The following is a 72089-nucleotide window of genomic DNA, read 5'->3' as shown; positions in this document are numbered from 1 at the left end:
CTTTCTTCTTTTTTCTTTTTTTATTCGTAAAAACTGAATTCCCTCGAGCACAACAGTCGCAAAATTAAGTCCCGAAAGGCCAAGAATCTTCGGCGTCGAACCCACAAACCCGCTAATCTACATCTTCCTTCCACAAATTAAGCATAATCATATCAGCGAACAATCATAGAAATTCCTAGGAATCATGACAACAGGAGAGATTCTTCATGAGAAAGCAGCCAAAGCTCAAAACTTGACAGCCCAGAAATCGACCAAAACTCAAAACTTGACAGCACAAATGGTTCATAAACTTCGGTTCAATGTGCAACGTCATCTTTTTATTTTTTTTTGGGTCAAAATAAGATTTCATTACTAACTTGCACTATGCAACAAAGAAATAGAAGATTCGAACACAATAAATTCCAAAGTGGAGCAGGGGGATTGGCAAGCCAATCTTGGGTAAAGAACTGATTGTGTTGGGCCTTTGCCAACCAGTCTGCGGCCCAATTTGCCTCTTGGCAGCAATGGGCCGAGGAAAGGTGCTATGTTTCCTTAAACTTTATTTGTGCAATATAATTTTCTCAATTTTGGCCAAATGTGTAATTTTGTCCCTAGATTTTTAATTTGTTTAATGTGTTTCCTGCATGTTTAATGTGGTCTCTAGATTCTATGAAAATGTTTTAAAAGTTCAAGGACCACGTCCAATTGTTCAATGTGGTTCCTGAATTACTAGTAAATGTTCAATGCTGTCCCTAGATTATATGAAAATTGTTTAAAAATTTTAAAAACCACATTGAACATTTGACAAAAACTTAGGGACCACGTGAAGCAAATTAATAATTTTAGGATGACATTGCATATTGAACTAAAGTTCAGAAATCATATTAAACAAATTAAAAGTTCATGAACGGCATTGCATATTTAATCAAAATTTAGAGACCTTTTGTGAGTTATTTTCCCTTTTTTCTTTCAAGAAAGCTATATTGGTTTTGGCCATCCGTTGCCCAAACTATGTTGGATCTTCTTGTATCGATACTTGTTTAATCCTTAATCTATGTTTCCGGCCAAAAGATAAACAAAAGAGAGAAAATTCTCTAAAAGGAAGATGTAACGCCACATATAGATGAGGCTCTAATTCAGTTTCCCATCTAGTGCTCCTCTTCTCATAAGTCAAGCTTCTATGCATGATCCCAAAGTCAGTTTCGATGCTAAGTTTAGTAGTGAGACGGTTGGTCATTCTTTTTTCCTATGTGAAGATTCAGAAGCCTAAAGTCCAGTGTAAGTAAATAGAAAACTTCTATCTTGTTGGAGTCTTTGAGAGTTTGGAAGCGAGAATTTGCAGAGTTTGCTTTTGCTCCTTCTCTTCGTATTCATTTGCTTACACCATGCTATCTACTGGAGCAAGCGAAGCCGGCATGTGCCTTGCTCATAGAGAGAGAGATAGAGAGATTTGCGAGCCGAATAATCTCGTGAATAAAGATTGGACATGGACATTTCTTCGAATGCCAATGCGAAATCGATCTAGCTCACGTTGATTCTGGTGTTCTTAACCCGAAAAAATTATTAACAACAATTTCTCTGTGACTCAATAAGCAAAAGTAAGTAACTAAAGAAGACCCGATTAGCCCATGCAAGAGAGAATTGGAATAAAATCAGAATAAATGATATGCTGAAAGGCAGGGTTAAGGGACATTCATCTGGTGAGACACTTACATCTTCACCCTTCCTATACATATAATTTCATTTGATCCAGTAATCAGGCATCTAATGCTTGTTCCTTAAAAGGGGACGAATAGAGTAATAGAAGACAAAAGTGCAGACAAGTATCACAGACCAATATGACCGATTGAGACTTCACCTGCATGATTGGTTTGTGTACGCTGTACAAAACATTCATCCAACAAATAGCCTCCCTTGCAGTCGCGAATGCTGCAAAAAACAGACAGAAACAACAGCACATGTAGAGTCCTTTTGTCACTGAGCTCCTGCGGGCATGATATGCTCAAAGCCAATGGATGACAATGAGTTGACAAAGAAAAGTTGGTTGCATACTGCTGTAATGCACACTTATGATGGTGCGGTCATCCTCTCGTTGAGAATTTGCCCAAGCTTTATGAACAGGGCTTGCTGCTCCTCGAGAGTAAGGTCCATTAGGATCTGCAAGATATCAACGACAAGCAGAGAAATTCTCAATGGGAAATTGACTTCCAACAGAATACATTAGATTCTAGATAGGTTCAAAATTTATGTATATATATTATGTCGCTGTCCCTGCTCCAAGATCGTTTCGACCATCAAGTTCTGGCCCACTACAAATGATTGATGGTAGATATATGCAAACACAGCCATCACCATCTAAAGTAGAGAAGCTTGACTTAGTAAAGCAGCGGAGGTATGTAACCGAAACCTATTTCTAAGATTATATGCAAACTAGCCAACTGAATTGGCAAATCTAAGACGGAAATGCAACAGATCACACGTAAAACACTGATCCTATGCAACTTCAAGTGATAGAAGAGAGTTCTGAGTTAATTGTTACGTCACCTGACAATCCATTCTATCTGTTATACCACCATGTCCTGGAATACTGTCACCAAAATCCTGAGGCACAAAGAGCAAAATGGAGTGTCAAGACCTAAGTATCACATGAGTCGGACCAATTAGGAATGTTCTAAATTACAAACCTTAATCTTAAAAGAACGTTTAAAACCACTTGCGAAGAATCCTCCAAAAGGTGCTATAATTGATGCAAATAGACCAAGACAGAGAGCATGCCATTGAACTGGCATTACTGCCATCTCTTTCCAAGGAAACTGCATCATTAACAAGCAACAGAGTCGCTGAATCTTAACATTTTTTAAATTTAGTGCCAAGTCTCTTAGATTCTGAATATTCTCACAAGTTTCTTTTTTGCAAACCAATTGCTCAAACCGCTTAAACATGCAAGAGAGGACTACTCAGGCCGGGTTTTTACAGGACGCCAAGGATACTCACAAACCGACTGAATGAATGGACTTTAGAATAGACCTCATTCATTCCAAAAATCAACTCACAAAGGACATCTCCACTTCAAGTATCAACATAGTACAGAAAGCAATAAAAGTATATAACCAAATCATTGGAAAGCCATGTAGTGCTATAATTGAGAGCAATTGACTCACCCATTCAGGAAACCATTTGGGTATAGTGTAATACTCTGGCCTGAATAATGGACCAGGATCACACTGAAGCCAACTGGTAGATAAATCCTGCATCAATCCAGAAACGAGATTAAAGGCCTGGGATCATTCTGAAGCAGAACAGGGTTCAAATAAAAGTGTATCGTAGTAATTACCTTCCTTGGACATGTCAGCCACTGGAAACGGCCCATAATATTTGCAAGCTATGTATACATGGGAACATACCATGATTATTACCACAAAACTGAATTTGGTCAAGGTCACCAGCATGAAAATTATATAGAAACCAAGATGTGACCAGTTACCCTCAAAGCATGAAAAAGTTAAAAGGAGAAGTCACAGGACCAGTCCAGACAGGATCAAATGCATAAAAATCTTAACAGAAAGCAATTTGCCTTAATAAAGCATGAATATGGCAAACAGTTCATTCCAGGAAGCAACATTTAACCCCTGTCGGACAGCTAAGTTATAAATTGCATAGATACCAACAAGGAACTGAAACCTCTCCATCCTTAGAAACTCACTGGAATGGAGTCAGCACAATCCAAATATATTATCATTACACAAGCCACAAGGACACGTGCATGTATTTTGGTGGGGAACTTGAGATTTGTTAGGCAATTAATGTCCTTTATTGATTTTATGATATATGTAAAACACAAAAACAACAGAAACGGATTTTTAGAGGCAGAAATACCGGTCTCACAACAAACCAATATAGACCTCAAATCCTATCATGACACAAACAGCATTGTGGAGAGCATGAGTCCAACAAAGGTTTCCATCACCCCAAAGCAAAAAACAGGTAAGCACTTAGGTTATTATGCACACGCATGCAGCCAAAATGCTGCAACACAAGACATCCCTCCCATTCTTTTGGTATGGTAAAATATCTTGACAACTCACCACAAACGCAGAGATCATAGTAGTAAAAGATGCTCCTATAAATCCCTCCCAAGTTTTCTTTGGAGACAACTTGATCAATGGGGTTCTTCCAAAAAAAAAGCCAAAGAAATATGCGGCAATATCATTGATTATAATAAGCGTTGCAGGAAGAAGAAACCTGCAGGACCAGTAACAAAATTATGTATGAGTGAGATATTACAACGAACATGCAGCACTCCTCGATGTAAAATAATTCATGTCATCAATTTCCAAATAGGCGACTAGGAACTGAAAGTTTTATTCACAAAAGCAACTGTTTAAAAGATACAATTGAATGCTCGTTATGACAGATGACTCCACATAGCAAGGGTACTTAACGAATATATCAAAACCTTGAGAAGACCACCAATCTTAACCACATAAAAAATGTGAATAAGACATCAAATTCTCAAACTTCGGATGTCACAGAAAAAAAAACTCTACAAGAATAGAATATAAAGTGTATCCTTATTTGGAAAACAAATCAAGGGTGAACCCAAGCTAGCGATTTTCAAAAGTGATTATTGCAGTTTCTTCAAGATACCTATCAAACCCCTTCATGATGCAGTGATAGGATAATCCATGCTTACTGAAAAAGTCCATGTCCAGTCTCTCCAAACTAAATGGAAGATGTTCTTGAAGAATTATTCATAGCTGTGATTAAATAGAAGGGATGCAAACAAGAGATGGGGACACAAACATAGAGACGGACATAGAGACACTCATAAGAAATCCTGAAGGGCAATATCTTAAATATTATCTTCAATCTCAAAAAACCATAACGCGAAATAGAGCTTGCTTTTGTTTTCATTGAAAATCAATGATGTAAAGTGAATTTCAACAAAGGAGGAGCTATCAAGAGGAGGATTTGCATCATTTCATTTTTATGATAATTCTTTTGACCATACGTAAGTTCCACACTGCAACGCAAGAACCCATGATGAAGAAACAAGGACATAATAATTCTCTTGACCATGCACCTTGCAGAACTTAGAGAAAAACCTTAAAGCAGGTACTTCAATCTTTTCTTTTGAATATAAACCGGACAGTTCAATCATGAAGGATTAATAATAAAACAAATTACATGAAGGTTCCAGGCCCACAAGAATATAATTATAATGTCAAACCTAGGACTGGAAGTGGACGTAACAAGTATAGATGGGTTACAAGACATGTAAATTTACAAATCGTAGTGCAGGGCTTAAAATTACATATCAGTCAGCATACACATTAGTTTGACATACATCTTTACATACTTTCAAATAGATGAAAGGATAGGAAAGAATTTTCTTTCCCTTTCCAGAGGTCACCAGAATATTCCCTCAAAGATGTTGGCAACAATTAAAGCTGACTGAGTAAACACCACAATGAGAATCATGTGTGTCCAAGCATACTGGCCAAATTGATACTTGTACATCCCCTTTTTTAAAGTAAGGATGAACCACACAAAGCCTGATTCAAGTTAACAAGGATTACCCATATCAGCAATTTTCCAAAGTCAAAAGCTGCAGATGAAAAACACCAGCCATTGTCCATCCATATTATCCATAGGCATGCTAGCAAGTCCAATGCGTGTGCACAATATGAAATACCATCTTGGGGCAACACTGGTAAATGAAGTATTCTATTCACGTCTCATTAATTGAAGTCCATGTAAGAGGATTTATTAGGATTTCTTCATAAATTAAAAAATCGAGTAAGCCTGATTAGTATGCTTGTTATGTTTGCACATGCCTAACTTTTGTTGATCAGAGGGTGGCATTGACAGAATCATCATGGTTAAGGAAGTGTACTTGTCATGAAAATTGCCCTCATACTAATAATCAGTACTTTTAATTGCCTTCTGTTCTTCCCTAGCAAAGTACTTTCTATGGACAAATTATCGCATTTTAAGAAAGAACTAAGTCCGACAAAAAAAAAAGAAAAAGAAAAAAAGAAGAAGAAGAAAGAACTAAGTCCACAATGACCGCTCTCAATTTCCTTAATTAACAGTAAAGTATACACTGACATCATACAGAACACGAGAGTCAGACAGGTTACTCCAGATCATCCACACATACTAATAGAAAGAAAAGTAGAGCCATCACAATTGCTCAAGTTATATCTGAACATTTGATACGCACCTGCAATGTACAAGGAATAACAGGCAATCATATGATACTTGATAAGTTTGCTGACAAGCTGATATAAAACCTTATCCGATGTCACAGTGTTGACAAGTCGTTGACTGAGAATGCGTCCATACACAAATAGCATCGCCGTGAAGAAAAAGTGCCTGACCAAAGACATCTAAATAAGAAATGGTTATCATAATCAACCTCACTAATGCTGGTCAGTTGCTGCACATTAACCCTAAACATGAATCAGTACTTGTAGATATAAAGCTACGCAGTACCAGTTCAACATCCTAAATCCTGGGAGAAGTCTGTCTTCATGGGCTCTCCTCAGTAGATTGAAGAGTTCTCTTGCCATAAAAATTTGTATAACAACAATCATGGCAGTGATGTAAAGGTGATCCATGTCAATAATTGACACAAATCCCCCAATCATCCAAACAGATGAGTAAGCCCGGACCAACATCGACTGGTACTTACTTTGATCATTAACAAGCAAATGGGTTTCATTTGCTTTACTAGCTTCTTGAACAACCTGACAACACAAAATATAATGATCAACCTATTAGACAGTGGCAACATTCAAATGCAGCAAAAGTTGATCTAGAAAACTTCTATTCATAAACCTCATTGGAACGCCGACGATGCCAAACCCGAGGTGTTTGAGAACTGCCGTTCTGCATAGCTCTACTTTCCAATTATCACTCAACAGCAACAGCTTATACTCTTGAAGCAGTCGTGACTAATTGCGAATAATGAGCTGCTACACGATAATACAAGTTACCGAATGCAAATTACTTGAGACAATTTATTACACTAGCACAATCAGATAGTATAGTCGGCAATGGGAATGATATGTCAACAAGAACAATGGAAAAGAACAAATGCACAAACTGAAGTATAAACCAAGAAAATTATATTCCAAGTCAGATTAACTTGTCTCCAACATCTAAAATCTACCTTGCTCTTCTTGAAAGCAACACAGCTAAGCAATGGGAACAACATGCCAACAGGAAGAATGGAAAAAAAATACCTCTAGTATAAACCAACAAAAACATATTCCAAGTCAGATTAACTCGTCTCCGACAACTAAAATCTACCTTACTCCTCCTGAAAGCAACATAGCTAAGCAATTTAGTACTAGCGTCCTGAAGGCCTAATTTCCCAAAAAAGCACAAAGTTTTGGGTTTTGCCCAATTCTGGCATGAATTTTCATTTGTTTAAGAAAAAGTGCAAACTTCTTATCAGAGTCCAGACCTAGCACAGGCTCCTGTCTGAATCCAACATTAAAAATTTGACGTGCTGTTGGATTTGCATTGTGTGCCCCATGCTGTTATTGATGTGGTGTCCACATCGAAGAAACGACGCCATTTCTTCAAGCCTTCATTTATAACGGCTTCTTTTCTCTCTATGGCCGAAATTGGGGGAAAAAATTAAGGTTCAAGAACACTCTCCCTACAAAATTTCCCACAATTGATAGAGCTTGCACCTTGAATTATTTGGAAGAATTGACACCATGAACAACGATAAAACCTCCTAGCCAGTTTTGTTTCAGTCCATGACGTGTAGAGTCATGAGCAATGCTCTGGTGAAGCTGTTCAATGCCCTGCCATGTCTGTTGCTACTTCCAATCAATGACATTATTGCTGATGTCCTCTTCAAAGAGCCAAACCCTTAGTTTTTGTCCCCCGAAACCCAATTATGCCCCCAAAATCAACAACCCTTGCCGCAAGTGATGAACGAGAGAGAGAGAGAGAGAGAGAGAGAGAGAGAGAGAGAGAGAGAGAGAGAGAGAGAGAGAGAGAGAGAAGCCACTAGTTTTAATGAAGGCTTGAAGAAATGGTGTCGTTTCTTTGATTTGGACGTTTAATTAGCAACGACGGGATGCGCACGGTCCACGTCCATCGTCATGTCACTTTTTTGACGTTGGATCTGGACGGCAACTCAAAGGGTGCCGGATTTGGACCCCAATTAGAAGTGTGTGCTTTTCTTTTAGACAAATGAAAGTTCGTGCCAGAATTGCTCTAAAACCATAAGTTTGCGCTTTTTCATGGAATCGGGCTGGTGTCTTCAGTCACGGATAATAATTCATCTGCTTATGATTTCTCCCCATCTCCAGCAAGCACAAATTCTAACACAAAGCAACATTAGCTAAAAAACACATGAATATAACATCTAATATAAATTCCATCAAAACCATCCTCTAATGCAAGAGAATCTTAGAAAACGAAACATCATAGTTCACTAACAAACTGAACCGAACAAAAAGTATAAAGAAAAAGAAAAAGAAGAAAAAAGGCTCGGCTTGCATCTAAATCATAAGCTTTTACATATACCTAAGAACCAATATGGAAAAAAGGCCAAATTTCTGTGCGCGCATGATATAACATGTGATTGAAAGTAAAAAAGAGTGATTAATACCTAGTTTTGGGTCAGGCTAGGAATTAGAATCAGAGACGCTCCACTAGCAGACAGAGGAGTTGAGATAGTCGTAGGCATCGCTTTCCCATTTTCACTTTCAACTTTAGGGCCTCCGTAATTGGCGAGTGAAGACATCTAAACATAAAAAAAGGAGAAAACAAGCACGAAACACAAAATCCAGCATTATTCAATCAAACACAACACCAAAATCAGCAATGCAGCAACTAAAGTAAGCATCAACCCAACCCAACCTGGCCACAGCCACCATCTCATCCAATCCAACACCAAAATCAACAACGCAGCAAACAAAACAAGCATCAACCAACTCATCCGACTCCAAAACCGCTCTCCTTCAAAAGTCCATTCATCAAATTACCTTGAAATATAAGATTACGTGATCATTAACTCAATAAGATGTTCATCTCGAAAAAATTCCCCGCACAAACAATACCCACTACAATCCGACCTGTTACGACACAAGAAAACAATGCTTAACAAGGCTTTTGCCCAGGATTGGTCGAACAGGAATAAAGAAGAGGAATTCTTGTAAAGGCAAACACCAACCTCGGTCGTCGGTCGGGTAGCCTGGAGGCCGGAGCGTCGCTCGTGGTGGTCGGAGTGGCGGTCGTGCGTGGAGGTCTGAGTGGTGGTCGTGCGAGGAGGACGAGAGTTTCGAGAGTTGAGACAGGGGAGGTAGAAAGCCTGGACTGGAGATGAACTCGTAGAAGAGCGTGAAAATAAAGAGAAAATATTGGATTGGGGGAAAAGCCTCTGTTTATGTTTATGATTAGTGTGACACATTTTATCTTAATATTTTTATATAAAAAATCTTAAATTTATATTCATGTCAATATTCCGTTAATAATTATGATTAGATTTGAAATAAAAACGATATTATTTTTACTGAAAAATCATTTAATTGAATTTTGGAGGTTAAATATATCACGCAAATATAAATTTAAATAAATATGTCATGCAAATACAAATTTTAAAAAAAATATAAAGTGAATGTGTTACATTGTGTTATGTCACAAAAAAAAAAAAGAGAATAAATTTGTCGTGCGTAATTTGAAGTTTATAATGATTTTTTGCATAGGCCGGCCCAATTAATGAACTACTGGGTCCCTGCAAAAAAAAAAAAAAAAAATACTCGATCCCACTTCGGCACTTCCTGTCTCTCTTCGTTCAAACTTATGAGCAATGGAAGTTGTTGTTTTTTTTTTTTTTTTTGAGCAGATGGAAGTTCACTTCAGGCGATGTTTGATTTTTTATGTAGGAGTCACAGCTGATGAGCCAAGATTTTTATGTTCCGTCGAGTTTTGATTCGTGACGTGAATCCACAAAATCAGTTACTTGTTTCTGGGTTTCAGATGAGCAACTATTACGCTAACCGTAAAGATATACACAGGCTCCCTATTCAAACAAGATAAGAGGAAGAAAATTCTAGAATCCCATCTTCCCGGCTCTCGCTCTTGGCCGATTCAAGGGTCGCCGGCGTTCACGGCCGATTCGACCCGCCGCCGCCGCCGCCGCCGCCGCCGCATCGGCGTCGTATCTTCCTCTTGCTTTCAGACGCCGATCTCAGGCTTCTTCCACGGTCGTCTTTCTCTCTCTGCTGTAACATTCCGGTGACCGATCGGCTCGTGAATTCCAGTAGACGTCAGGCCACCGCGCTCCCTGATCTATCGCTACCGATTCTTTTCGCCGGAGAAGAATTCGAGCGAAGCATTAGAGGCTAGGCACCGGATCTTCGGTCGCGACGCTCTCGGGGCTTCCAATCCCTTGGCTTGACCATCATTCGCTGCCGATGATTGCGCCGTCGAGGTATTTTTGTCTTCGCGCTTTTGTGTCGGCGAAACTGAATCCGAGAATTCTAGTCGCGGTTCGTGAAGGAAAACCATCTCCAATGGAGGATCCGTTAGGAGTTTAAACATGCCCCTGACGATTTCGTGGCGGTATGGATCTGAAATCTTTGCATCGTCGTTGCATCTGGTTCTTGCGACTAAGACGCCTGCCATGTGTTTGATCATATGCCCGAGTGAAATTAGTGAAGAATCTGGGAAATGTTCTAACACATTGATGTCTGGTTGATCGTTGTGTGTTCAAACTGAGATCCATGTGTTCGATCTTCTCATCATGGCTTCGAATTGCGATGCTATAAGCCACGACCGAAACCTCCCCACGCCAATTACCTGATCAGGGTTATTGTACCTTGATGTAGGGTCGCCTGTTGAATGTTTAATCAAGATTCGTTTGTGCTAGAAGCTTATCTGTTGATCGATTGTGTTGATGTCAAGTTTCATATGTTTCGATTCCATCATGTACGCATCGAGTTATTTGTTAATGCTTCGAATCGGGATTACTATTTGCTTATAACCAGCTTGGTTTTGGTTGGTTGATCACGTTTGTCTCGGTGTATGTCCATTTCAAACGCATTCAATTGCTGATGTACTCAATATGTTGAGTTTGTACCATGTTGAGTTACAAATAATGTCTATTCTGGGCACGCTTGCTGTTCATATGTCCTGGTATGTGCCATCGTGTAATTGTGCAAGTGATGCACTGATGATTGTGGTTACTGGTTTATGGTCCGTGATTATGAATTCCTGAAAATTGCACCGTGATTGAACTTCTAGTATGCTGGAATTGAATTCATAGTTGCTGCACATGCTCATGTTTTCTGATTCGGTACAATTTTGAACTCTATAGCTTCAGGAAGTCCATTCGAGATGTTGTTTGTTTCGGTTTGTGTCTTGTCTTTTCTTTTAGACATGGATTGGTGATTCTAGAGATGAGACCTTACACTAGCGAGACTACGATAGTAACTGAGATTCAACATGCTTCATGGTAAATTAAAACTGAAACTTTTATATACGGAGGAACTAATATAGGGAAAAACAAAACTTGATGTGGCCGCTGTGTGAATGTTAATAGCTTAATGCACGAAGGCTATTGCTTGACAAATGCTATTTTGTATTGCCTTCCGGGCTTAGATTTTGCTGTCTATAAAGAGCATGGACGGCCTTCATACATAGCTCATCGTCTCGATTCAAATGTAAAGCACCCAAATCTAAAGCACCTCTTCCACATTCTTCCATTCTCTACCATGCAAATAATTGCCATTGTCCGGTTTAACGGTACTTGAGCCTACCTTATTTTCGTGGGCAATGTAGTTAAACACATTTAACTTGTTTTTGGAGACTTGGATATCCTTCTGTTCATGGTGTTTGACAAAAGTCATGTCCCAAACAGATTTGGTAAAAAATATGTTGAATCCATCAGAAACGAGAGCTGATGAGCAAATCTCAACGGAAATATTGTGATCCATTTTCCTTTCTTAAGCTGAATCCACTACTAGTAACAAGCAAGCACCTATGGCAAAATCTAGAGTCTTCCTCGCATTGTGCACGAAGGAGACAGTTCCGTCATTCGTTGAATCATTTCTATGGCAAGTAGAGCCACCATAGACACATGGATCCACATTGTCATGAGGCTCTTGCAGAACCCCTAGTTCCCATCTTTACTATTCAAAACACATTCCTCATTTTTTGGCATTGAAGAGTATTTCTGGTTGCAAGATCTTATGGTCCAAATTCTTGTATTTCTTCTCCCAAACTCGAAGCCGACTCTCCAATTTCCACTTCTTACCTTCCAATTCTCGTTCCTCCTTCTCAACTTATCCAATACCTCCTCCTCTCCCCACTTTCTCCATAACAACATCATATACATGCTCAGCAATTCTAGGTCTCTCAGCCACCAAACATTTATATCTACTCATCTTACATTTCCGTAACTCGTTCTTGAGGCGTATTTTCAATGAATTTAGACGCTCAAACTCATTTTTGATCGACTCACTCTGGCTCCTTAGGTGCTCGACCTCATGGTTCACCTGCCTTTACATTGCTCGTATAACCTTTTAGATTCCTCGGAGGATACATGTCTAAAGACCGATTGTAAGGAAGCCATGAGCTCCAACACGGAGCGATTATGGATGTCCTCGACGTTGCCGATAGAGGAAATGAAATCGTGTTCCAATCCACATTAGAAACTTACCACATCCGAATCGTGGGGCCGACCCATTCAAAGGACGACACATGGCATCCTAGATCCCAGATTTCCTCTCCCCTTCCCTCTCCTTTTCAAAACTCTCCCCACGTTCATGCATAGTAAGTTTCATATGCTTTTTGTATCTTAAGTCGCCATGAGCTGTGGCTTAGAACACGGATTTCACTTCCTCCATCAGCAACGTTGAGGATGTCCATAATCGCTCAGCGTCGAAGCTCATTATTTCCTTACAATCGATCTTTAGAAATGTATCCTTCAAGGAAGTTTAGAAGGTTCTGGAAGCGATATAGTGGAGGTCGGACCATGAGGTCGAGTACCTGAGGAGCTAGAGTGAGTTGCTTAAAAATAAGTTTGAGAGTCTAAATTCAGAGAAAATACACCTCAAAGACAAGCTATGACAATGTAGGATGAGTTGATATGAATGTGTGGTACCTGAGAGACCGGGAATCGCTGAGGATGTATATGATATTGTTATGGAGAAAGTGGGGAGATGAGGAGATATTGGATGAGTTGAGAAGGAGGAACGATGAATTGGAGGGCGAAAAGAGAAAATTGAAGAGTTGGCTTCGAGTTCGAGGGAAAAAATATAAGAATTTGGACCAGAGGGTCTTGCAGCCGGAAAGACTCTTCAATGCCAAAAAATGAAGAGCAATGTGTTTTGGATAGTAAAGGAGGGGAACCAGTGATTTTACGAGAGCCACACATTCAAATCTACTCGTCCTACATTTCCATAGCTTGTCCTTGAGACGTATTTTTTTTTTCTGAATTTAGACGCGTGAACTCATTTTTTGGGCCACTCACTCTGGCTCCTTAGGTGCTCGACCTCGTGGATTGACTTTCTCTACATCGCTCCTAGAACTTTCTAGACTTCTTCGAAGAATACATATCTAAAGACCAATAGTAAGGAAGCCATGAGCTTTGACACGGAGTGACTATGGATGTGCTCAATGTTGCCGATGGAGGAAGTAAAATCGTATTTTGACCCACATCAGAAACTTACCACATACTGACTATGGAGCCGGCCCGTTAAATGGACGATAAGTGGCGGCACATGTTTTCCTGGATCCCACATTTCCTCTCCCCTTCCCTCATCCTTTTCAAAACTCTACTTGCGTTCATGCGTGGTAAGTTTTATATGCTTTTTGTATCATGAGTTGCCATGAGCTGTGACTTAGTACACGGATTTTACTTCCTCCATCAGCAACGTCGAGGGCATCCATAATTGCTCCATGTCGGAGCCCATTGCTTCCTTGAAGTTTAGAAGGCTCTAGGAGCGATGTAGAGAAAATCGGACCACGAGATCGAGCACATAAGGAGCTAGAGTAAGTGGCCTAAAAATGAGTTTAAGTGTCTAAATTCGGAGAAAATACGGCTTAAGGACGAGCTACGCAAAATGTAGGAAAAATAGATATGAATGTGTGATGGCTGAGAGACTGGGAATTGCTGAGGATGTATATGATGTTATGAAGAAAGTGGGGAGAGGAGATATTGGATGAGTTGAGAAGGAAGAACGATGAATTGGAGCGTGAGAAGAGAAAATTGGAGAGCCATCTTTGAGTTTGGGGTGAGAAATGCAAGAATTTAGGCTAGAGGGTTTTGCAGCCGAAAAGAGTCTTCAATGCGAAAAAACGAGGAACAATGTGCTTTGGGTAGTAAAGAAGGGGGACCAACAGTTCTGTGATAGCCACACATTCATATCTACTCGTCCTATATTTTCATAGCTCATCCTTGAGGCGAACTTTTTCCAAAGTTAGATACTCAAACTCATTTCTAGGCGACTTACTCCAGCACTTCAAATGCTCGATCTCGTGGTTCGCCCGTCTCTACATTGCTCCTAGAACCTTCTGAACTTCCTCAGAGGATACATGTCTAAAGACCGATCGTCAGGAAGCCATGAGCACACGAAGCGATTATGGATGTCCTTGACATTGCCGATGAAGGAAGTGAAACCGTATTCCGACCCACATTAGAAACTTACCACATTTGAATCGTGGGGCTGGCCCATTCAACGGACAACACGTGGTGTCTTGGATCCCACATTTCCTCTCCCCTCTCCCCTCGTTTTCAAAACTCTCCCCACGTTCATTCGTGGTAAGTTTCCTATGCTTTTTGTATCTTGAGTCGCCATGAGTTGTGGCCCATCAGCAACATCGAGGACGTCCATAATCGCTCAGGGTCAGAGCTCATTACTTCCTTACAATCGATCTTTATACATGTATCCTATGAGGAAGTCTAGAAGGTTCTAGGAGAGATGTAGTGGAGGTCGAGCACTTTAGGAGCCAGAGTGAGTCGTCTAAAAATAAGTTTGAACGTTTAAATTCAGAGAAAATACGTCTCAAAGACAAGATATGGAAATATAGGATGACTATATATAAATGTGTGGCTCTCATAAAACCACTGGTTCCCTTCTTTACTATCCAAAATACATTACTTTTCATTTTCTGGTATTGAAGAGTCTCTTTAAGACTACAAGATCCTCTGGTCCAAATTCTTGTATTTTTTCCCCCGAACTCAAAGCCAACTCTTCAATTTCCTCTTCTCGCCCTCCAATTCATCGTTCTCCCTTCTCAGCTCATCCAATATCTCCTCATCTTCGCACTTTCTCCATAACAACATCATATACATCCTCAACGATTCCCGATCTCTTAGACACCACACATTCATATCTACTCTTCCTACATTTTAGTAACTCGTCCATGAGGCGTATTTTCTTTAAATTTAGATGCTCAAAATCATTTTTAGGCCACTCACTCTAGCTCCTCATGTGCTCGACCTCATGGTTCGACCTCCTTTACATCGCTCCTAGAACTTTCTAGACTTCCTCGAATGATACATGTATAAAGATCGATCGTAAGGAAACCATGAGCTCCAACACTAAGCAATTATGGATGTCCTTGATGTTGTTGATGGAGGAAGTGAAATCCTTGTTTCGAGCCACAGCTCATGGCGACTCATGATAAAAAAAAACATACGAAACTTACCACGAATGAATGTGAGGAGAGTTTTGAAAAGGAGGGGGTGAGGAGAGGAAATCTGGGATCCAGGTCACCTCGTGTCGTCTGTTGAATGGGTCGGCCCCACAATTCGGATGTGGTAAGTTTCTAATGTGAGTCGAAACACGATTTCGCTTCCTCTATTGGCAACGTCGAGGACATCCATAATCACTCCGTGTTAGAGCTCATAACTTCCTTACGATCGATCTTTAGACATGTATCCTTCGAGGAAGTCTAAAAGGTTCTAGGAGCAATGTAGAGGCAGGCAAACCACATGGTTGAGCACTTCAGGAGCCAACGTAAATCGTTTAAAAATGAGTTTGAGCGTCTAAATTCGAAAAAATTATGCCTCAAGGACAAGTTATAAAAAAATATAGATGAGTAGATATGAATGTATGGCTACCGTAGAACTGCGGTTCCCCTTCTTTACTATCCAAAGCATATTGCTCCTCGTTTTTTCACATTTAAGTGTCTCTTTTCGGCTGCAAAATCCTCTAGTCCAACTTCTTGTATTTCTTACCCTAAACTCGAAGCCGGCTCTCCAATTTCCTCTTCTCACCCTCCAATTCATCGTTCTTCCTTCTCAACTCATCCAATATCTATCTCCATTTTCTCCATAACATCATATATATCCTCAGCGATTCTCGGTCTCTTAGCCACCACACATTTATATCTGCGTAGCTCGTCCTTGAGGTGTATTTTCTCTGAATTTAGATGCTCAAACTCATTTTTAGGCCACTTACTGTAGCTTCTTATGTGCTTGATCTCGTGGTTTGACCTCCTCTACATCGCTCCTAGAACCTTCTAGACTTCCTCGAAGGATATATGTCTAAAGACCGATTAGAAGGAAGCAATGAGCTCTGACGCAGAGTGATTATGGATGTCCTCGATGTTGCTAATGGTGGAAGTGAAACCGTGTCGCCACATTAGAAACTTACCACATCCGAATCATGGGGCTGGCCCATTCAACAGATGACACGTAGCGTCCTGGATCCCAGATTTCCTCTCCCCTACCGCCTTCTTTTCAAAACTCTCCCCACATTCATGCGTGGGAAGGTTCATCTGCTTTTTGTATCTTTAGTCGCCATGAGCTGTGGCTCGGAATATGGATTTCACTTCCTCCATCAACAATGTCGATGACGTCCATAATCGCTCAATGTCGAAGCTCATGATTTCCTTACGATCAGTCTTTAGACATATATCCTTCGAAAAAGTCTAGGAGGTTCTAATAGCGATGTAATGGAGGTCAAGCACCTTGGGAGCCAAAGTGAGTCGCCTAAATATAAGTTTGAACGTTTAAATTTAGAGAAAATACGCCTCAAAGATGAGTTTTGGAAATGTAGGATGAGTAGATATGAATGTGTGGCTCTCGTAAAATTACTAGTTCCCTTCTTTGCTATCCAAAACACATTACTTTTCATTTTCTGGCATTGAAGAGTCTCTTCCCCGAGGCGGCCCTCGAGGGATAGGTCGTGACAAAACCGTGTTCCGAGCCACAGTTCATAGCGACTCAAGATACAAAAAGCATATGAAACTTACCTCACATGAACGTGAAGAGAGTTCTGAAAAGGTGGGGGGAGGTGAGAGGAAATGTGGGATCTAGGATGACTCGTCGCGCCCCGTGTCGTCCATTGAATTAGCCGGCCCCATAGGTCGTATGTGGTAAGTTTATGATGTGGGTTGGAACACGGTTTCACTTCTTCCATCGGCAATGTCGAGGACATCCATGATCGCTTCATGTTGAGGCTCATGGCTTCCTTACGATCGGTCTTCAGACATGTATCCTTTAAGGATGTCTAGATGGTTCTGTAGACGAGGTTGAACCACGAGGTCGAGCACCTGATGAGCCAAAGTGAGTCGCCTAAAGATGAGTTTGAGAGTCTGAATTCGGTAAAAATACGCCTCCAGGACGAGCTACGGAAATGTAGGACGAGTAAATATGATTGTGTGGGTCTCGCAGAAATGCTGGTTCGCCTTCTTTACTATCCAAAACACATTGCTCATCGTTTTTTCCCATTAAAGAGTTTATTTCCGGCTGCAAAACCCTTTGGTCGAATTTCTTGTATTTCTTCCCCCAAACTAAAAGTAGACTCTCCAATTTCCTCTTCTCGCCCTCCAATTCTCATTATTCCTTCTCAGCTCATCCAATAGCTCATCCCTTCCCCATTTTCTCCATAACAACATCATATTCATCCTCAGCGATTCCCGATTTCTCAGCCACCACACATTCATATCTACCCATTTCACATTTCCGTAGCTCATCCTTGAGGCGTATTATTTGCGAATTTAGACGCTCAAGCTCATTTTTAGGCGACTTACTCTGGCTCCTCAAGTGGTCGACCTGATGGTTTGACCTCTACAACACTCCTAGAACCTTCTAGACTTTCTCGAAGGATACATGTCTAAAGACTGATAGTAAGAAAACAATGAGTTCCGACACTGAGCGGTTATGGACGTCCTCAACGTTGCTGATGGAGGAAGTGAAACCGGTTGACACCTCTTTTAAAAGAATTAAAAAGGATTAAAAATACAATAAATAGCAAAAACACAAAAATATAGCACATTAATAACATGTCAATAAATGGGGCCACAAAGATAATTGATAATAGAAATTTTTGGGAAAAAAAAATCCATTCAGGCCTAAATCATTCATTGGCCCTTTCCTTTTTCTTTCCGGCCCCACCTTTTCTTTCTTTTCTTTTCTTTCCCCTTCTTCGGTCCATTTTTTCAGTTTGCCAGCCCAGCCCGATTTTCTTTTCTCTTTATCTCTCTTTGTCTCACGCTCACGTTTATGAGCAAAGTGGCCGTGAATGAAGTCCGTGAGAATCACAAGAGGTGACCAGAGCATATCCCAGTTGGAGGATCTTCTAGAATCTTACGAGCTGGCCAATCGGTTAGAGGAGAACAGAAAAGATTCGAGCAAAACGATAGGGATTATCAAAAAGAGAGAATGGACCGAGAGAAAAGAAATAAGGCTCCAGCGAAGAATTGAGAAAGGAGAGGGTTTTGAGAGGAAAGTGTTCGGTTCCTCTACTCAGAGGATCACCGGTGAATTTCTTCCCCCCCATTTTCTATCACCTGTTCACTATCGCCGGAAAACGATCTTCGTTGTTCATTTCAGACATACGAGCATTCATTGCTGTTTCGCCGTACCGAAAGACGCTCAAATTTGCCACACTCTCTTTCGTAGATGCTTGTGACTTCGCAGCTACGAGCTAGGTAAACCTCTCATTCTTTTTCTTTTTTTTTTCCCCTGTCTATCGAGGTTGAGAATGCAGAATTTGAAAGATGAAGTTTTGATGAATTCTTGCAAAACCGAGTTTGATTTGCAGTCGATAATGTCTATTTAGAATCTCATATACTGCATCTTGGTCGAGAACTGTATCGAAATAGAATCCTAAGCTCACATTCTGAGTCGCACGCTACACGTTTGACGATTTTCTTGAGATATATATTAAATCCGATTTTGAGTAATCGATTGTGTGATAACGCTTAGGTTTAAGTCTGATTCTTATTTGCGCCGTTAATTGTTGGACTAGAGCCAATGCCAAGTTTTTCTTTGTTTTTCTAGCATAAAGTCGTTGTCCGAGTCGGCCGTCATCTCTCCTTCGCCGGAAATTCATCCCCTCGCTGGGGTTGCCTGGGATTCAAGGCTGCTCTAGTCAGTCTACTCTATTATCATTTGTTTGGCATGCTTTACGTGATTTTCGTGCTATATTTGTTAGGTTTTTGGTTATATGCATTTTTTAGACCATAAAAATTCTTAGCTGTAGTTAATCCGGCAACGTAGAAATCGCCGGCCAACTAATGACTGGTGGTGGTTTAGTTCCGACCGACATGGATTAGTTTGGCTGGAAAAGATATGCTCCGATGAAGCTCAAATTGGAATCTTGGTGATGAGCTCTCGGGAAAGAAGACAACATGACGAAGAAGAACATGAAAATGGAAATAAAGTAAAAAATAAAAAATATATAATTTGGATATTAAAAAAGACTGGGTCGGATTCGGTTATTGGAGATGGGTTGGATTGTGATCTGGTCAAGTCGGATCAAGAGGAAAAGATCGAGCCGGGAAAATGGGCTAAACTAGGATTTGGAGTTGTGCTAGACATGGGCTTAATTTGATTAAAAGGGAATTGGGCTTGAGCTATTGCAGTAGCTCAAGCCCATTAGAACATGATGATTCAGATCAGGCCCAAGGGTGGGTTCGAATTTAGACGTAACCTGAACCTACAGTACAGGTCAAACCGGCTAATCGGAGCGGGTTTCCTGACGGTGTCCGAAGTCCCATTTTCCCATAAATAAAAAATAAAAAATATAGAAATTTTAGAAAAATAAAAAAATGTGGGAAAAGCTAAAAAAATTTGGAATTCATCTAGTTTAGGGCTTTCAATAAACATTTTAGGCTTAAACAAAATTAAACCCAAAATTGAATAAGCTTTTACGGCTTTACAATAGGGTTTTTTTTATTGCTTTTTCCTTTTAGAGACAATGCTAGGTTGTTATTTGCGTGCTTTTATTTCAATACATTGATTATTATTTTCCATTTTTAGAGTTGTTAGGTTAAATCATTAAGGTTTTAACAAAAACTTTGCATGAATACCTGGCGTATAAAAACCGTTGGACTCTTAATTGGTAAAAAGACTATATGGATACTTTAGTGAACAAATAGTCAAGTTTAGGTTCCGAAATGGCATTAGTTGAAAAACTAGTGCAATCAAGTTCCCGATCCCTAAGAATCTCTGATTGCGTATGCATTGAGATGATACTCTCGCGTCTCAATTAAGGATTATAGCCGATCCTTAATCATGGCCGGTGACGACTCCTAATGAATACATAGATTTAAATAGCCAATGTCACGCACGGTATGGACTTAAGGAGGGTCCCTTAAAGTACCTCTAAACTTACTTCTCAAGGCTGCCTTCGAGGGGTAGGTTGCGACAAAACCGTATTCCGAGCCACAGCTCATGGCGATTCAAGATACAAAAAGTATATGAAACTTACCATGCATGAACTTAGGGAGAGTTCTGAAAGGGAGGGGGGAGGGGAGAGGAAATGTGGGATCTAGGACAACACCTCGAGCCATGTGTCTTCTATTGAATTAGTCGGCCCCACAGGTCGAATGTGGTAAGTTTCCGATGTGGGTCAGAACATGGTTTCACTTTCTCCGTTGGCAACGTTGAGGACATCCATAATCGCTTCGTGTCAGAGCTTGTGGCTTCCTTACAATAGGTCTTTAGACATGTATCATTTGAAGATGTCTAGAAGGTTCTAGGAGCGACGTAGTGGAGGTCGAACAACGAAGTTGACCACCTGATGAGCCAAAGTGAGTCGACTAAAAATGAGTTTGAGCATTTAAATTCGGAGAAAATACGCCTCAATGACAAGTTACGGAAATGTAGGACGAGTAGTTATGAATGTGCGGCTATCGCAAAACCGCCAGTTCCCCTTCTTTACTATCCATACCACATTGCTCCTCATTTTTTCGCATTGAAAAGTTTCTTTCCAGCTACAAGACCCTCTAATCCAATTTCTTGTATTTCTTCCCCCAAACTCGAAGCCAACTCTCAGATTTCCTCTTCTCACCCTCCAATTCATCGTTCTTCCTTCTCAGCTCATCTAATATCTCCTCGTCTCCCCACTTTTTCCATCACAACATCATATACATCCTCAGCAATTCCCAATCTCTCAGCCACCCCACTTTCTCGTCCTTGAGGCATATTTTCTGCGAATTTAAATGCTCAAACTCATTTTTAGCCAACTTACCTTGGCTCCTCAGGTGCTCGACCTCATGTCAAATCCCCCATCTGATATGTCACATATTTGCCTTCAGAAGCGGCATATTCAACAAAACTTAAGCGCATTGAAAAAAGCAGTCACTCATGGAGAAAAACCATGAAAGGAAGATGCAAATTCATCAAAACTACAAAAAGCAAAAGAAAGAATCTTGTGTTCCCATTGCACTCATTAAAGTGTGCTTTCGCAGGGAATCAAATGCAAAGCCGTTTAAAACATTGCAAGCTAAAGGCGTAAATGATAACCATCATGTTTCTGTCCAAAACTAGTTTTCTGTTCCCGGAAACAGGTTTGGAACATAAACCCGTTTAGTAACGCAATTCCATTTTTCTATTTCTGGAACAACTTTTTGTTCTAGAAGTGGTTCTAGACCAAAATCAAAACAAAAAAAAGAGTAGATTTTCTATTTCTGGACGAGAAATGAAAACCATTTTTAAAATAACATGTATTATCTCTTTAAAACACATCTCTTCCTAAATTTGGCCCCGGTCTGACCATGTCAGACCTATTCAAACCGGTTCGGTCCGATTCATTCTCGGCGGGAAAATAAAAAATCATAAAAAATTAGAAAAATCAGAAAAAATCAAAAAATTCAGAAAATTCATAAAATTTTTTTAGAAAATCCTGAAAATTTCTAAAAATCTAAAAAAAAAAAATAGAAAATCCATAAAAATTGAAAATTCCAGAAAAATTCATAAAAATTTCCAGAAAATAAAAAAAGTTAGATTTCGGGAAAATAGGAAATTTGGTGAATTTTTTCAAAAAAATATAAAAAAATCAAAATTTTCAATACTTTACAGGATGACTTAGAATACCTGTGGCCATCCACTTTGAATGAAATTTAAATTTTTTGAGGTGCCCAAATGGTACTTTTTAAAACTCCTTAGTTTAGGGATTTAAAAGGGTTTTAACCCCTAAAAAACCCTAAAAGGGGTTTAACCCTAAAAGGGGTTCTAAAAAAATGGATTTATGTTCCAGGAAATAGAAATTTGTGTTGTTATCAAACGGGTTTCTGTTCCAGGAAATAGAAATTGTATACTGTTATCAAACGGGTTTCTGTTCTAGAAATAGAAATTTTTGGTCGTTATCAAACAGGTTTCTTTTCTTAGAAACTCGTTCTGGAAATAGAAATAGAAAAATCTATTTCTATTCTAGGAATTATTTCTGGAACAGAATGGTTGTCATTCGCGCCCTAAGTTAAAGTACAATTAACCCATCAGGGCGCAAGAATCAAATGCTAAAGTCACTTTGTGAAACTTTTAGCTGACCAAGAGAATCTTATTAACTATGAAACACCCTTAGCTGTTAAGGGCGCGAATGATAACTATTCTGTTCCAGAAACAATTCCTGGAACAGAAATAGATTTTTCTATTTTCGTTCCTAGGACAAGTTTCTAAGAAAAGAAACCCGTTTGATAACAACCAAAAATTTCTATTTCTGAAATAGAAACCCGTTTGATAACAGAATAAAATTTTTATTTCCTGAAACAAAAACTCGTTTGATAACAACACAAATTTCTATTTCCTAGAACAGAAATTTATTTTTTTAGAACCCCTTTTAGGGTTTTTTAGGGGTCAAAACCCCTTTTAGATCCCTAAACTGAGGAGTCTTCAAAAATACCATTTGGGCACCTCAAAAAATTTAAATTTCAATCAAAGTGGGTGGCCACAAGTATTCTAAGTCATCATGTGAAGTTTTGAAATTTTTGATTTTTTTTTGAAAAAATTCACCAAATTTCCTATTTTCCCAAAATCTGACCTTTTTTATTTTCTGGAAATTTTTATGAATTTTTCTGGAATTTTTCAATTTTTATGGATTTTCTGAAAAGAAATTTTGAGATTTTTAGAAATTTCTGGATTTTCTAAAATTTTTTTATGAATTTTTGATTTTTTTAATGATTTTTATGATTTTTCTAATTTTTTTATGATTTTTTTTTATTTTCTCACCGGGAATGAATCGGATCGAACCGGTTCGAATCGGTCTGACTAGGTCAGACCAGGGCCAAATTTAGGAAGAGATGTGTTTTGAAGAGAGAAGACGGGTTCTTTTAAAAATGGTTTTCATTTCTCGTCCAGAAACAGAAAACCTACATTTTTTTTTTGTTCTGATTTTTGGTCCAGAACCAGTTCTGGAACAAAAATTTATTCCAGAAATAGAAAAATGAAATTACATTACCAAACGGTTTTCTATTCTAAACCTGTTTCCGTGAACAAAAAGCTAGTTCTGAACACAAATAGAATAATTATCATTCGCGCCCTAACTTTCTGCACTAAAGTTCTAAAATTTTGCTTTGTGTCGGCGGGCCATTACCATGCCCACCGACACGCTCAGTTTAACTTCGAAAAGGAATGATCTTTATCATCGGATTGCATCGAGCAAGAAACAGGGGACAAGCACAACAACAACCATACACGTAGAAGGGCATAATTAACAAAAGGGATGAGGGGACTCACAGCATTTGGAGGATTGATGTCCATGGAAGTCACCCAGCATGCAGAGAGAGAGAGAGAGAGAGAGAGAGAGAGGCAACAAACGACAAGTCTCTGCTATCTTATTTTCCGGGGTAAGTGGGGTCGATGAAAAGCTTTCAAAGACAGAGACTGATCTTTTGCTTTTTATTCTCAAACAACAGCGACAAGCTTTCAAGACGGAAAAACTTGGCCAAAAACCGAAACTTTTCTTCTGGGTTAAACCAAAACTGACGAATTGAAACGTTCAAGATTGGATTTTCAGGGCGGCTCATGCAAAGTGTGTTCTTTCTGTTCTGGGGAGGAGGAGGGGGCGGTGGAAGACAACCCAAGCATCACGGTAGATGATGCTGCAGAGATGGTGGAGAAGCGACGTTGCCACGATCTTCAACGTCGTACGGGGATATCATTTAAGAATTGGACCGCGCGATACCCGGGTTTGCTTTCGACCTCCGATAATTAAACAAAGATTTGAACACCCCCACGAACGAGGTTGCCTCCTTTCTCTTCTGTCTGGTGTAGGTAAGAAGCAGAGCAGGTAAAAACGTGGGGGCAATCTCCATAGTGGGTAAAGATCCCATGATTTTATAATCAATTAAGAACTTCTGCAGATGTAATTCTTTTGGATATTTTGGTAATAGATTTCTCAACAATACGATGGATGTATTTTCACATATTCTCATGCATAGTTGTCTTATATAAATAACACATATTTTAAGTAATAAATATTTACAAACGATTCTTTATGTATATACATATTCTATTTTTGAAATACGTGCATATCGTATCATTCGAATGACTATTTATGACAAAGTATTGAAAGAGTTTAATAATATTGGATATTTATCTATTATTTTACTCATATTTAACAAATGATATGTTAGATGATCAAGCTCAAATGGGGCTCGTGTTTGACAAATCAATTATATTAAAATCGTATTTGAGAAATAATATAAAAGCGGGTAATGCTCGCACCTGGTTGTGTCATTTGGCACCCTCAGACATGCGCTTTATCCATCAATTTACTGTTTATGGTCACTTTAGCAAATCTCTAATTTTGCATTTCTAGTTCTTATGCATTTTGGGTGATATATTTCTAATTATATAATTGGCGATAAATTTCTAACTTATATAATTCTCCAGTACACCTATGAATATTTTGGCAATAAATGTTTTAAAAGAGTTTAACAATGTAGGGACACCTATCTCAGACTTTACAAACAACGTGTGTTGAAAGATTAATCTCACATCGTGCTCATATTCGACAAATAAATATATTAAAATCCTATTTGAGAAATAATGTTATGAAATGATCAATCTTATTTTGGATCGAGAGATGACTTTGGTCAAAATATGCCCGTAAATGGCTTTTGATGTGGCAAACGGACGTAGACACGACAAAACGACTTGGTGTCAAAACGCTTCTCTCTTTTGACCGGAGGGAAGAGTCACTTCAAATGAGCCACCCTTGGCATGATACCCAACTGTGGGCTTGATGTTGCCTCCGCCAATGCGCTGCAAACTCTCACCTGAAGCAAGGGCTGCAGCACGAGCGCAAATGGTCGCGCCTAAATACTCTTTGAATGTAAGTTAAAAGCATGTTTTCCATTTGAATCAGTGGGTGCATCTTTCATTCAGAGGCTTTGTTTGATGAGCCACTACGTTGGACTGGCCATGGTTGCCAACGCCCTACGTACGGGACAGATTCATGCGCTTGATCTAATTGGGGTTATCTTGGTCTTCGACCCGGCACCCATTTCCGCGCGCATTTGCTGCTTTTGAGGTCCCGCTATCCCGTCTTTTGACTTTCAGTAAAAGGAAGGATAGATCCGATCCCCTTTTGATTAAGTTTGAAATTCGACTCTCCCTAAAATTTCTTTTTCTAGCGCGATTTATGTATATGAACTCGGGAATATTTGGGCGTAAAAATCACCAGTAAGGAATTCGTGACATTACATAATTCATGAGTGAATAGTCACAAATTTTCTTATTGCTCTTGCATTGATCCTCCATTTCCTCTCTTCAAATTATTCTGCCCTAATATTTGGATCTGGGTCGGCTTTTATATAACCTCTAAGGCGGCATAATAGGCTATCAGCAGTGGGAGGGATGCCAATGTGCCAAACACCACCCTGCAACATACAAGTGCAGATGCCTTCTTTAGACCAATAAAAGTTGCGGTGAACATTGTGCATGGAAATAATTTGAATGAATTTGGAAAACTTTCGCGGTGCTGAGAACACTAGCATGTAATCCATACTCTTTCATGAAGATGAAAGCTGTAATCGCCTGTGGCAATGCTGCCTGCAAACGGGGAGAAGGCAAATCACTCTTCTGGATCCATAGAAGTAGGATACAAGCGACAGAAGCAGAGCTACAGTTGTGAAAGTTCATCACTAGGCTTACCTAGGCAATACTATTTTATGTTGGCAGGTTTAAAAGATGAGCTATGGATCGCTTGAGTTTATAAGATGGAATGAATCTAATAGCATCCCGTGGTCAAATCTAGGCAATGAACTTTAGTTTCATTACCTGCATGATAGGGATTTTGAGAACATCGCCACGCAGTCCCACAACAAGGGAACTCACGGCCATTAGAGCTGGTCCAGCAATAAGCCTCAAGACCATTCCCAAACATGCCATTTTCATGCCACAAGCTATCAACTTTCTCTGCATTGCGATGAATATACCTGCACATATATCAGATGAGAGCAAATATGAAATCCTACTCCTGTAAATGAAAATAACTAGGTGTAGTTCCTCTTCGACATAGGCCAAACCTTTTCATAACATGCCAAAACATTGTTCTAGTTCAAGCTAACTCTTTACTTACCAATGTTGAACATAGCAGTTCCTAACCAGCTCTTGACAGAATCTGTATGGATTCTTTGACAACTGCCGGCATTTTCACTTTGAACCTTACAAAAGAAACAGTTATGTGAGTTGATGGATATTCGGCGACAATGCTCACCAAAGCACAAGGCATCTCTTGAATTGCAAACCAGTGTGCCATAACCACCCAAGCGACGCCGAGGATGCAAGTGTCACGGGTCGGTCGATTCACAATGATCCCACACCCGTACGGCCTTAGGATCATTCCCAAGTCAGCCTTGCACACACACACTCAATTCACAAGAATGGGGAGAAAGCAACATAGTAATTGTTGACACCAAAATAAGAATAGGCATAAGTGCCGAATCGGCTTTAATGCCGAATATGGTGTATAATGGAAATCAACCATTTGCCGAAACACGTCTGGACCAAATTCGGAAACATGTTGAGAAGCAAGTGTGAATGGTATCGTGTCCCGAATTCGGTAGTTGATGAAAATATGTATACTTACCGAAATATGGAGAGTTATAGTTCGGGACATTGGAATATTTATACCTCGGGACAACGACACTTTCCAGAAATTCGGGAGGTTCACGCTTCGAGAATGCACTGAAGAATCACAGTCCAATCACGTAAATCACGACAGCAAGAAGTTACGAGCAGAAGTGGGGATAGTGAGCACGAGCATATTATGGGAAGTTACTTGTCCAGATTTGAAATCATCTTAGCGGTTGAGATCAAGTTTTGGCGGACAACAAAACTAAAAAAAAAAAAAACGTGGTTAGAAAGGCAGTTATTGGAAGCGCCAAAATATTCAAAGTTTGAAAACATGGAAGTAACCAACGAGCAGTTGCAGGACAGGGGGAGATACAAATACTCAGAGGAAACAAAGAAGAAGGACACGACTAACAACAATGCAAAAACACTCAAGCTTATCTGCACTTTAGTTTCCTATGCATCTTTACTTCTTGTATTTACAGCTTCCTGTAGCTCTAGTTAACTTTCGAGTCATTTACAGCTTTCGTAGGAGTATTGTAACGTAGCTTGAAACTCTGTTTAGTCCAGATCCATTTTTAATCCATCAGATTTCTATCCATTCCATACAATCCTGTGTTACACTTTACGTTTCACCACAACTCTCCTAGTAGTCAAACCACAGAACCTACCTTAATAAAAATCGAAGATCGAAATTTCGGTGAAGGATATTCCTCGTCGTAAAACGAGCGAACATCTTTTCGGCACGCCCGGTGGGACTTGCATGGCAAGGTTTGGAGAAATGGTGAGAACCAGGTAATCTGAAGGAATACCGGTCGGTAATGTCAACAATCCAGTTGATGAAGCACGTTCTGAACACTCTGCGGCTAATCAAGTAGAGGAGAATGCCGACAGTCCTCGGCAACTAACTGAAGAACAAGCCCATGCGTTGGCACCAGATAACACCTTGGTAGCCACGATGAAAAGGATGTTTGAGGAACAGCAGAACGATCTTACCAATCATATAGTGCGACATGTGACTGATGTGATAAAGCCCATGGTGATCAATGCTATAAATAAGGTAATATCGAGTCCCAGTTCATTTTCTCAAGTTCCACCCTTTTATGCAAATCCTCTTGGGACAACATTGTTCCCACCAACATCGGGACCTCCTCATGTGGGGTATAACGGTAATGAGGGATCAAATTCTCAACCTCTTGTTAGGATTATACCAAGGCCAGAGAATCATACCCCGATAAACCTTGTAAATGGTGTGAATGCCTATAATTTCCCTCAAAATGCCCCAAATGATGTTAATTTGGTTAATCCCATGGTCACAAATGCACCACTAGTGATGAATGTACCTCCACCAGTAAATATGCCTAATGTTGACCATATCAGACCACTTGGGCCTCAACCATATCCTCATGTGATAGAAAATCCCCTTTATAGGCCACCACCACCTGTTAATTTTAACATGGAGCAGCAAGGGGTAAATCGACCTCAACAGTTTGATCCTAGGGGTCAAGATCCTTGGTTAGGCCAGCAGAATTTAAGACCATGGAACTCAGATAGAGTTGTGGAATTGGTAATGCAACAATTGGGAGAAGAGAGAGGATTGCCAAGGCTAGTATATAGGAAGCCACATCCCGATTGGGTTGATAATATACTATATACAAGGGGTTTCAAGATGCCAGATTTTGCTGTATTTACCGGAGAGGAGGATCAGTCAACTGTGGAGCATGTGGGTCGATTCCTGGCACAATGTGGGGAAGCTGGAACTAATGAGTATCTAAGGTTAAAGTTGTTCCCATTGTCTTTGTCCAAAACAGCATTCACTTGGTATACAAATTTGCCTGCGAATTCGATTCAAACATGGTCCGAAATGGAAAGGCAGTTTCATTCTCAATTTTACCGAACGATACCAGAGATAACGGTAGCCGATCTGGCCAGAATGTATCAATACGGTACCGAGACAGTAGATCAGTTTATTGCACGTTTCAAGAAATCCAGAAATCGATGTTTAACATCACTCACTGAGAAGGAGTTCACTGATTTGGCTTTTAACGGTTTGAAGTTTAACCTTAAGGAAAGATTTGAAGGACAAGCCTTTGATGATCTCTTTCAGTTAAACGCTCGGGTTTCTAAGTATGAACACTTGTTGAAGGAGAAAGATAAGAAGTCGAATAAGGACAATCGGCAGACAGTGGCATTTTCTAAAAGTACCGAACATGGTGCTACAGCCGAAGAGGAAAATGAGATAGCCGTAGCAACCATGGTTCTTGAAAAGCCGTATGTGTGTCCAGCACTTAAACCGGCTAGGGTGAGAGATGTGTCCAAGTTCAAAGCTAAGGAGACCAATAATTAGTCCTTTGATATTTACAAGTTAGATGAAATATTTGACCTGCTGTTGAAAGATGGAATGATCAAATTATCTGAAGGACAGGTAATCCCATCAAAGGAGGAGATAGCAGATAAGAGATATTGCAAATGGCATCATTCTATAACTCATGATACAGTAAATTGCATTGTGTTTAGAAAAACAATCCAAGAGGCAATTCGCCAAGGCAAGATTAAATTTGCCGAAGACAAAGGCAAGGCCCTAATGGAAGTAGACACAGACCCTTTCCCGAACATGATCAACATGGTTAATATACGAGAGAAAATAGACGATAACAACAAACAACTTTGCACTCGTTGTCACCAGGAGCTAACTTGGCAAGATCAGGAGTTTCCCAGGTTCCAATTCATGAGGGGAACGAGAGGGAGATACCGATCGGGATCATTTATTCATAGGGTAAGCGGACCACGGGTAAGATCTGAGATTGTATCTACCGAAAATTCTTCGGTACAAACAAGAGAGGAGGCAATTTACCCAAGGCAGACAGCACAGGTGTTAGAAAGAAAAGATGTTGGTCATAAGCATGAGAGGAAGGAATATGACACTGATTCATCTCGATTAGTCCCACCAATTCGGGAGTTGTATAAGCAAGTTCATGAAGAAAATGAAACATTACCAAAGTCTGCAAAGAAAAAGAGTTTATGGCAGCGATATAAAGAAGGTGATCCCAAGGTTGGATTGCTTGGAGAACCTAGTGGGAAGTTTGACTATGTAGTCTATTATGGAAATACAGACGATTATCCACCTCCATCATTGCCAGTTGAGCCAACTGGTTGGGGAGATGAGTTCGATGATCCACCACCATTAATATCTCAGGAAATTCACAGAAAAAAAACGGTTAAGGTACCGTATGACCCTCCCGAGGGAAAATGGTCAACAGTTAAAGCGCCGGGATAGGCGTCTTATAGAACCATCAAGAGGTGTTTCCAGCGAATGAGAAATAGACAAAAGAATTTTGAGAGTGGCCAAGCTAGAGGTATAGCAAGGCAAGGTTTACCTTTCACATCTGTTAGTAGGAAAGGTAATTGGGTTTGGAGAAGAAATCCCGATAAAAAAGATCAGAGTAAATCAGAACCAGGTGATTCGGGAAGTGGCTCTCACATCCAAATGAAAAGGGAGAAAGAAGCTGCTTAGGTTCAACAAACAATTAATTTTGGACAGGTTACTATAGCTCTCAACCCAAAGCAACAAGGGAAGGTGCAACAAAAGGACTTGGATCCTAAGTTGTCACAAAAAGATGGCAGAAGTTACCGAACTGGCTATTCCAAGATATCAAAGAGATATGGTTCTCCAATATGGATAAACATGGTCCATGTTAGACTTCCAGCGAAGTATGGAACTAATTTGATAGTGGAAGAAGACATCGAACATATTTCAGAAAAAAGAGACAGCCATGGCAGAATTTCAGTTTCCCGACAAAGAAGCTATCAAGTTTGAGAAGGTACCCTCTGAAAAAGCAAAGCATTTAAGATCCTTGATTATTTCAGGAAGGGTCAATAGTAGGTCTGTCGGTAAAATCTTTGTAGATGCTAGAGCTACTTTGAATCTTATATCTTACAAATACTTCAAAAAATTAGGGAAAGATGACAATGACATCATCCCATCCAATGTTCAGTTATCTGATTTTCTTGGGGAAGTTACCGAAGTCAAGGGGGCAATAGTACTGGATTTAACTATAGGGTCCAGGTCGTCCAAAACAACTTTCTTTGTAGTAGAGGCTGATGGTTCATATAATTTGTTGCTTGGAAGAGATTGGATACACTCTAATCAGTGTGTACCATCAACTTTGCATCAAATATTGGCATTTTGGAATGGCGAGAAAGTGGAATATGTTGAAGCAGATTCGGGATATGCTTCAATCGGATGGACTGACATTCGGGATTGTTCACGTGAGGGTTATGCTGTCGAATCACCAAAGACAGATCTACAGTCCTTTGCTTATTGCCGCTTCGGGGATATGAAAGCTGAATGGATCCCCAAGTCAAGCTTGGCATTAGAAGAATTACACATTCTTTATGGAAAACGAGTTCGTATTGCAAGAAGTTTGTGAAAGGTACTTCATACATTTGGCGGAAATGACAAAGTAAAATGTTGAAGCCTCAGATTGTATTGATGAATGGGAAGAGTTGCTAGTCAAAGAAGACAGAACAATGGAGGCTCAAGATCCATTATTAGAGGTTGATTTATGAGAGCCTGGTTGTTTCCGCCCAGTGTATATAAGTACGTTTTTGCAAGGGGGCATGAAAGACAAATTGGTTAATCTGATCAAAGAGTACAAAGATTGCTTTGCATGGGATTATCATGAAATGCCTGGTTTATCAAGAGATATTATAGAACATCGCCTTCCAATCAAGAAAGGGTTTCGTCCGCATAAACAATTAGCAAGAAGATTTGCTCCAGATGTGGTCGGTAAAGTCAAAGAAGAAATAGAAAGGCTGCTGAAGGCAAAATTTATTGAAACAGCCAGGTATGTTGAGTGGCTTTCGAATATTGTCCCTGTGAAAAAGAAGAATGGAAAGCTGAGAGTTTGTATTGATTTTCGGGATCTAAATAATACCACTCCAAAGGATGAATACCAAATGCCCATGGCAGATATGTTAGTAGACTCAGCATCGGGAAATGAGATGTTATCATTGATGGATGGTCATTCGGGTTATAACCAGATTTTTATTACTAAGGAAGATGTCCCGAAGACAGCATTTAGATGTCCTGGTGCAATCGGGACTTTTCAGTGGGTAGTTATGCCTTTCGGATTAAAGAATACATGAGCTACATACCAGCGGGCAATGAACTTTATTTTTCATGATATGATCGGTAAATTCTTAGAAGTTTATATTGATGACGTGATGGTTAAGTCAGCCCAAGAAGATCATCTGGATTATCTCGAACATGCATTCATTAGGATGAGGAAGTACAAATTGAAGATGAATCCAACCAAGTGCGCCTTTGGAGTACGAGCAAGAAATTTCTTGGGATTTTTGGTCAATCAGAGAGGAATTGAAATTGACAAGAACAAAGCAAGGGCTATCATGGGGCTTTCCCATCCTACGTCAAAGAAACAATTACAGATGGTGATTGGAAAAATAAACTTTCTTAGAAGATTCATTGCCAATTTGTCTGTTAAAATGGAGCCGATGACACAGCTTTTGCGTCTTAAAAATCAGGACGAATTTGTATGGGGAGAGAAACAACAAAAGGTGTTTGATTTGATCAAAGCCTATCTAATGAATCCTCCTGTATTAGTGCCGCCAAAAGCAGGCAAACCACTGAAATTGTACTTATCGGCTACCGATATAACTATCGGGAGTATGTTGGCACAAGAAAATGAAAGTGGAAAAGAACAAGCGGTATATTATTTGAGCAAAACACTAACTGATGTTGAAAAAAGATATACCGCAATTGAAAAATTATGTCTATCTTTATACTTTGCTTGTATGAAGTTAAGACATTACTTATTGCCAACTAAAGTGCATGTGATTGGCAAGACCGATATAATAAAATACATGCTATCCCGACCTGTTATAAAAGGGCGTATAGCCAAGTGGGCATTTATCTTGTCTGAGTTTGATTTGATATATGTGCCGATCAAAGCAGTAAAAGGCCAAGCCATTGTTGATTTTCTTACCGAATATCCATGTTTACAAATGGAAGAAAATGAGCAGAGCTTCAGTCAAGTGCTACCATGGACTATGTACTTTGATGGATCGCGTGCTAAGAGTATGGTTGGAGCAGGATTGATAATAATTTCTCCCGATGGGGAACTTACAAGGTGCGTCTGTAAGTTAGACTTTGAATGTTCAAATAATCAAGCTGAATATGAAGCATTAATTATTGGCTTGGGAATATTGATTGAGTTGAAAGCACAGTTCATCAAGGTATTTGGTGATTCACAATTGGTAGTGAAACAGTTAAAGGGGGAGTACCAATGTTCAAATGAAAATTTGATTGGTTATTACTATTTGGCTAATAAGCAATTAGAGCAATTAAGAGAGTATGACATAATCCATGTTAAAAGAGACACAAATTTTGAGGCTAATGAGTTGGCTCAAGTAGCTTCTGGATACCGAATATCAAAAGAGTTGGCAGACATCACAACTACTATAACGCTGTCGGTACCTTCTATTGAATAAAGAAAGATACCGATAGCAGTTAGTAAAGTAGTTCAAGAGGATTGGAGACAAACTATCATCGAATATTTGAAGAATCCAGATTCAAGAGATCGAAAGCTGAGGATGCAGGCCCAGAAATATGTTTTATTAGGAGAAGAATTATACCGAAAATCCTCAGATGGATTGCTCTTACGCTGTCTTGATGAAGATAATGCGAAATTAGTTATGGTAGAGGCACATGAAGGTATATGTGGAGCCCATCAAGCAGGAATCAAGATGAGATGGCTATTAAAAAGGTATAGATATTTTTGGCCAGCAATGATGCAGGATTGTATCAACTATGCCAAAGCATGCCTTTCGTGTCAAAAGCATGGACCGTTACAACTTGTACCTGCTATGGAGCTCCATTCTATCATAAAGCCATGGCCATTTAGGGGATGGGCAATGGACATAATAGGTAAGATCTATCCACCCTCTTCTCATAAACATAGTTACATTTTATTGGCTACGGATTACTTTACAAAGTGGGTGGAAGCCATTCCGTATAAGAGTATTACACAAAAGACTGTGGTCAAGTTTATTGAAGAAAATATAATTCATCGGTTTGACTTGCCTGAGTCAATTACTGCGGATCAAGGAACAGTATTCACTGGAAGTGAAGTAATAGAATTTGTACGATCAAGAGGAATCAAAATGGTCTATTCCACACCATATTATCCCCAGGCGAATGGACAAGCTGAAGCAACTAATAAGGTTGTTATTGGACTGATCAAGAAACATCTGGAAGAAAATCCAAGAAAATGGGATGTTTTACTGTCGTCGGTGTTGTGGGCATACCGAACATCACGAAGATCAAGCACAGGTGTCAGTCCTTATATGCTTACATATGGACAAGAAGCAGTTTTACCGATGGAGATAACAGTACAATCTTTAAGAGTCCAATTGCAGAGTGAAATGTTGTCCGAGGATTATAGAGATTGGATGCACATAAATTTGGATGAGCTAGATGAGGTTCGTGCAGTTTCTTTGGATCAGTTGATTGCACAAAAGAAAAGAGTGGCCAGAGCTTTTAATAAAAGGGTTAAAGTCAAACAATTTATTGTGGGAGATTTAGTGTGGAAAGCAATCTTGCCATTCAACCTCCAAAACAAGGAATTCGGTAAATGGTCATCAAATTGGGAAGGTCCGTATTTAGTTACCGAAGTGCTTAGTGGGAATGCATACCGATTGATGGATGTCAATGGAAAAGAACTATCACGTTCTATAAATGGGAAATTTTTGAAGAAATATCATCCATCAATCTGGGAAACACAAGGAAATTAATCTATTCATTCGAAATGAAAGTACATTCTAATCTTGGTCACAAAGGTCTGCAAATCATTAACAAGTTTGAGGTTTTGAGCTACATGATGAGAATGCAAAGCAAGATCCTGATGGGATTTGGATTGTTGTCCCTCGAGATATTCCAGGCGACGAGAAAGAAAGCGGACAATTTCAAACTTCTCCCAAGCTTCTTGAAGCAATTGCCTCTACTTGTTTAAAGTAACTTCAACCATAGACTTGACACGGGAAATTTCATCTCTGAGTATCCTCCGCTCCACACGATGATGATTAGAAAGGAAATTGAGAAGTTGACGTGTCATCTCAACATCATCTCTAGCTTGAGTACAGGAGTCCTGAGCTTGAGCATATTTCTCTTTGGAATATCGTAATCGGGAAGATTCTTCCTCAACTTGAAGATGAAGGGCGTCAGCTTCCACAATAACAGGATCTAAATTCCAAATTACCCTCACATTATGTTCGAATTCATCAAAACTAGCAGGGAATAAAGAGCATAGCTCCCAAATCCAAGAAGCCAGAATCCGCAGACAGAAACACTTTAGATCTAAAGAAGTTGGTCAAATCGGTAACTTCTACCTTATGCTTGTAATTCAATAATAAAGCATGATGTCCTTGAGATAGTAATTCGTGCAGTCGCTTCCATAAGGACCGATCACCTAGGTAGTGGAATAAACAATTGTCCATGTTAGATAGTTGTCAAAGCCCAAATCTGGTAATGTTCAGTGGAAAATTTACCTTCATAGGAAATGCGATGTCTTGATCGGGACCAGAGAAGCAATTGGGATGAAGAGCCATGTGAAGACATCATGAACAGGACTGTGAGTTTTCGGGAAAGATTTGGTAGCCCGGCGATTATAAAGGTAAAGGATATAGAGCGGATTGTGGGTAGTAGTGCGCCGAGTTCTTTTTGGGAACTAAGATAGAGGCAGAACGTGGTTTATGCATATGGACAAACAGTTATCTTATTTTTGAGAACTAAGATAGAGGCAGAACGTGGTTTATGCATATGGACAAACAGTTATCTTTGAAGTTAGTAATTCCGAAGAGGATAAGCAAAAGGGAAGGTTATTATTTGACCTTTAAGTTATGAAAGTTGCAATGGAGCAATTTTCTTTGAGTTGGTTTAAACGTCAAAGGAGCCGAATCGAGATTAAGTTTAAACTTTGAGCAAGACGATTAAATTATTGATGTGAACAGAGTACAGCGTCGGGAGTTTGTGTCATCGGGATATTGAGTGAATGTAAAGGAGATCAAAATCCAGCAAGCAAAACTTTCAATTCATTGCCATTTGGCCAACAGAGTTTCGGCCTCGATTACAAAGTCTTCCAATTCAGTCTCAAGCCTATAGTTTTCATCCATGATCTCAGCTCTCTTCTTTTCATGGACTCTGACCACTCCAATGGTAGCATCAAATTCTTTCTCCAACTCCCGACATTGCTTCATTTTACGTCTGAGTGTAGGACAGAAAGTTGAAACTGTGAGCTTCTGTTCTTCCAATTGAGCATTCACCATCCTCAGCTCTGCCTCAAGCTCTTCTTTCCTGGTCTCCAAGCGCTGAAGTTTGCTCTCTTCAACTTTGAAATTGTTGTAGAAAAGACGAGTATCTTCACGCTTACGGGCTAGCTCATCTTGGATTGCCAGTCCTCGGTTTTCCCCAAAAAGAAGGTGAGGAAGCTGATCAAGGTTGATTCTTATTGTGCTCACAGCATCCACAAAGCCAACAGCAAAGAGATCCATCTTGTCCTGGAAAGGCTCAGATAAAACAAATGATGGATTACCAGAGCACACTTCCTGGAGGAGAATCCTTGCTTGGCGTTCCTTATCAGAGTTATTGATCAACTTTCCATAGCCAGGTTCCAAAAAGTTAAGGAGCTTTTCCCATTTAGCTTTGGCTATTTCTCTAGGAATTTCGGCTGATATTGATAAAGTTGAGGACTCTGGAGAATCAGGAGCTGTGGAAGAGCTAGGATGAGTACCTGCTAATATCCTTTCCAGTTCTGCCTGTTCAGCTTGAGAAAAGATTTCTATCTCGGCAGGTGGACTAGGCACAGCCTGAGATGTGGAGGGAGGCAAAACAGTAATTGTATAAGTAGCAGGTGGTACACTTGATGCTCTTTCAGGAATTGAGATCTCTTGAGGCTCATCAGTGACTGCAGGTAGTGGTACACTTGGTGCTCTTTCAGAAGTTGGAGTCTCTTGAAGCACAGGGACGGGCTCATCGGTAATTATTAGTAGTGGCATACTTGATGCTCTTTCAGGAGTTGGAGTCTCTTGAAGCACAGGGATGGGCTCATCGGTAATTGCAAGTAGTGGTACATTTGATGCTCTTCAGAAATTGAAGTTTCTTGAAGCACAGGAATAATCTCATCAGTAACTGCAAATGTTGGCCTATGTATGTTAGACAATAGCATAAAATCTTGAATCAGACAAAAGATAATAATATTTACCGATGAAAGACGAAGAAAAATCTTTTTCAGATCCTATAGCAGGGGTAAGAGTATCCTTTGGCGGTATACTCTCTTTCGGATATGGAACAGAAGGTGGTTCTTGAATTGATTCAGCCTTTGACAAAGGAGCAAGAATCAGTGGTAAAGGATTGGAAGCTGGTGGAGTAGGAGGCTTGCCAGGAAGAGAAACCGGAGAAGCAGCACGGGGCTGATAGGTCTTAAGAGTTCCTGGATTAATAAGAAGATAAACAAGTTAAGGCTATAATAATCTCCAAAAGTAAAGCCTAAGGATTACCTTTTGGTGTGCGTGGCTTTATCATGGCTCGTAGTGTGGGTTCTGAAGATTGACTCATTGAGGGAGAGCTCTCTGGAGGTGACTCTGAGGATCGAATAAGTACTTTCCTCACCTTGTGTTTTGCTGGTACTTTCTTTGGAGCAGGAGCAGGTGAGTCTGAAGCTTTCCTTTTCTTACTCACTATAAGAATAAAAAGTCAGATTGGAAGTTGAGTATCAAATAAAATATATGGATATGGAAAAGCAGAATCAACACTTTACGTTTCACCACAACTCTCCTAGTAGTCAAATCACAAAACTTACCTTAATAAAAACCGAAGATCGAAATTTCGGTGAAGGATATTCCTCGTCGTAAAACGAGCGAACAGTAATATTCCTTGCAAATGAGCATGTACAAATGAAGGGAGAGAGTCCCCTAAATATACAACTGTGGGTCTAATCTGATCCGTTGATCCCCTCATGATCCAACGTGATTCAGCGGTGGTGTTTGAATCTATACAACCATTACATAGCTATACAAGAAGTTCCAGAGGCCCTAAGGTGAGGGGAAGCTCAAGGGATCCCTGCCAAGGGAAGATGCAGGGTCGTGTGTCAGAGGGAACTGAAGGGTCGCGAACAGTGCTTGCGCCTAGTCACGGATGAGCCACGTCCCATGCACGAAAGGGGCCACGTCACGTTCACGGACGGGCTCGGAGCCCTGTGCTCCCTTGGGCCGTGTCACAAGCGTAGATGATAGGATTAAAAGCCACTTTCAGACACAATTTTCATGGCGGTCCACAATCTTGGTCTTGTGTTATTGGTCCTCACAGCCTCGGCCGTTCCCTCCATTTCTCTGTCGCTTGGCACCGAATCATCAGTCGTTGCGCTCGTTGGAGAAAAGTCCATCCCCATTTTCCAAAACTTGAGAAAACACAACAGAAGTGGAAACCACAGAATGGCCTGCACAACCGATAATTGAACCACAAGATCCACACCCACCTGACCATACATTGATCCCACAATTGGTGTCACACCCCGAAATCTACCAAGATAGGGGATGACACGGCCGTCCTTCCACCTGAAGGACGCAGCCTCAAAGCACCCAAAAGTCTCAATGACATCGCTCTCGTTCTATTGGCTGCTAAACAAAGAACCTGAAAGGTTGGGAAAAGAGGGGGGTGAGCAACGACAGCTCAGTAAGCAGTGCATATCTCTTCTAAGCAGATCGAGCAACCACTATGCATGTATACATAAAGCAATACCAGAAACTCGTACTTCAATCCAAAGATATAATATATATGTCAATCAAATACGAGTTATTTTATTTCATCAAAACTTTGTACAAGTCACAAATACACATTTAAATCCACCATCACAATTCAAACTATCAATGGTCAAGTCCATTGATCAATCTCTATACAAACCACGTCAATGGTCCATTCCATTGACTAATCTCAAATCACACATCAATGGTCTATTCCATTGATGAATCTCATATCATATCAAACGTCGATGGTCCATTCCATCGACCAATCTATTGCTCAATATCTAACTATGGTCACGACACAAAGCCTTGTGACAAGGCTACCAAGATTCCCCCCTTGGCAAGGTCTCCACCTACAAAGCCGGTGGCTCGGCCCAGAAGGATATCCTAAACCCGGTATGCATACCCCAAAACCCCTCAACGGGTTCACAGTCATATTGAGCATCAAACAATCATCATCCAATATCAGAAATCCAATCCAAAATACATTTCACAAACCAAACAAATAACTTTCTCGCAACACGGCTCATCCGCCGGAAATACATTTGGTAGAGCATTTCTTGAATAATTTGCGAACTCATTTCATAAACTAGTTCATAACACAATATACAAATGTATCCTTTCATAATACATTTTCAAAAACGATTCCCAAATCATTCTCAAATACTAAAAAGTAGTAAATGCCCGACCCATACTTTTATGCAACAAATATGTTCTTTCACAACTCGTACGATTACTCAAATTCTTATCACTTTCAAAATATGAGTTTATAAACTCAAAGAAGAGATAACACCACTCACCTGGAATCCCCAAAAATCACACAACGACGCTCACTCGAACCGACGATCTCGTAACCCTAACAATTAAACGATAATCGATGTCAAAACCAAGTAAAATACTACGATAATTACGAAACGGCTAAACGACGCTCAAACGCTGACAAGACAACTCAAAGACGCCCACAAATTGCTCATCCAAAGCTATTATCCAAATCGTCCGCAATGCGGAACTTGAGCGCAAAACTTGATCGCGTCATAACTTTCTCCATCGAACTCCGATCCTAGCAAACTTATAGTCAAAAGAAAGCCCGTTCCAAGTATTACAAAAGCCCCAACTTGGCCGTCCCAAAATCGAGCCAAAAACCGACGAAAATCGGCCTAAAGCCCGCTGGTCGCGCACTGTTCACCTTGCGCGGCTAACTTCAAAAATTCATATCCGGTAAACCGAAAGTCCAAATCAGGTTCCGCAAAATCCCACGGCTCCATAGCACCCTAAACTATCAATTCTATATATATACGCAGCTCAACAACTCAAAAATCGGACTTCGCAGCTCTAATTTCCCAAAATACCGAATTTAAACCCTAAATCGGAAAACTTTTCCGATCGGACGAGCGAGGGGCACGAGTACGTACCGGGCGTTGCTAATCGAAGTTGAATCGGCTTGGCGAGGTCCCACGGCGCAAAACCCTCTCTTCTTTTTCTTCTTCTTCCTTCTCTTTTCCTCTCTCTTTCTTTTCTTCTTTCTCGGTTTTCAGCCGAGTGAGCTCTCGGTCTTCTCTCTCTCTCTTTGCCTTGCTTTTCCTTTTATAAAGCAATTTCCACTTTCTTTCTTTTCTTTGACTTTTCAACCCCTTTTTCTTTTTCTTTTTCTTTTTCTTTTTTTTTAATCCATATTTTACATTCTCCCCTCCCTAAAAGAAATTTTGTCCTCGAAATTTGAACTTACTTTAACCATCAAACAAATGCGAATGTTTGTGTCTTTCCTCCTTCTCAGACTCTCAAGTAGCCTCCCTATGCAATTTTTGCCATTGGATCTTTATGTATATTTTCAAGAAACTCCTCTGCTTCTTTAAGCTTACCAGCACATCCCAAAGGTCCACCACGCTTCCGCTGCGCCTTTGATCAAAAATCAGTTTTGCTTCCTTTTCTATTTCAAGTTTATCATCACCCCCAAAATTATTCGATCACAAAAAGTAGTTCATAGTTCGTTCACATAAGCATCAGAGAACAGAAACTAGTTTGACCATTCTTGCAAAACCTTTGGGATTTGTGACATGCAGTACATACAAATCTTCATACTAGATTTCCTTTTCATGAGTGGAAAGTCCTTCTAGCATGATTCGAAGAAATAATTAGTTCTCGAAGACTTCGTATACCATCTTATTATCAATTGTCAACTGATAGAATTTCCATCTAGACCATACCTCAAATGACCAGCACACAGAAGCTTTACCGTCAAGATTAGTTTCCTCATCTAATAATCTATAGAATCATCTATCGATTCAGCCAAACTTCTTTCTTTTTACAATCAGCTATATCCTTCAAGTGGTTTTTGTGCCCATGAGACGAGACTTTGGGGGCTTTCAAACCATCTCGCCAATAGGAGACCATCATGTTCTCATTAACCAGAGTGCTAATTTTTGTGTTATTGCCCACATGATTATTGCCATCGGAATTTAGAGCTTTAACAATACTTTCCATCAAGCCTTCACAAAATTGTAGTTCAAGAAGTTTTTTTGTAACCTTTCTGTCTGTAGAAGGCCAACAACTGTGCCTTAGCCATTACAAGATCTAGCCGAATACCTCTACTAGATGAGCATTGAGACATCGTTTTTATATACTCTACTAGTTTATCCGAATTGGCACTCATGGATTCATCCCCACCTTCACTGGAGTCTAACTCCTCCCGAATTCCGATGTTTTCAACAATCTAGACCTTTATCTTGTCATAAACATCCTTTGGTGTGCAAGAACAAGCCAACTTGATATGACAAAAAAAATGCGCGGACTTGGTCAATCGATCAACAATCACTCATGTAGCTTTCAAGTCCAATTTGCTCATATCCTCGAGAATAAACTTCCAAGTAGCGAGTAAAGTTGTCACTTCCAGAAGACATACCGGGCATTTGCTACTACGCTTGCCTTGCTTGTATTAATGGATGAACAAATCATAATCTTTCAGAAGCTCCAACCATCTCCTCTGCCTCATATTCAATTCTGCTTACGAAAGAATATACCTTAAGCTCTTGTAATCCATAAAGACTTTGCATTTTTATCATACAAGTAATGCCGCCGTGCGATTTCAACTGTCTATAAGCATAAGCCCAACTTTACCATTTGCATCACCCAAAATTCTGAAATTCCTTTTTTTTTTTCTGTCCACTTCTACTAATCATCACCAAATTTCACATCTATTGCTTAGTCTCCCCATTTTGTATTACTATCCTCAAATCAATCCACCGAAAATTATTGCTTGCAATCTGTCATGCCCAAAATATCATACTACCGCAGTATACTAGTATCCAAATTATCTCCAAATTATCAATTCCTACATAGTCTCTACAATCTCCAAAGTATCATCAATTAAAAAAATATCGTTACGACAATTTTCTCTAGTACCATGAAGTTGATAATCATTTGCTAACACTTGAAATATAATCCATAGAATATCTATCAAATCAAAACATATCACAACCTGAATTTCCACAAGTTGTCTATTCTCCTTTCAACATTCCATTTACTTCAATTACGTACATAGTCCAAGAATATCACATCATCCACTTGAAGATTCTCGCAAATCAACTCTTATTTATTGCACAAAAACTTTCGAGTTCTTTTCCTGTCTTTACTAACACCTCAAGAAGAGATTATTGATAACACTATTTCAAAATTTGCCAATCTAATAACATAAGATACTTAACTCTTAACACTGTCAAGACAAGATCCACATATTCAAATTTCCAATCTCAATTGTCTCCCCAAATACCCATAAATCTTATCTAAGAATTTTACCACTTAAGAGATCATCTCTTACGATTGAATGCTTACAACTTCCCAAATCACTGAGATAGGAACATATCTAGTTTCCATTAAATTCAATGGTCTCAAGTTCTCAACTTAAAGAATCATCACTTAAAATTATCTCTTCTTAATTCAAAGACTGAAACACTTGCCTCGTGTTACCATTTTACCGAAAACCACAACTGAAACTGACAGCCTCCACTAGTTCCACAAAAAATTTTATAGTAAGATCATAACCTGCTATTCAGAAGTTCATAAGTTGATCGCACCTATTTACCATAAGTAAATCTCTGTCTCATATGTCAATTCAAGCTTATAACTTCTAAGATCAATTCTTATCATACCAAATATCGCCACATATCAAGACTTCCAATATAAATTCTCCTTTTCTAACCAAGAAAAAATAACCTATCTCAACCAGTAACTTTTGCTCTTCATCCCTGTTCTTTGTCAGCGATTTCTTTAATTGTCCATACCTCGTCCAAAATATGCTCTAGAGGCAATTTGTCAAGTTGGGAAAGCATATGCTGTCTTGTGATCTCACCTTCCCGCCCGACTTCCGTATCAATTTGAATGAGCCCTGAACACTTGATAAAATGTTGTCTTCAACCTTCCAATTTCATCTACCAGCATTTCCCTTTTTACCGGCTGCTCAAGATTTTCACTCTCCAGTTCATTAATCAACTTATTGGATAATTTGGAGGCTCCAACATGTTTCTCACATTCTAATTAAAGGGATAAATTCTTTGCTTCCAAATCTCCAACAAACTTTTGCAAAATGAATATTTCAACTCGTGCATTTACATTTTTCTTCACTTCTTCCTCATTTGAATTCCTTCTTGCAAAAAGTGTACATAATTTTCCGAACACGCCAAGCGTGCCCCACTTGATTGTACATAATTTGCACGTTCTTGTTTTGTAACTCCTTCACTGTTTATCTGGAACATGTAGGGTCAATACTTGCCTACTCCACTAGGGAGAGAACACTCTATAGCACCCATTAAAGCCCTTAATTTCTTCCCACAAAGACTTTACATCTCTCTCCAACTCCCTATTTTTGCCAGCCGACGCATCACGATTGCCTTCAACTTTCAGATTTTCATCAACGAATCTGCAAATGCCATTTGCAAAAACTTCAGAATCTGTAACCTCGACTATTATATCATCTCCATGACTAAACGCACCCTCATCTACAACAATTTCCACAGCAAGAGATTCCTCCCTCTGACCTTGACCACCACAATCCCTAGCTCTAGCTAGATTTTCTTCCCGACCACCACTAATTCCATCTTCACCTATTGACACTACACTTTCTGATGCACTAGAGACTCAAAACTCCTTGTATTCTTGCTTATCCATGATCGATGACAACCAGTCCTATTCAAGAGTACACATCTTGAATTGTGACTCGCCAAATATCTCCCCCTTTAATTTCTTGCCAAAACCGCACATTGAAAACCTTAAGATACATTCCTGGTATCAAAAGTAACAACTCGCTTGTCTTTGTTATCTCTTACAAGGCAAAGCACGTTTCTCTAAATCAAAATTGACGGTCACCTAGATTCCAAAAGAAACATATACCATAGTATTCAATAAAAGACTAACACGCTATAAACTAACACACAAGCTCACAACGTCCCACAGACTATGTACCTCAAAAAAATCATATCCTAAGCTCTGATACCAATAAATGTCACACCCCGAAATCTACTAAGATAGGGGATGACACGGCCCTCCTTCCACCTGAAGGACGCAGCCTCAAAGCACCCAAAAGTCTCAATGACATCGCTCTCGTTCTATTGGCTGCTAAACAAAGAACCTGAAAGGTTGGGAAAAGAGGGGGGTGAGCAACGACAGCACAGTAAGCAGTGCATATCTCTTCTAAGCAGATCGAGCAACCACTATGCATGTATACATAAAGCCATACCAGAAACTCGTACTTCAATCCAAAGATATAATATATATGTCAATCAAATACGAGTTATTTTATTTCATCAAAACTTTGTACAAGTCACAAATACACATTTAAATCCACCATCACAATTCAAACTATCAATGGTCAAGTCCATTGATCAATCTCTATACAAACCACGTCAATGGTCCATTCCATTGACTAATCTCAAATCACACATCAATGGTCTATTCCATTGATGAATCTCATATCATATCAAACGTCGATGGTCCATTCCATCGACCAATCTATTGCTCAATATCTAACTATGGTCACGACACAAAGCCTTGTGACAAGGCTACCAAGATTCCCCCCTTGGCAAGGTCTCCACCTACAAAGCCGGTGGCTCGGCCCAGAAGGATATCCTAAACCCGGTATGCATACCCCAAAACCCCTCAACGGGTTCACAGTCATATTGAGCATCAAACAATCATCATCCAATATCAGAAATCCAATCCAAAATACATTTCACAAACCAAACAAATAACTTTCTCGCAACACGGCTCATCCGCCGGAAATACATTTGGTAGAGCATTTCTTGAATAATTTGCGAACTCATTTCATAAACTAGTTCATAACACAATATACAAATGTATCCTTTCATAATACATTTTCAAAAACGATTCCCAAATCATTCTCAAATACTAAAAAGTAGTAAATGCCCGATCCATACTTTTATGCAACAAATATGTTCTTTCACAACTCGTACGATTACTCAAATTCTTATCACTTTCAAAATATGAGTTTATAAACTCAAAGAAGAGATAACACCACTCACCTGGAATCCCCAAAAATCACACAACGACGCTCACTCGAACCGACGATCTCGTAACCCTAACAATTAAACGATAATCGATGTCAAAACCAAGTAAAATACTACGATAATTACGAAACGGCTAAACGACGCTCAAACGCTGACAAGACAACTCAAAGACGCCCACAAATTGCTCATCCAAAGCTATTATCCAAATCGTCTGCAATGCGGAACTTGAGCGCAAAACTTGATCGCGTCATAACTTTCTCCATCGAACTCCGATCCTAGCAAACTTATAGTCAAAAGAAAGCCCGTTCCAAGTATTACAAAAGCCCCAACTTGGCCGTCCCAAAATCGAGCCAAAAACCGACGAAAATCGGCCTAAAGCCCGCTGGTCGCGCACTGTTCACCTTGCGCGGCTAACTTCAAAAATTCATATCCGGTAAACCGAAAGTCCAAATCAGGTTCCGCAAAATCCCACGGCTCCATAGCACCCTAAACTATCAATTCTATATATATACGCAGCTCAACAACTCAAAAATCGGACTTCGCAGCTCTAATTTCCCAAAATACCGAATTTAAACCCTAAATCGGAAAACTTTTCCGATCGGACAAGCGAGGGGCACGAGTACGTACCGGGCGTTGCTAATCGAAGTTGAATCGGCTTGGCGAGGTCCCACGGCGCAAAACCCTCTCTTCTTTTTCTTCTTCTTCCTTCTCTTTTCCTCTCTCTTTCTTTTCTTCTTTCTCGGTTTTCAGCCGAGTGAGCTCTCGGTCTTCTCTCTCTCTCTTTGCCTTGCTTTTCCTTTTATAAAGCAATTTCCACTTTCTTTCTTTTCTTTGACTTTTCAACCCCTTTTTCTTTTTCTTTTTCTTTTTTTTTAATCCATATTTTACAATTGGTGTCCCCACAACCAAGAGATTAGTCAAGGTGAGCAACGAAAAGTTGGTGATGCACCAGCTATAGTCCACTTTGCTGCTGCACTTGGCACACAAGGTAAGCATCAGGACAGCGAGAGACTTCGACAAGACATCCGCCGCTATGACGGAGTAATTCATCTCGAACAGGTTGGCGTGCGTGGCCGTGAACTCCAACCCGAAAGGAGGAATGATGAAGTAGCATACCATGCAGTTTATGACCTCGCTTTGCTCGGACGTCAGCATGCGCCACCACCTCACGGAGCCGTACCCGAGCATCAAGGCGACATAGAGAGGCACCATGGTCGCGAACACCTTGTATACATCTTCCAATCCGATCATGCTTCCTCTCTACAGAGAGCTTGGTTGATAATCGTAGTAGCTAATTTGGCCTCACATCTAGAGTGCTCAGTTCAGTTGTCCAAGACTGTTTATGCCGATTGTTCTCTCGACAAGGAATTCTACTTGTAAAGACTTCATACAAGTAATTCTTTTGCTCACCTGGTCTAGTGTAGGTAAGAAGCAGAGAAGGTAAGAAACATGGGGGCAATATCCAAAGTGGGTAAAGATCCCATGTTTTATGATCAATTGAGGAGTAGCAAATCTTTTGCTCTGCAGATGTAATTCTTTTGGATATTTTGGTGATAGATTTCTAAACAATACAATCTATGTATCTTCACGTATTCTCGTACAGAGTTGTCTTGTATAAATTACGCATATTTTACGTAATAAATATTTGCAAACGATTCTTTACGTATATATAGATTCTAATTCGGGAAAATTACCAAAATAGTCCTAAACCTATTGCAATTGTACCAATTCAGTCCTAAACCTTTTTGTATTTGTATCAATTCAGTCTATCCGGCCAATTTTGGCCGGCCGGCGCTGACGTGGACACCGGCCGATGCCAGCCGTACAGCCGACGCTGACGTGACAATATTTTAATTATTTTTTTATTTTTTTATTTTTTTTCTCTTTCTTTATTTTTCATCTTCTTCCCTGGCCGGTCGCCGGCGTCCATATTGCTGGGTTGAGACCTCGCCGTCGCTGGGTTGAGACCTCGCCGTCGCTGGGCTGAGACCTCGCCGTCGCTGGGCGAGGTCGAGCTCGCCCGGCCATGGCGAGGCTCGACCTCACCTCGCCCACCGACGGCTACTGGCCGGTCGCCGGACTGGCCAGGGAAGAAGATGTAAAAAAAATTAAAGAAAAAGAAAAGAAATAAAAAAATCGAAAAATATAAAAATATATTAAAATATTACCACGTTAGCGTCGGTCAGACGCCTGGTACCGGTCGGTGTCCATGTCAGCGCCGGCCGGCCAAAATTGGCCGGATGGACTGAATTGGCACAAATACAAAAAGGTTTACGACTAAATTAGCAAAAAAAAAAAGTTTAGGACTGAATTGGCACAATTGTAATAGGTTTAAGACTAGTTTGATAAATTTCCCATTCTAATTCTGAAATGCGCGTATGTCATATAGTTCAAATAGTTGTTTATGACGAAATATCGAAGGAGTTTAATGATATCGGACATATATCTCTTATCTTACCCATATTTAACTAATGATATATTAAATGATTAATCTCAAATCGGGCTCATATTTGACAAATCAAAGGTATTAAAATCGTATTTTAGAAATAATAGAAATATGGGTAATGCTCGCGCGAGATTGTACCATTTGGTGCACTCAGGCACGAGCTTTACCCATCAATTACTTTTTAGGGTCACTTTAGCAAACCTTAATTTAGCAAACCTCTAATTTTGCATTTCTAGTTCTTATGCATTTTGGGTGATATATTACTAATTATATAATTGATGATAAATTTCTAACTTATATAATTCTCTAGTACAACTATGAATATTTTGGTAATAATTGTTTTAAAAAGAGTTTAACAATACAGGGACACCTATCTTAGACTTAACAAATAACATATGTTGAAAGATTAATTTCATATCGTGCTCATATTCGAAAAAATAAATGATATTACTGAATGCAGAGAGAGGCCACGTAGTGCTCTTTTCAGGCCTATGAATAGGGCTTTCAGGATTTGAAAGGCCACGTGGCAACTTACTCTCCCTCTAAGGGCCCGCTTGGCAAGTTGCCAAATAGTAAAAAAATTTGTTCTTTTGTTTTCAGAATCAGTTTTGGAACAGAAATCCATTTGATAAGCGTTTTGTTCCCGGGCACAAATTTGCAAAAAATTATTCCCAGAATCAGTTTTGAAATAGAATCAAGAAGCAAAAAAAAAGTAGCTTCTTGATTCTAGGAACAAGAATCAGAATTGGAAAAGAAATTATTTTTTTTTCCTTCTTCTTTCCTGTTCTTCTTCAGTTCTTCTTGCTTGGCCGGCCACCGGCGACTTCGCGGCCCTTGCCGGCCTTTTCCAGCCCTCGCCCGAGCCGGTGAGGGCCGCCCTCTAGGCTCGCGAACTGGGCGAGGGCGACGGCAAAAATCCAGCCCTCGCCCAGGCTGCGAGCCTCGAGGGCGGCCCTCGCCGACTTGGGCGAGGGTTGGAAAAGGCCGACAAGGGCTGCCCTCGCTGCGAGGGTCCAGCCCTCGCCCTCGCCAGCCCTGGCCTATGGCCGGTCGCCGGCCATGGCCAGCGACCAGGCCATGGCCAAGAAGGAGGAGAAGAAAAAAAGAAAAGAAAAAAAAAAGAAAGAAAGAAATATTATTAATAAAAAGAAATTTTGTGCCGTTACCAAATGCATTTCTGTTCTTTTTCTATTCCAGGAATAGAAATTTTGGGTCATTACCAAACGCCTTCAAATGTTCAGAATTAGTTCTCAGGCACAGAATAAAAAAAAATCATTTCTGAGTAGAATCAGTTCCTGGGCACATAATCATTGCCCTGCGCACCCTAAAATGCTTTTTCTCATATCACACAATGTCAACCAAAGTAATAAGTACCCGACCAAAAAAAAAAAAAACCAAAGTAATTAGTTGCTATTCACAAGACATGTGCCATTTATTTTCAAATGATGATCATTTCAATTCTTAATGACAAATTCAAATTAAATCTGTTGTCACTTTGCTAATAATGGCAGAGTTTTGTCTTCTGTTGATTCTCTAACAGGTCGACATCTAAAAGTAGAGAGTCACACCACAGTCATTGCCGAATTGGGAACCTACAATCTAAATTCCGAACCATCAAGACTCGTTGAAGAATCCTAGAAACTGTAAAAACTCAGTGTAACTCAGTTAGATATGCTCAATGACAATGTGAGTTGGGCCAAAAGAAAAAACACAAGGTGAGTGAAATTCTTTCCCAAAAAACCTTTTTGGTTATAATCTATTTAGAGTTCCTCAGGATAGTGGCTCAAAGAACATGATTTTTTTTTCTAATTTTGGAGAATCTTTTCTTTCTTTGAAGTACTCAACTTGGTATTTCAACATAAAACAGATTGCTTTTCGGATAACCAAGGCCAAGTGTAGAACACTAAAATGGCAGCATACATGTTCTGAAATTAACTAGAGACCACGTTGCATAGACTTATATTCAAGCAACACAAGCATGATTAGAAGGCATTTCAATACACTGAAGTAAATTCTCTCTAAATAGGATCTTGGCATATCTGCGATGTGAAATTCCTGTGATAACGTAAAACCAAAATTCTAAATCTGCATGTGTCATACTGTAGTCTTCAATCTGATATGCTGTACAATCATCAAAGACCCGAAGGAGCAAAAATGACTGAGTGTTGCTCTAAAATAGACATGCTGCTGTTAGTCAGTCTAGTGTACAGTGCCATTGATAATCATCCGATGTATCTATCCGAATCAGACACACTCTTACTCTCTGTAGCCAGCCATGTATTGACCATAGGCACCTGCATTCTGTATTTGAGAGATATATTACAGTTGATTTTTACTTGAAATCCGGGGTTTCAGGAATATGCAATCAACATATCAACATATCGACGAAGCCTTTCCGCAACTCTTTGTTATTCCCCCCACCTTTCCTTCTCTCTCACGCCATTGGATAAGATGTGAAGGAGGAGATAGCGATCGAGCCCAAACTGTCATGACTTTGAAAATGGTGGATCATAACTAGACCGAGCCCTCATTCATCTACTTTTTTTTAAATCTAATTGATGGATTTTCTTTGTGAAGATGGGCCGCCCATGATGGGCTAACCCAGCCCATGAAAGAAAGTAACTGCACTTGGCAGTTATTGTCTAGAAACAAAAGTGAGAACACACGTAAGAGTGAGTGTGTGTTGCATTTTCATCATCAGAAAACTCATTCTCACTAAAGGACAAAAGAAGAAGGGGCTTTGTTCAACAATTCAAGGATTGTTCTCTCTCTCGAGGCTGTGATAAGTGCATTTAATCGTGGTAAAAGAGGTATATTCATTTCACGTAATATACTTCGAACGATCGGTGATTCAAGCGTAGAATGGGCACGTTTTTCCGCAATTTTTGTATTATGTTTAGGAATCTGTTTCCATCATTGGTATCAGAGCATGTGTTCTTGTTTCCTGATCGTTGCTAGTGTGCATAACACGGAATATTGGCCGGAATTCGTGAAACGGCGCCGACGAACGCTCGGGTACGAAAACCGACACCGACCGTACTGTTCGGGATCGTTTCTCGAAATTCCGTGCGATAATTTTTATTTTTGAAGGCGTAGAGTCGTAGTACTCGTCGAAACGAGAATTTTGATGGGTGGCACGCCGCCGGGAGGAGCCGCACGCGCCCACACGCGCTGCCGCAAGTGGCGGTCTCACCGGCACATGCGTGGCACGTGCGTGGCGGTTCCTCCCCGCGTGCGTGCACCACACGCGCCATGAGGGCGTGTGCGGCGTGGCTGACGTCACGCTGACGTCAGCCATGCGGTTGCCCAATCGGGTTTTTTCCGGACCCGACCCGACCCGGATCCAACTTGACCCGATAGTCCACCCGACCCGTAGACTTGACCCGTTGACCATTGACCGGCGTTGACCACCGTTGACCGGCGAGAAAAAAAAAAGGGGCAGAAGGGGTAGAATGTGTTTCTTGAAATGTTGTACCTTGGATTAAGAGTAATTCTTTCATTTTTTCTGCATTTGTTGCAGGAATAATGGTACGAAGATATCGAACCCCTATTATTCCTAGAACGGCGGCTCAAAAAAAGAAGCTTGAGAAACTAAGAATCAAGCTGGCTTTTTACCGGTGGGATGCTGATGATGACATGATGACACACATCATCAAGGTAAACCAAATGATACAAGATATCATTTGGAACGGTTTCGTAATGCCAGGGTATGTGATGGTCGGAGCCCTCAAATGCACCATTCCTGATGAGTTGGGAAGAATGATTGATAGGGTTTGGGACGCCTTAGAAGGTCCGAGCTATAAGATGATTGTGGAGCAATTCATGATAGAGTACATACGGGTCAGGGCAAGGAGGACGTCAACCCTTGCATTGAATCGGTCTCGGCGCAATACGTTGCCCGAATTTAGGGGTTTTTCGGGTGCCTCCATTTGGATGCCAAAGAAAATAGATTTTCCTGAGGATTTTCATGAGTCATTTCCGGTTTATAGAAAGAAGATCACCACCTGATTGTGTTTATCTATTTTTCGTAAGCTCTTATGGATATGTTCAATATAGGTTGGTGTTAAATATCTTGGGTGGATGGTTCTTTTTATGTTGGTGTTTAATGTTTATTTCCTATGATGGATTTGTTCCTCATGTAAATAGTTCTATAATGAATAGATGTTGACGGATATTTTCTGTTATGAATAGTTTATGGTGCTATTATATTATAATATCTGTCTTATTAATATTATCTGGTTGAGTGGGAGTTCTAAAAGTTTTAGTAACTTTAAAGAACGTAATTTTACCTTAATGATTACATTAACGGTAATTTCACATTAAGTTTTTTGATGATGATTGGGAACATAGTGAACTTTCGAATCTAAAGCCTATGTGAAATTATTTATTAATATAATCAGTTTGTGTAAAATTGATGCATAAATGAGTGGCATTAATAATTCGTGTGTATATGTCTGAAATGTTCAGATACCATGGCTTCAGCATCAAAAATATAGTTGTTGAACTGAACAAAGGAGAGAAGCTTAACGGTGATAATTATGAAATTTGGCATATGAAAATCCAATATGTGCTGGAAGAGCAAGAGGCTCTTGAAGCTCTTAACCTGGTTATGGTAGAGCCTGAAGACGGAAACACTGCACAACATAAGAGAGATAAGGATGCATTTGCTGTATGGAAAAGGAAGAACTCCCTTGCTCGCATCACGTTGCTGAGTAGCATGGAAAATGATGTCATGCGAGAGTTTAGGCGTTTTGAAAATGCTAAGGAGATGTGGGAAGCATTGGCAGCAAGGTTTGGTCATACAACTGTAACCAAGCTTAGACAGCTCACTATAAGATTTGACTTATATAAGAAGCCACATGGTCAGTCCATGAAACAACATCTAAGGAAAATGTCAAACATGATTAATGAGCTGAAGGATGCTGGCCATGTTCTGACTAATGAGCAGCAAGTGCAAGCAGTGATTCGTTCTTTGCCTCAAAGTTGGGAGCATATGAAGTTGCACCTAACTCACAATGAGAACATCAAAACCTTTGAAGATGCAGTGCGTCACTTAGAGCTAGAGGAGGACCGCCTCCTGGCGGATAAGCCGGTAATTGACATTTACTATGCAGGTTCTAGCTCACAAGGGCCTTCGAGCTCTAAGCGCAAGCGTCCTGATTCGTTTAGAAGGTGGAGAGGTAAGAGAGCGAGTTCTTCGGGGAAGAAACCAAGAGATGAACAACACCAAAGAGGAAAGCGTCCTCATGAGAAAAAGATGTCAAGAGTGAAGTGCTACAACTGTAGCAAGAAAGGCCACTTTGCTCGCGATTGTCGTGAGCCAAAGAAGGTTAACTCATCTTGTATTATTGAGAACTTTGTTTATGTATCAAGTTCTATATTTCTAACTGAATCAAATCCTTTGTGGACTGTAGATTCGGGAGCAACAGATCATGTAGTGAAGGATAGAGAAGCCTTCGTAGAATTCCGACGAGTTCCAACGGGAACTAAATGGATTTATGTAGGGAACAACTCCAGAGCTGAGGTTAAAGGAATTGGCACCTGCCAGTTAATTATGCGTGGTGGACGCACTTTGTTCCTACATGATGTATTATATGCTTCGGAAATTCGTCGGAACTTAGTGTCTGTTTTAGTATTGATTCGACTTGGTTTTAATTTGAACTTCCATAACAATGGTGTAGACTTGTATTTAGGTACGAGTTATTATGATTGTGGTTATTTTCTAGATGGTTTTATTGTACTGGATGTTGATTCTGTAAATGTCAATGTTTGTTATTCCCACTTCACGTCTTCTACTTCGTGTGATAATGATGTGAACGTATGGCATGCTAGGCTTGGCCATATAGGCCAACAACGAATGAATAGATTAGCCAAAGAAGGCTTAATGGGCAATATTGAAAAAGTCGACTTGCCCACTTGTGAACACTGCCTAGCTGGGAAAACAACAAGGAAACCATTTGGAAAAGGAACAAGAGCTGAATTTCCTTTGCAGTTAATCCATTCTGACATTTGTGGTCCAATGAATGTGAGGGCTAGACATGGGGCTGTTTATTTTATCACATTTATTGATGATTATACTCGATTCGGATATGTCTATTTGATTTCTCATAAATCTGAGGCTTTTAGTTGCTTCAAGATATTTATGAACTTGGTGGAAAATCAATTAGATAAGAAAATAAAAGCATTGAGATCCGATCGAGGTCGAGAATATCTATCTGATGAGTTCAGAAATTTGTGTGATGAAAAGGAAATAGAAAGACAGTTGTCTATTCCCTATACTCCTCAACAAAATGGTGTTGCGGAAAGGAGAAACAGAACCCTACTAGAAATGGTTAGGTCCATGATGGCGCAGGCTAACTTACCAATCACCTTTTGAGGTGACGCTTTATTAACTGCTGCCTACATACTTAACCGTGTGCCTTCTAAATCAGTTATTTCCACTCCGTATGAGTTATGGACAAGTAGAAAACCCGTTTTGAGTTTTCTGAAACCTTGGGGTTGTGCCGCTTATACACATGAATCTTCTCATAAGTATGGAAAATTAGGTCCTAGAGGTAAGAAGAGTATCTTCATAAGGTATTCGGAAACCTCAAAAGGATATGTATTTATAGGTGAGCAAGAAAGTGGGAGTATAACTGAATTTGAATCACGAGATGTCACATTCTTAGAGAATGAGTTTCCTAAGAAGGGCGAAATAGGTGAGAACTATTCACTATTTGAAACCTTGGATCCTGATAGTGAAATTGATAAAGTTCGTCCAAGTGGAAGCAATGTGAGAAGTGAGGAATTGAATTCGACTCAATCTCAATTGCAACCTTTTGATAAGACGATTCCGTCATTATCTAATCCAAGTGGGAGCATAATGGAGAATGATATACCACGTGTACAATCTATCATACGGCGAACAAGTCGCAAAAGTATTCTCCGACGACGTTTTGACATTGAAGAGGAAACTTTCATGATCGCTCCACAAAATGAAGACGAGCCAAGGAATGTAAATGAGGCTCTAAATTGCCCTAACAAAGAAAAATGGATGATTGCAATGAAAGAAGAAATGGAGTCAATGAAGTCAAACCATGTTTGGGAACTGGTTGATCTTCCAGAAGAACGCAAAGCTATTGGGAATAAATGGGTTCTCAAAATAAAACGCAAATCCGATGGCTCAATAGAAAGATATAAGGCTCGCCTAGTGGCGAAAGGGTATAATCAACAGGAAGAAATTGATTATGAAGAAACTTTCTCTCCTGTAGTGAGATTTACCTCAATTCGCCTTATTCTGGCAATAGTGACAAGCATGGATCTTGAATTACATCAAATAGATGTAAAGATTGCTTTTCTAAATGGAGAATTAGAAGAAGAAATTTACATGGAGCAACCAGTTGGCTTCGTTGTGAAAGGCCAAGAACAAAAAGTATGTCGACTTCTAAGATCGATATATGGCCTTAAGCAGTCTTCGAGACAATGGTATATACGTTTTCATAATGCCATAGTGGCGTTTGATTTTACAATGATTGATGAAGATCATTGCGTGTATATCAAAAGATCCAAAGATCAATTTGTGATTTTATCATTATATGTTGATGATATACTGATTGCCGGAAGCAATATGGAGTTGGTTAATACTATTAAGAGTTGGTTATCGTCCAATTTTGAGATGAAAGATATGGGTGAGGCTGCATATATTCTTGGAGTTAAGATTTCAAGAGATCGTTCCAAGAGATTATTGTCTCTTTCGCAAGAGACTTATATAAATAAAATTCTTGAACGATTTTGTATGCAAGACTGTAAACCCATGGATACTCCTATTGCAAAAGGTGAAGGATTGAGCCATAGGTTGTGTCCTAAGACTCCACAAGAGAAGGAACAAATGAAACGTGTTCCTTATGCTAGTGCTATTGGAAGTTTAATGTACGCTATGATGTGTACAAGACCTGACAGATGTTTTGCAGTTGGGATGGTAAGTAGGTACCAATCCAATCCAGGTCAAGCACATTGGAAAGCCGTAAAAAGAATAATGAGGTATCTAAAGGGTACTGCTAATTATTCACTGAGTTATCAAGGCAAGGATCTGCGACTTGAAGGCTACTCAAATGCTGATTGGGGAGGAGATTTAGATGAAAGGAAATCTACCTCTGGTTTTGTTTACTTACTGAATAATGGCGCCATATCTTGGAGCAGTAAGAAACAAACATGTATAGCATTGTCCACGATGGAAGCTGAGTTCGTGGCGTTGTCAGGAGCAGTACAAGAAGGTGTTTGGCTTAAGAGATTTTTGGATCATTTAGGTGTTGCTAAGAATGCTGAAAACTCATTGTTAGTCAATAGTGATAGTCAAGCAGCGATAGCATACACCAAGGATCCGAAATATCATGGCAAGACCAAACATATAGATACCAAGTATAACTTTGTCAAGGATATGGTTGCACGAAAAGATGTGAACTTGCAGTACATATCTACGCATAGAATGATAGCAGATCCTATGATGAAGCCAATTCCAAGAGATGTTTTCTATGGTCATGTAAAATCTCTGGGACTGCGTAGAAAGTGATGTACTTGAATATTGTATTTTTCCCTGAGTGTTCACATTTAATGAAGTTGCTCTCTCATTATTAATGCCTATGAATTTATTTAATATTTATGCATCTTAATGCTTAGTGCATTATATCGAGAAAGTATGTCTGACAGATGAGATTAGCCCACTTACACGGGTAATCGCCTCTATTTACTGTGCGATAAATAGAGATGAGACAATTTTTAGGCTTATTATCTAGGTGATAATCGAGAGCTCAAGCTTAAAATAAAAATGTTGCCTTAGCTAAGTGCCAAGATAAGGACATAACATTTACTATGTCCGAAAGTAAAATAACCCACATATTTTACTTTATCTGTCTTTGATGCCAGATGTGAGTTCTAATGGATTCTTTAGAGGAGTAGATACGTGAACTCAAGTTTAGACATTAGGTATGTCTGAACTATCATCTGTACGGTATTGAATGTAAAGACATACGCTCCACGGGAAAGGAGTTAATACCGTAATACGTATTTCATACTACGTATGCATAAGACGACCGATAAGAGTGGCAAAAGTTTTTTATCTCAACTTTATGCCGTGTGAGACTCTTGAGAATATGAGTTCCTCATTTAGTGCCCTCACGACTCTAACTTATTCTCAAAGTTTCTATTCAGTGTTCGCTATCTTAGGATGTTGCCAATGGTCATGAATGATTCGATCTAATGGGGCATTTCTAGAAAAGCGAGCTGGACTGAAATAGAGAGATTGAAGGAAAGAGGAAGATCAATTTATTATGATGTCACATTCTATGTTTGTATTCACAGGTCGACCAATTATGATTTTAAGTAAATTATAGTTGTGAATACAATATACGAGATACTAAAAGAGATCAAAGGGGATATAAATATGACTGATTGATCTAGGGGACTGCATACTATATCTACTCGGAAAACGTTGTACCCAATTTTGAGCTGCTATGTATTCCTAACAGATGCATCGCAACGAGCTCTCGAAGTATGCTGGTCGCACGGATTATTTGCTAGTATGAATATTGCAAAGAAGAGAGAGTTAATGTTTAGCCCACCATGTGCGAGTGGGAGATGATGGATTTTCTTTGTGAAGATGGACCGCCCATGATGGGCCACCCATGATGGGCTAACCCAGCCCATGAAAGAAAGTAACTGCGCTTGGCAGTTATTGTCTAGAAACAAAAGTGAGAACACACGTAAGAGTGAGTGTGTGTTGCATTTTCATCATCAGAAAACTCATTCTCACTAAAGGACAAAAGAACAAGGGGCTTTGTTCAACAATTCAAGGATTGTTCTCTCTCTCGAGGCTGTGATAAGTGCATTTAATCTGTGGTAAAAGAGGTATGTTCATTTCACGTAATATACTTCGAACGATCGGTGATTCAAGCATAGAATGGGCACGTTTTTCCGCAATTTTTGTATTATGTTTAGGAATCTGTTTCCATCACTAATTACTTATGCCGTGATCACCGATACAAATTCACGTAGTCTAGATCTTTTGCCTACAGATGCCATGTGGGCATCTACATTTGAGTCCGACAGTAACTCGAAAAGAATCGTAACCCGAAATGCGAACCTGCCCATACAATGCCAGAGCTAAGCCCAATGCCATACGTGAAATTGTCCAAAGCTTTCGACTTGCACGCCGAAAGAAGATTGGCTTCTTCGAGAGTCATCGTCACCTGAGCAGATAAACGAGAATTCAAAACTGACCCACCAACATGACTGCAATCATCAGTCACATCATATTGCACTACTCCCTGTTCCTCCACCATGCACGAGTGAAGTAAACACTCAAAAAACCAAACGAATTCGCCCCCACAACAGCAGACGCTGAACAGCCCAAGAATCCGACATGTACGTAGGTTCAAACATCCGGAAAGCTAAACGCAGCTTCAACCCAAAGCTCAATCGGTGGCAGAATCATCGTGGGTTGCAGGCAGATTGCCGGCGCTAATTGCGAATCAGGCACGAATGACGCGACGACACGCATCGGAGAGGGAAAGGGAAAGCCCTCGTCGGTACCTTTTTGGACCTGAGAACTTGCTCGAGCTCGATGAGAGCTTCCGCCATGGCTCGTCGCGAGCAGAAGTTCGCTTCAGATTTGCGACCGGCGTCTTCTCTGGGTCGCTCCGGTCATGCAGTTCCAGCTTCTCTTGTTTGATGTACCCCTGTCCTAGCGGCGACGCACAGGTGATCCATGGGCTGCCCCAGCCCGGCCCGACCGGATCGTCGGGTCGGGCCAAAATTACAGCTCAAGCCCGTCCATTACTAATATTTGATAGGGATAATGACACAGATGATCCCTAACTTTGATTCAATGTACAATATCATCCTCAAACTTTTAATTTGTTCAATGCGATCCCTGTACTTTTGGTATATATTCAATTTTAGTATACGACCGTATGAAAATATCCAATGTTCTTCGTGAACTTGTTAATGTTGTCTTTCCGTAAATTTAAGTTCATGAACAACATTAGACATTTTCATATAAATATGTACCAAAATTTAAGGGACCACATTGAACAAATTAAAAGTTCATGGACGAAATTGTATATTAGATCAAAGTTCGGGACCATTTGTGTCATTAACCTTATATAATAAGGGGGTAGTGACTAGTGATTGCTTCTTAATTTGCTAACTTAGCACTCCATCAAAGCAACATGTAAATTTTGTTTCCCGTCAAAGATCTGGCTTTGATATATTGGACGGTAACGATATGAATTTTCTGTAATCCCTCGATGGACTGATCGACTATCTGACCCGAAAACGTCTTTCGTGTCGTAACCTAGTAAATTGTGTTGTATTTCGTGCGCGAAATGCCATACCTAAAAAATACTTCGGAGATATTTTAACAAACGATCGAGATTGTGATCCGATGGTCACCGATCTCCTAAGAACGGATCATCGAAGATCTATAGTAGTGCCCCAATTCTACAAATTGAGAAAGTCCAATCTCATGGACTCCATTATGGTGAAAGAATTTTATTTGTGACTTTTGTGTTCCACATCAAATTCGAGAGGTTTTTATTCAAATCGATTGTTTTTCCATTTATTTCCCTTTTTTTTTAGTGAAATTCATGTAATAACGATGCAAAATGATTCTTTCTCAATCCATAAAAATTTCCAACTAAATAATTTTGTCAAGTTCTTATTCGTAAATGTTGAATATTACATAAACCCAATATTTGTTGTTCGAGCATTTGGATTTGGATGGAGAAAAATATGAACATGGATACGGTGCGTTTAACATTCACTTGAAGTCCCAAAAACACCATACGCACTCATCCCATATAGAATTATTCATTTTCTGTAACGACCTAGTCTGACGAGGGCGGGGAGTGGTCGCCAGGGCCGGTGGATTCTGGCCTGAGCAAGGAGCGGCTTCTGGCAGGCTTCTAGGATGGCAAGGGGGGCATGTCTCTTGTCCCACATCGCCTAGGGGGAGTTTTAGGCTAGTTTATAAGGCCTGGGTGGCCTATCATGTGTAACGCGTTTTAAAGCCGTGAGGACAAAGCGGACCAAAGCGGACAATATTACACAATGTAGACCCGGGGTGTTACAATTGGTATCAAAGCCGACTCCCGACCGCGTGTGGGGCCACAGCGAGGACGCTGTGCTCGAAGGAGGGGAGAATGTAACGACCCGGTCCGACGAGAGCGGGGAGTGGTCGCCGGAGCCGGTGGATTCTAGCCTGAGCAAGGAGCGGCTTCTGGCAGGCTTCTAGCATGGCAAGGGGGGGCATGTCTCTTGTCCCACATCGCCTAGGGGGGAGTTCTAGGCTAGTTTATAAGGCCTGGGTGGCCTATCATGTGTAATGCGTTTTAAAGCCGTGAGGACCAGTGAGCCCAAAGCGGACAATATTACACAATGTAGACCCGAGGTGTTACATTTTTTACTGACAATTTTATCTTCATTCAATCAATTTGAACATAGGTTATCAATATCATTTACTCAAACCCACTAAGGAGAACAATGTCAAATATGATTGAAAACTTTACCAATTAAAATTTTGCACCTATCACTAATACATAATTTTCCTATAATCCCCCCGGTGGTACTTCCACGCGAAACATGCCAGACGCGCTCTTGTCCCGAGGTAAGCTAATTAAAAACGGGCATAAAGTGCTTTTTAGTAAAAAGAGTTTGTGCATCCGACCGAACTCCACGTTGATTTCCCATAACACGAGAATACTTCGCCCCGCATCTCGCGACACACGACTAAGAAGACACCATCTGGGGAGGGCATCATCAACTTTAGAGCTGCTCATGATATTATTTAATTTTAACAGTGACTAAGGTGTCATCAACCACTACAAAATATTATACTAATTCTTTCTCTCCTAAACTCAGTCTTGAGATCATTGCGCTATGAAGTAGTGAGACAGAGGAGCAAAAGGGACTTCCCCAAAAGCACAAGAGGACACACACACACAAGTGAGAGAAAAGAATCACTCTAATGTGATCATTGGTACTATGTGCTTTGGTCCTATCCCCCTTTTGCTTTTGGCAAACATTGGTCCTGTGTGCTTTGGTTTTTTTCTATTATGACTCTGTCAAAAAAGAGGGAGAGAGAGATAAGCACCCCCATAATGCAAGCTTTTGGTCACACATCATTGTCATGACTATGATGCCCACTTTGCAAGCCAAAGTACCACTGTTGACACAGCACCAAACAGCAAAAAATTAGCAAATGGCAACTTCCCTAATTTATCATCACTCCAGCAAAACTGATCACAGAAAACCTGAGTCCCGTCAGAAGACTCTGTGCTTGAAAGGTAAAGTACTTGCAAAAGATATGAACAAGGCAGGCAAAATTTGACGGGGAACAGGGGAGACTGTTCTTCTAAAACTCTTAGACTTTCAAAAAAAAAACTAAACGAAGAAAAGGAGGAGGAAAAATCGCAGGTAGCTTTGAAACATGAGAGATCACTAGCCAATAGAGACTTAAGTTTCCGTGCCCTCTTCAAGCAATATTTGCTGCGATCTGCATTCGCCACTGCAGAATGCTTTCTCCCCCCTGAAATTTACCAAAGTTTTAACCTTTCATAGGTCAAAATGGAAAACATGAGAAGCATATAAATTAAGCAACTATGGACTAAAGACCAAGTGATGCAGATCAATTAACAGCGTAATTCTAAAAACGAATTCCTACATATTAACCAAATCTAAACCTTCAGTTTGCATGGAATTGCAATGACAAAATGGGCAAAGTGCTCTGCTTCAGAGACGGGGGAATTTTCAGCTGACCTGTAAATGTAAATGTCCTCTCCATCTCCAAGATTTTTCTTGCAAGTGTAGCAGAAGCTAAGGAAACTCTCGGAAGGAAACCTCCAATGATCCGCCAAAAACAACCCATTGTCCTTCCTACAATCTGCTTCTGATAACCCTATAGAACCACAGCAGCTTTCCACAATGCAGTCATCGAATATGTGCGTCGTCTTTGGGTTCGGCCCGTGCAAGATCACGCAAGTGTAGTCCTCCAAGAGCTCCATCTCGCTAGCTGAAATTGAACCAGCCAAAACAACCCCACCAGGAGGGGGTCTAATTGCCTCTTGCTTATTTGCTGGAGAGTGACCCAGGCTTGGGGACAAAAAGCTCAATTGGGAATTCCTTGTTTTGGTGCCAAAATCAGTGGGGGTTTTTGGGATTTGAATCCTGAGCTGTGAGCCAAACAGTACAGTCAAGTTCTCAGATTTGCGTGAATCGAGTTTGGAGCAATTATCATCTCTCAGAGCATCCACAATAGCTAGGCCAATGCTTTTGGGTTCCGAGATTTTGGGAGAGCTGGTGTCTGACAAGAACGAGCTCTTCAAGTGGGAAAATGGCTTGGTGTCGAGTATGGAAGTTGGGCTCTTGATGGACTCCGTCTCACACTTGATAGTGATGTTACTAGTGAATAATTTTGGATAGGTGAACAAAGCCGGAGTTGGGCTTCCTCCTCTGTTTTTTCCCGTTGGAGAAGGAAGACAGCCATAGTCAGCCATCAGAGCTTGCTTCTGCTGCTGCTGTTGATGGTGTTGGTGCTGTGCGTCTTGATCTCTTCCTCAGCATGACTCTTTAACTCACTGCAAAAGAAGAAATATACCCAAAAGATGAGTTATTACCCCTTGCTTTAAATCAATTTCAGTCCGTGACTATGTAGAGAGAGAGAGAGAGAGAGAGAGAGAGAGAGAGAATAAAGACCTGAAAAGACTTGGTTTTTGGCCACGAACTGCCACAGGCACAGATTATTCCAACTGGGAAAGAGCGGAATCATCTTTATGCTCCACTAGAAAGCAAGAAAGAAAGTTGTGGGTTTTTTCCTTTCTTTTGAAAGAATTGGGTGCTATAGAAAGGAGGAAACAATGGGTTGTGGTACGGTCAAAAGCACCATTTTCTCAAGAACCCAGAGTCCACAAGCAAAAACCCAGATAGGACTCCATGAAACTGACGAATTCTCTCTTTCTCCTCTCTCTGAGAAAATATTCAGTGGTTTGATATCACCACGTCATCCGCCTACGTGGCATGCTTAAACTTACGTGGCTCCACTCAAAAGGGGACATTTGTCCTCCGACGTGGAATTAAAAAAGTGAACCGGAAGGTCTCTTGTCTCTCTCTCCTCTGGCCGAAAGAACTAACACACGCAACAATCAATGCTGAATTTATTGTCTCTTTTCTCTCTCCCCCCTCTTTGTAGAAGAACTCATTTCAAGTCTTCCGTCAACACCTCTCTCTTCTGCAACTTTTCTTCCCCTCCCGGATCCTTTTCTCTCTCCCTCACGAGAAAATACTCACTCACTCACCTCAAGCCCTCCCCCTCCTCCTCCTCCTCCTTCGCCTACGTCTTCGTCGCCGCCGTTGCCTTTCCGGCTCCGGCCCTGGCCTCTCGAACTCTTCTTCGTCTTCTACTCTAGTCCGTTCTCGATTTTTGGGACATTTGTGGCTATAACATATAAAAATTTCAAAGCTTTCTAAGAAGATTTGGTTACCGTTTGAAATGCATTTTGAAAGCCGGATGGCCAGTCCGAATGAAATGTTTTATGTCCGACTTTGGATGACAAAAAGAGATGGTTCTAGGCAGAACTGGGTTTTGTGTTCTTCATGAAAAATGTTCATCAAGATGTCTTCTAGGACATATCCGAAATTCATAATTTTTTGAGTTGAATTACTATTTATTTTAAAAGGAATCCCACAACTGTGCGCTGGCCCAGAATTGCTCCGAATCTGTGTATTCGATTTTCCCTTGTTTCTTGTGGTTGAGGTGTGGTACTTGGTGGCTGAATTGAATGTTGTAATGTGTGGATTTATGCCATTGGATGTATAGCTTGAATTGTGGATTGAAAGGTGTTGGAATGATTGGGTGATATGGTTGAACTACATTGCTGCCCTTATGAATGGATTGGTTGGGCTTAGTTGTTGATTTGGAATTGAGCATGTTTGTGTGTGATTAGGGCATGCGGATGTTGTGTGAAGGGAATGAGATATGTATCGCGTATGATCGATAATCCCTGAGGCGTGTTGACGCGGGGAAATGCATGAAATTGAATGAGGATATACGTTTGGTTTTATAATCCCTGAGGCGTGTTGATGTGGAGAAAGGCATGAAATTGAATGAGGGTGTACGTTTAGTTCTATAATCCCTGAGGCGTGTTGACGCGGGGAAAGGCATGAAATTGAATGAGGTTTGATCCTATAATCCTTGAGGCATGTTTACGCGAGAAATTGGATTTGTCTTGAGGCGTATTACGCGAGACAATGCCCGGATAAACCGGAGGACTGCCGACTTGATGCGTCTTTACACGAGTCGTGCCATGGACTTGATCGTCTTTACGCGAGTCGTGCCGTAGACTTGATGCGTGTTACGCGAGTCGTACGATGAGGTGGGCCTGAGGCATGTTACGCGGGTCGGTATTGATCAAAGTGGACACATGTGTGTATCGGAAGTTGAAAGATGTGAGCATGTGTAGAGTTTGAGATTGGAATATGTTGGAATGTTATTATGAATGCATGTGTAGGAAATTGGTTCTATCTTGGAGTGCATGTGCAATGAGAAGTTGGTTATGTTATTGCGATCCAACTAACGTGCAGGGTTATATATGCATCGAGGTAAGGCTAGAGAGTGCCTTTGAATGTTATTGCATGTGATTGAATGTGTTGGGTGTTATTCTATTGATCTGCAGGTACGCGTTAGCCTATGCGGGGTTTAAGGTGCTTGCTTATTGAGATTCGTTCTCATGGTTATTATATAACCATTTCAGACCCCCGACCTCGACCATGAATGGTCTATCACGGCGTTTTGGGATCCCGAGGAAGAGCCAATGGAGCAAGACCCCGAAGAGGAGCCCATGGAGTTGATGGACCCTTTTGTATAGCTAGGCTAGCCTACCCGACCACTTGTCCCTTTTTAATGATGGTGGTTTTAACCCTATTGGCCTTTTATATGTAAGGTTGGATTTTGTAAGTACGTGCCATTGAATGAAGTATGTGGTTGATTTGTTCAAGTGTTTCTCCTACTACCCTTGGTCTTCAAGACTTGTCTGGGTGTTATAATTGCTTTTGCGTGCGTTTTATGTTTTGATGTTCGTTTGAGTCGGCGACGAGTCCTGGGACGTCACATTCGAAATACGACCACGGAGGGATGTCGCGGGCTCGGTGGGGTCTGGGGCGTGACATCCCCGTTGATTTGGTATCAGAGCAAGGTCAGCTTGATCCAAGTTGGTCGAGACCTAGAGTGATAAGGAGCGACGACCTTGGGGTAGACAGTTAGGGAGACTTGTGTGCTATGCGCGCCTCCAGACTGTTTGACTGTGATTGCTGAGTGATTTGATGCAATAACACGTGACAGTACAGGTGCGTCAGGACCTGAGATAAGTGCACGAACCCTGTTGGTTGTGATCTGGTGTTGTTTGTGGTTGACTGCCTGCTTGTGAATTGTTGGTGTGATTCTATGCCTAGAACTGCTAGACTTGAGTAGATGACTTAGGTCTCTAATTTCTGGACGGAATTATAGCAGTTTAGGTGTTTGGTGAGAGAACCCTGTGAGAATGAGCAGCCGAGGAAGGGGGAACCAGAGGTCGATCGGGTTCGCTAGCTAGAGCTATGGAGGATCACAGAGTGGATGGGATTTTGAGAGCACTTACGGAGGTTGGAAACTTGATGGGTTGGCAGACTCAAGAACGAGTTGCTACTGTTACTGCTACTATTGAGGCCGCTGTTTCCGCTGTCAATGGGGCTAATGAAAATAACAGGAATAATGGTAATCATGGAAATAAAAATCGCTAGATGCACCAACTGGTGGAGCAGTTCTTAAAGCTGAAACCGTCCAAGTTCGACGTGAAGGGAGATCCCGAGGCCGCTACTATCTGGGTTCAAGAATTGGAGAAAGCCTCTGCACTGCTGGAGTGCACGGAGGAAGAAAAGGTGACCCTAGTGGTGTATCAACTTCAAGGTATAGCAAATGACTGGTGGGAGGCCACCCGAGGTAGAGTTTTCCCTATAGGCACGGTTCCGAACTGGACTGCCTTCGTTGAGACGTTTAATGGAAAGTATTTCTCTGAGACTGCCCGGGAATAGAAAATGGCAAAGTTTCTACGGCTCCATCAAAACCAGATGACAGTAGATCAGTACGAGGCGGAACTCGCAAGATTGTCTCAGTTCGCACCAAGGATGGTGGAAGACCCTGTGGACAGGGCAAGGAGGTTTCGAGATGGACTGAAACCGGATCTTCGTAGTCAGTTGATACTCCTGAATTTAAGGAATTACAATGAGCTTTACAAGAGAGCTCAGATGGTTGAGCGAGACATGACAGAAAGGGCTGCCGCTTCTGGATCGCGGTATGCGCCGGCTAGGGACAATAGGAACTTTGGAAAGAAGCCGATGACTGCGAATAGGCGATTTGTCCCTCCGGTAAGAAAGACCTTTGGAAAGCCGAACCACTACTCCAAGGACGCATGTTGGTCTTGTGGAAGGAGGCACGAGAATAGCCCTTGCCTAGGTGGACCTGGAGCGTGTTTTGGATGTGGCTAACATGGTCACCAAGTGAGAAACTGCCCGAACTGACAAGCTAGGCTGCCAATGCAACAACAACAATCGCGGGTAGGACATCAAGCTAGAGTTGCCCCGCAAATTAACCAGGACCGACCGCAGGTATAAGGAAGGGTGTGTGCTGTGGCTGGGAAAGAAGCGGAGGATTTGTCTTAAAGGTCTAAATGCGATGTGTGATGATATTTGGTGTATTAGAAGCGATTTTTGAAGTTATAGATTGAATGGTCATGTAAGACATATAATTGCTCATGGTGAATAGACGCAATCAGTTTATGAATTTTGGAATTACTGATGATATCTTTTAACAAGATTTGGATGAATGAGTTATCGCTTGGAAATTTTGGATTTTGTAAAGAACCGGGGTGATTTGTTTTGGAAGACCATCGGTTTGAAATTTGATGGATTGAGCTTTGTCTTTGAGATATAGGAAGATAATTATCCTGTGGTTAACTCGTTGGTTGAGGAACCAAGGCTAGAAGACATAGCCGAGGTGTGTAATTTTCTCGATGTCTTTCCTCAGAAATTGCCGGGATTACCACCTGAGAGAGAAGTTGGATTTGTAATTGAGTTGGCCCCTGGAACTGAGCCGATCTCTAGAGCGCCCTACAGAATGGCGTTGTCGGAGTTGAAAGAGTTGAAGGTTCAAATGCAAGAATTACTGGATAAGGGGTTTATTCGTTCGAGCGCGTCGCCGTGGGGAGCACCAATGTTGTTCGTAAGGAAGAAAGAAGGTTCATTGCGTTTGTGCATTGACTATCGGCAGTTGAATCAAATGACCGTCAAGAACAAGTATCTGTTACCAAGAATAGATGACTTGTTCGATCAACTGCAAGGGGCATCAGTATTCTCCAAGATAGACTTAAGAACGGGCTCCCATCAATTGAGGATCAAGAAGGAGGATATACCGAAGACGGCATTTCGTACAAAATATGGACATTATGAGTTTACCATCATGCCGTTTGGATTGACTAACACCCCAGCTGCTTTCATGGATTTGATGAATCGAGTGTTTAAGGAATTCTTGGATCAGTTCGTTATTGTATTCATCGATGACATCTTAGCATATTCAAGAAGCCTCGAGAAACACGAGCAACATCTACGGATGGTTCTACGGACCTTAAGAGAACATGCACTCTATGCCAAGTTTAGTAAGTGCGAGTTCTAGCTCACCCGAGTGGCATTTCTTGGACATGTCATCTCCGAGGATGGAATTTCAGTTGACCCAACAAAGATTGTGGCAGTTACGAATTGGCCAAGACCGACGACAGTGACAGAGGTCCGGACTTTCTTAGATTTGGCGGGCTACTACAGACGGTTCGTGGAAACGTTCTCCGCGATAGCTACTCCTCTGACTTGCTTACTAAAGATGGAAACAAGATTTGAATGGACAGATAAGTACGAGAGAAGTTTCCAGGAGCTCAAGCATAAGTTGACGACTGCGCCCATATTGACAATACCATCAAGTCTCAAAGGATATGAAATCTATAGTGATGCATCACTAAAGGGATTGGGATGCGTGTTAATGTAGCATGGAAGAGTGGTTGCATATACATCGCGACAATTGAGGCTTCACGAGTTGAATTACCCAACGCACGATTTGGAAATTGCGGCTATCATCTTTGCACTTAAGATTTGGAGGCATTATTTGTGTAGGGAAAGGTTTCAAATCTACACGAATTATAAGAGTTTAAAGTACCTGTTTTCCCAAAAGAAATTGAACATGAGATAACGTCGTTGGATGGAGCTTCTTAAGGATTATGATTACGACATTCTGTATCACCTCGGAAAGGCCAACAAAGTGGCGGATGCACTTAGTCGAAAGTCAAGCATCGCGCATATGATGGTCAAAGAATGGACTTTACATGAATGGGTGCGAGATTCGAAATTCAAGTTTGAGGCAAGTCACCTCTCAAGTCTGTTAGCTACCTTGAGGATTGAACCGGAGATTCTGGCGAGGATTAAGGTATTATAATCTACGAACCATAAGATTCAAAAGATTTTGAATATGGATGCAACTAAGAGGAAAATCGACTTTCAAGTATCCGAGGACAAGATCTTAAAGTTTCGAGGGAGGTTGTGCGTGCCCGATGATGCGGAGCTTAAGGAAGAGATCTTGTTGGAAGCTCACCATAACAATTATAGCATTCACCCGGGTAGCACGAAGATGTACCAGAACTTACGACAACACTATTGGGGGAATGGTATGAAGGTGGACGTAGCCAAGCACGTGGCCAAGTGCTTAACGTGCCAACAAGTAAAAGCGCACATTGTAAGCCCGGAGGATTATTGCGACCTTTGGAAATCCCTGAATGGAAGTAAGAATATATTACTATGGATTTTGTCATGGGATTGCCAAGGAGCGAAAGAGGCCATGATTCCATTTGGGTGATAGTCGACTGATTGACAAAGTCAGCGCACTTCCTGACAGTGCAAAAGGATTTTGCGTTGGAAAGGTATGTCGAGTTGTATGTACGACATATAGTTTGCCCACATGGAGTGCCGGTGATGATTACTTCGGACCGTGATCCCAAATTTACTGCTAACTTTTGGAAGAGTCTTCATACGGCAATGGGAACGAAGTTACAGTTCAGCACTGCTTACTATCCACAGACGGATGGTCTGTTTGAAAGGACAATTCAGACTTTGGAAGACATGTTGCGGGCGTGTGCTTTGGATTTTCAAGGCAAGTGGGAAGAACAATTACATCTAGTGAAATTTGTCTATAACAACAGATATCAATAGAGTATCAAGATGGCGCCATTTGAGGCATTGTATGGTCGGGCTTGTAGAATGCCGGTATGTGGGGACAAAGTCGGAGAACGAAGTATAACCGGCCCATAATTAGTGCAAAAATCAGTTGAAGCGTTTGAGATCATTTGTGAGAGACTCAAGATCGCGCAAAGTCGCCAAAAGAGTTATGCGGATCGGAGACGAAGACCTTTGGAATTTCAAGTAGGAGACCATGTTTTCCTCAAGGTGTCGCCAATGAGAGGATTGTCTCGGTTTGGCAAGAAAGGGAAGTTAAGTCCAAGGTACGTAGGCCTTTTTGAAATTTTGGAAATAATTGGAGATCTAGCCTATAGACTCGCCTTGCCGCCGAATTTGTCTCAAGTACATAATGTATTCCACTTGTCAATCTGAGGAAGTATGAACCGGATCCGATCCACGTGCTGAATTACGAAGAAAGAGACGTGGACGATAGGATATCGTACGTGGAAACACCAGTGCGGATCAAAGACAGAAAGGAACAAGTGTTACGGAACAAGACAATCCAGATGGTCAAAGTGATTTGGGAGCATCATGGAACCGAAGGTGCCACATGAGAAAGCGAAGAGTTGATGCGACGTCAGTACCCCATTTGTTCGAATAATTGGGATAGGTTGTAAATTTCGAGGACGAAATTTTTGTAAAGGGGGAGAGTTGTGACATTCCAAATTTCGACCCATTTTTGGGATTTATAAAGCGTGTATTTCGTCAGTGTACTTATGGTAAAATCTCGCCCGGAACTGATCACTCTTGGGTTATTTTCAAATTTGAGATTTAGCTAGAATCGCACTCGATCGAATTTGGCCGTTATTTAGAGCCCGAACTTTGGTGTCGAATTTCTCGGAGTTTCGTGACGAATTTAATTGGATGGTGTCGATATTATTGTGGCCAGCGTCGATATTGCCCGGAATTAGTGAAAAGTGAAATTTAGACAAGGTGCGGATTTTGATCAGTAGACCTCTCCCTGGGTTTATTTTATTTAGTGTCTTTTGGCCAAATCCTAATTTATAATTAGGATTTTTTGTGGACCGCTGGATCGACTTCGAGTTCGAACGTGGGCCGTCGGATCACACTCATTGCGTTGACTTTTTCTCTCTCTCTCTCTCCTCTCCTTCTCCCTCGCTGAACCCCCATGCCTCTGCTGAACCCATGCTTTTCTGCTGACTTTTCCTCTGCTGCTGACTCCCTCACGTGGCTACTGTTGCTGCTTCTGCCTTACTTCTGCTGCTGACTTCCTCTGTTTTTCCCCCATGCTGCTGCTGTTGCTGACTTTCCATGATGGACTCCTCCATGTTGCTGACTCCACCCACTCCTCCCCATGATGGACTTTTGCTCCTTCGTGGCTTCTGCTTCATCGCTGCTTCTTGACCGCTGCTGCTGCTTCTTCTGCTTCTATTTTTGCTGCTTTTGCTTCTTGCTTCTCCATTCCAGCACCACGACCAGCCCCATTTCTCGTCAAATCAGCCATGTTGAGCATCGTTCCTCCCTGCCATCACACCCCCGCCACCCCAGCTTCTTCCCAGGCCGAGCCACAACCGCCGCTCACCCATCTAGCCATTGTGTGTGACATCCTGAATTCGACCCACTTTCATGATCAATGAAATGGATATGTATTTCTCATTTCGTTTTAGTAAATCTCGCCCGGAACTGATCACTCTCGGGATACTGACCAATAGAGAATGACTAACTAGGAAAACGGTACGTGGACTCAAGAACTCGACCGCGAATCGAGCTTCGATTCCGAGAAACGACAAGGAAATATTTTGGGCCAATGTGGGCCGATCCAAGGAGGGTGACGGATTTGGTATTGCCAACAACGTACGATTGGATCGCGGGTGATTCCGCACGGCCGAGAGTACGCGTGGCGAACGATCCTAAACTTACTCCGAACGATCGCGACCTCCGGAACTAGCGGTAAATCCTCGCGTTCTCTTCGAAATCGAGACCGTCACGACTCGAGTAGCCCTAGGTCGATACGTGTAACCCCTAAAAAGCTACCTGTTAGTAAGAGACGCTAAAATCGCATTTGAGCGAAATTGATCGTTGAATTGAGTCTGGACTTGAGTGTCGAATTTCACTGACGTACGCGACTAATTTGCAAGGACGACGTCGTATTAGTGTGGCCAATCATATTTGGGATCGGTATGGTCGAAAAATGGAATTTTGGACCGGGAGTGGAAAATTACCATTTTGCCCTTGAGCCCTATGCATTAATTCCGAATTATTGGGGGTTAAATTGGTCTTGTTCGGCCCCTAATGTGGCCGAAATTCTTGGACAATAAAGCCCCCACCATTCTTGCTCATTTCCCAAATTGCCCCTAGATATTTTGATCTAGAACCAATCTTAACCCTTAATTTTGGATAGAGTTGATTGGTGCTTGAATTTCAGCCATTGGATTAGATTATGAGTGGAGTGGGTAAGATAGTACTTGCTAGGGAGTAGTTCACCTACCCCACTCAAGCCTTTTTGAATAAACTCTCTCTCTCTCTCTCTCTCCCCTCACTTCCCCATTTGCGCCGGCCATCACTCCCCCACTCTCTCTCCATTCTTTCCTCCCCTTGGCCACGTGAAGCCCTGCCGGAGTAGCCCAAGCCGCGGCCACGCCGCCACCGGAACCGCCAGCCACGCCACCACCTTACACGTACCACCACCACTCGGCCACCTCAACCTCGCCATCTCTCCTTCTCTCTCTCATTTTTTCCGTCACCACCACCG

The 72089-nt window shown here is 40.8% G+C and overlaps 2 protein-coding genes and 1 pseudogene across 7 annotated transcripts; all 3 read right to left on the bottom strand.

Annotated features, from left to right (window-relative positions):
• Positions 1-1803: 1803 nt before the first annotated feature.
• Positions 1804-9335, bottom strand: LOC115679792 (phosphatidate cytidylyltransferase 1-like). Of its 5 annotated transcripts, none has more exons than XM_056311419.1 (14): positions 9182-9335; positions 8994-9083; positions 8618-8752; positions 6823-6956; positions 6478-6731; positions 6206-6357; positions 5393-5534; positions 4065-4221; positions 3314-3361; positions 3141-3227; positions 2664-2792; positions 2524-2580; positions 2255-2334; positions 1804-2140 (listed from the first exon to the last, which is right to left on the bottom strand). In XM_056311419.1, exons 4-14 carry the CDS (start codon positions 6877-6879, stop codon positions 2047-2049), a joined length of 1257 nt encoding a protein of 418 aa, XP_056167394.1. In that variant the 5' UTR covers positions 6880-6956; positions 8618-8752; positions 8994-9083; positions 9182-9335; the 3' UTR covers positions 1804-2046. The 5 variants fall into 5 exon arrangements, with proteins under 5 accessions (XP_056167394.1, XP_056167385.1, XP_056167383.1 ...); XM_056311410.1 differs by lacking the exon at positions 8994-9083 and adding an exon at positions 8869-8993; XM_056311408.1 differs by lacking the exon at positions 8994-9083 and having other exon boundaries at positions 1804-1908; positions 2032-2140.
• Positions 9336-25853: 16518 nt separating this feature from the next.
• Positions 25854-58762, bottom strand: LOC115667644 (auxin efflux carrier component 5-like). Of its 2 annotated transcripts, XM_056302994.1 has the most exons (4): positions 58607-58762; positions 58158-58263; positions 26471-26628; positions 25854-26242 (listed from the first exon to the last, which is right to left on the bottom strand). In XM_056302994.1, exons 1-4 carry the CDS (start codon positions 58652-58654, stop codon positions 26099-26101), a joined length of 456 nt encoding a protein of 151 aa, XP_056158969.1. In that variant the 5' UTR covers positions 58655-58762; the 3' UTR covers positions 25854-26098. The 2 variants fall into 2 exon arrangements, 1 of the variants encoding a protein (XP_056158969.1); XR_008814462.1 differs by lacking the exons at positions 25854-26242; positions 26471-26628 and adding an exon at positions 49925-50591 and having other exon boundaries at positions 58030-58263.
• Positions 58763-61267: 2505 nt separating this feature from the next.
• On the bottom strand, positions 61268-62635 carry LOC115679838 (FCS-Like Zinc finger 8-like; annotated as a pseudogene).
• Between the last annotated feature and the right edge of the window lie 9454 nt (positions 62636-72089).

Source organism: Syzygium oleosum, unplaced genomic scaffold (genome assembly GCF_021117445.2).
Source record: "Syzygium oleosum isolate NSW1041296 unplaced genomic scaffold, Sole_v2.1 Sole_v2.01, whole genome shotgun sequence".
Lineage (NCBI taxonomy): Eukaryota > Viridiplantae > Streptophyta > Magnoliopsida > Myrtales > Myrtaceae > Syzygium > Syzygium oleosum.
The sequence above is the reverse complement of the archived record's forward strand: the minus strand, read 5'-3'. Positions and strand labels throughout refer to the sequence as shown.

Coding starts and splice junctions, on each gene's coding strand:
- LOC115679792 (XM_056311419.1), bottom strand. CDS start 6,879: ATGCAGAACGGCAGTTCTCAAACACCTCGGGTTTGGCATCGTCGGCGT. Junction 6,358..6,477: donor GGATTTAGGATGTTGAACTG/GTACTGCGTAGC, acceptor GTCTTTGGTCAG/GCACTTTTTCTTCACGGCGA. Junction 5,535..6,205: donor TTATTCCTTGTACATTGCAG/GTGCGTATCAAA, acceptor AACTTGAATCAG/GCTTTGTGTGGTTCATCCTT.
- LOC115667644 (XM_056302994.1), bottom strand. CDS start 58,654: ATGGCGGAAGCTCTCATCGAGCTCGAGCAAGTTCTCAGGTCCAAAAAG. Junction 58,264..58,606: donor AAGTTCTCAGGTCCAAAAAG/GTACCGACGAGG, acceptor TTATCTGCTCAG/GTGACGATGACTCTCGAAGA. Junction 26,629..58,157: donor CTCTGGCATTGTATGGGCAG/GTTCGCATTTCG, acceptor ATATATGTGCAG/GTATATTCATCGCAATGCAG.